The sequence below is a fragment of the Ailuropoda melanoleuca genome, chromosome 12 (genome assembly GCF_002007445.2).
Source record: "Ailuropoda melanoleuca isolate Jingjing chromosome 12, ASM200744v2, whole genome shotgun sequence".
NCBI lineage: Eukaryota > Metazoa > Chordata > Mammalia > Carnivora > Ursidae > Ailuropoda > Ailuropoda melanoleuca.
Window position 1 is genome coordinate 39784492 of NC_048229.1, and position 67198 is coordinate 39851689.

General features: G+C 50.7%; 5 protein-coding genes and 1 non-coding gene across 14 annotated transcripts in view; 4 read left to right on the top strand and 2 right to left on the bottom strand.

Annotated features, from left to right (window-relative positions):
- Positions 1-3188: 3188 nt before the first annotated feature.
- On the bottom strand, positions 3189-11617 carry APLP1 (amyloid beta precursor like protein 1). 4 transcript variants are annotated; one of them, XM_034638284.1, is made up of 17 exons: positions 11450-11617; positions 10401-10544; positions 9522-9654; positions 9193-9302; positions 8846-8979; positions 8552-8736; positions 7952-8082; positions 7509-7583; positions 6563-6721; positions 6357-6485; positions 5364-5463; positions 4853-4960; positions 4581-4607; positions 4321-4391; positions 4026-4088; positions 3751-3894; positions 3189-3636 (listed from the first exon to the last, which is right to left on the bottom strand). In XM_034638284.1, exons 1-17 carry the CDS (start codon positions 11594-11596, stop codon positions 3538-3540), a joined length of 1959 nt encoding a protein of 652 aa, XP_034494175.1. In that variant the 5' UTR covers positions 11597-11617; the 3' UTR covers positions 3189-3537. The 4 variants fall into 4 exon arrangements, with proteins under 4 accessions (XP_034494175.1, XP_011225462.3, XP_034494174.1 ...); XM_011227160.3 differs by having other exon boundaries at positions 4581-4604; positions 9193-9305; XM_034638283.1 differs by having other exon boundaries at positions 9193-9305.
- A 20-nt stretch (positions 11618-11637) lies between these two features.
- On the bottom strand, positions 11638-20343 carry KIRREL2 (kirre like nephrin family adhesion molecule 2). Of its 2 annotated transcripts, XM_011227100.3 has the most exons (17): positions 20084-20343; positions 19725-19874; positions 19013-19162; positions 18694-18854; positions 18178-18328; positions 17813-17918; positions 17543-17691; positions 17088-17215; positions 16864-16996; positions 16459-16559; positions 16091-16310; positions 15487-15591; positions 15069-15172; positions 14659-14724; positions 13497-13535; positions 13039-13227; positions 11638-11935 (listed from the first exon to the last, which is right to left on the bottom strand). In XM_011227100.3, the coding sequence occupies exons 1-17, from the start codon at positions 20133-20135 to the stop codon at positions 11834-11836; spliced, it is 2106 nt and encodes a 701-aa protein (XP_011225402.3). In that variant the 5' UTR covers positions 20136-20343; the 3' UTR covers positions 11638-11833. The 2 variants fall into 2 exon arrangements, with proteins under 2 accessions (XP_011225402.3, XP_011225400.2); XM_011227098.3 differs by lacking the exon at positions 11638-11935 and having other exon boundaries at positions 12595-13535.
- Positions 20344-23504: 3161 nt separating this feature from the next.
- On the top strand, positions 23505-42194 carry NPHS1 (NPHS1 adhesion molecule, nephrin). Of its 4 annotated transcripts, none has more exons than XM_034638254.1 (29): positions 23505-23724; positions 23834-24049; positions 24133-24261; positions 24441-24569; positions 25053-25134; positions 25504-25607; positions 25788-25915; positions 26014-26185; positions 26368-26525; positions 26764-26908; positions 27005-27129; positions 28556-28742; positions 28917-29046; positions 29246-29388; positions 29818-29958; positions 30041-30181; positions 30949-31070; positions 32042-32213; positions 32312-32468; positions 32564-32715; positions 34085-34196; positions 34280-34461; positions 36002-36058; positions 38244-38363; positions 38508-38532; positions 38639-38714; positions 38876-38969; positions 39066-39181; positions 41158-42194. In XM_034638254.1, exons 1-29 carry the CDS (start codon positions 23508-23510, stop codon positions 41287-41289), a joined length of 3864 nt encoding a protein of 1287 aa, XP_034494145.1. In that variant the 5' UTR covers positions 23505-23507; the 3' UTR covers positions 41290-42194. The 4 variants fall into 4 exon arrangements, with proteins under 4 accessions (XP_034494145.1, XP_034494146.1, XP_034494144.1 ...); XM_034638255.1 differs by having other exon boundaries at positions 28556-28706; positions 29216-29388; XM_034638253.1 differs by having other exon boundaries at positions 29216-29388; positions 41158-42193.
- A 2377-nt stretch (positions 42195-44571) lies between these two features.
- Positions 44572-44676, top strand: LOC117795372. The gene has a single exon (XR_004619339.1). It is a non-coding gene; the product is annotated as a U6 spliceosomal RNA (small nuclear RNA).
- Positions 44677-55128: 10452 nt separating this feature from the next.
- Positions 55129-65518, top strand: PRODH2 (proline dehydrogenase 2). 2 transcript variants are annotated; one of them, XM_002920912.4, is made up of 10 exons: positions 55129-55374; positions 55451-55647; positions 55735-55873; positions 55957-56043; positions 59486-59566; positions 59644-59799; positions 59876-60042; positions 63753-63863; positions 64292-64377; positions 65309-65518. In XM_002920912.4, exons 1-10 carry the CDS (start codon positions 55198-55200, stop codon positions 65491-65493), a joined length of 1386 nt encoding a protein of 461 aa, XP_002920958.2. In that variant the 5' UTR covers positions 55129-55197; the 3' UTR covers positions 65494-65518. The 2 variants fall into 2 exon arrangements, with proteins under 2 accessions (XP_002920958.2, XP_034494280.1); XM_034638389.1 differs by lacking the exon at positions 64292-64377 and having other exon boundaries at positions 65309-65481.
- A 1334-nt stretch (positions 65519-66852) lies between these two features.
- LOC100470106 (inactive serine/threonine-protein kinase TEX14) overlaps positions 66853-67198 on the top strand; it is a 7518-nt gene continuing 7172 nt past the window's right edge. The window contains exon 1 of the mRNA XM_034638267.1: positions 66853-66980. The gene's annotated coding sequence lies outside the window, so the exon portion shown is untranslated. The remainder of the gene's footprint in view (positions 66981-67198) is intronic.

A 67198-nucleotide genomic window follows, 5' to 3' on the forward strand; every position in this document is an offset into this window, starting at 1 on the left:
TTTCCTGACTGCTTTCCCTTTTCTGTGTCCTTTCCCACCTCCCCTACCAATAGATTGTCCTCAAATCCTGCTTCTGGAGAGACCCAAACTAAGACAGAAGACCTCCACAATGCCCCCTTCTCATAACTGCCCCACGGCCTCTGTTCTGGATTTCATCCCAATCTTACCACCAAAAGAGCCCTGCTGAAAGCCCACTGACTTAGCCCCCCACTGCTCAGAGCCTCTCAAGGACAACAAACCAAGCATACTTCAGGGCATGTGCCCGTGTCTCCACCCCAAAAGTTAAGGCTTGAAACAACCATCACTATTTGTTCATGATCCTACAGTCTGGGCTGGGCTCAACTGGACTGTCCTGCTTTGGTCACTTGTGGCAGCAGTCAGCTAGAGGCCTGATTGGGCCGGACAACTTCACTCACAGTCTGATAGCTCAGCTGGGTTGGCTGCAACCAGTGGGAATGGGCCAAGCAGCTCTTTCTCCATGTGGTCGCTCCAGGAAGGTGGGTGGATCTCTTCACAGGGTGGTTCCAAGAAGAAGTGTTCTAAGAGAACAAGTCCTTGTTTGCACCATGCTTGTTGACATCACATTGGTCAAAGTCATTCACATGGCCAAGCCCAGAATTTGGGGAGGGAGCTCTACACCAGGGCTTAAATATTGGGAGGTGGAGTTTCTGGAGCCACCTGTGTTAGTCTCCCGCAAGAGCAGCCCTGAACCAGCATATATCTCTTTCTGTGTATGCACATAGTCGCAGCTGACCCGAGAAGAATTCATAGGAATGTTATTCCATAGATTCTAAGATCTTGACCGGAATTCATCTTACAGTCATATTGTGGCATAATTTAATTTCTGTATTTTTTCCTTTGTGGTACAAAGGTATTTTATCTATCTTTCTATCATCTGTCTATCTATCATCTATCTATCTATCTATCTATCTATCTATCTATCATCTATCTATCTATCATCTATTATCATCTATATTTTATCTATCATCTATTTTATGTATGTATCTCTATCTATCATCTATCTATCTATATCTATCTATATCATCTATCTAAGAGTGTGAGTGAGGGGTGCGGCAGAGAGGGAGGGAGAGGGACGAGCAGACGCCATGCTGAGTGTGGAGCCCAACGTGGGGCTCGATCCCAGGACTCGTGATCACATCCTGAGCCAAAATCAAGAGTTGGATGCTCGAAGGACTGAGCCACCCAGGTGCCCCCATAAGGCTATTTCTTATCATTGATGGCATTTTAGAATCTTTTGACATATAAGATGTATATCCCAACATGTATCAACAAACACACGCACACACATACTAAAATGACAGAATGATAAAATGTCTCTAAGAAACTATTATTAAAAGAAAAATTAACAAATTGTTTTCACTGGGAAAAGAAGGCAGCTTAGCGGCACAAGAGCGTCAGATGAACAATAGCAATCCCCTGCCGGAATTTCAACAATAAGTGTTTTAAAATTAATTACCCTAAGTATCACCATTAATAGGTAAATATTATTAAGGAATCACACCCTGAGCATTGCGAACAAAATGGCCTTTCACTTCCCGCCCCTCCCACCTGGAGCTCCTTACTCATTGTTAGCCTGTTGATCACCCTTGACTGTGAAAACCCAAAGGCAGCATTTTCCCCTATCCGTGGTGCTCGTCATAGATTTCTGCTGGGGTTGTCTCAGTACAACTACAGGTATAACCAGTATCAGAATGATGTTGGAAACTGGATTCTCCCAAGAAGCTGTGGCATTGTATTCAACTTGCCTCATGCAGGCATCTTCCTCCAATGCCTACCACGTCTATATTTAATATACATGACTTGTATTTACATGTATATATTATGAAGAGACACTCTGAGCTCATAGGCCCTTTGGGAGAATATCTAACTCTAGGTGCCTCCTCCCTAGTCCATCTGTCAGAAAATTGTGTACTAAGCTGACATTAGAGCATGACATATTACTGCCACCTGCTGAGAAGTTGTGGTAAAAATGCAAATCTACAGTGTCTAGAACGTGAATGGTTATCACTTGGAATTTTGCAATGCACAGCCTGAACAGCATATGGGACAGCCTCGAATTACTAGACAACAGGTTAGCAAAATGACTGAGTATGGATACTGGAGCCAGGTTGCCTGGGTTAAATCCCTAGCTCTGACCATTCCTAGATGGTGACCAAGGGCATGTGATGTAACTTATCTCCATTTCTTAACTTATAAACGGGAATAGTCACAGTACCTCCTTCATGGGATAGAAGTAATGATTAAGTGTGTCAATATATGTAAAAAGCTCTGGCACAGGGTGAGTGCCTTAAGAGTATTTGCTGCCATACTGTTCTAAAATTTATTTAACAAATACTTGTGGAGTAGCAGGCATACTTCTAACATCTCCACAACTATTAACCTTTTTAGTCTCCGTAACAACCCTCTTGGGACAGGTAACAGCATCTGCAGAGGGCTAACCCCAACGTCACAAGATGGGGTGCATAAAGATTTAAATTCCAGTAGGCATTTGCAGATATCACATTGCCCTCTCTGGGACACGTAACTGGAATTTCCACACATCGGGGGATTCCTGTTGTCTCCCAAAGAAGGGATGAAAACCTGTGAGGGGCACCTGGGTGGCTCAGTCGTTAAGCGTCTGCCTTCGGCCCAGGGTGTGATCCCAGGGTCCTGGGATCGAGCCCTGCATTGGGCTCCCTTCTCTGCTGGGAGCCTGCTTCTTCCTCTCCCACTCCCCCTGCTTGTGTTCCCTCTCTCGCTGGCTGTGTCTCTCTCTGTCAAATAAATAAATAAAATCTTAAAAAAAAAAAACCACGTGAATGGGAAGAGTTGTTCAAGATTCTCAGTCCCTCTTTAGGATCGCAGGTGGGGGTGGATGCCGTGTGTGATTGAGTGTGTGGGTGAAGCTGCCAGAACACAGCTTCCTTGCAGTCTGTCCCGGGATTCAGCAAACAGAGGTCTTGAAGTAACGAACCGTTCAGCACGGAAAGCTCCTGAGTGGGCAAGGGGAGTCTATCCAGCCTTTGGGCCTGGCCGCATGCACGCCAATTCTGGCCCTTCCTACAATCTCCGCCCAGATTTAAAGATCCTTCATACTGTTTGAAGAGGTGAAGGAGGCCTGGGCAGGGATCCACACCGGTGTCCAGAGCTAGGAGTACACGCTGATTTCCCCACAGAGACGCATGATGGCATGGTGGGGAATAGGATTTTATTGGGTTGTTAGTGGAGAGCACACGGGAGGGTGAATTCTAGGAAACAACAGACACTGGGACCAAGGTGGTGGTCACCTTAAGGAACAATAAATTATAAAATAAATTAAGGTGAGGAAGTCCCAAACAGGGAGGCAGCTGGGAGTACCTGGGGATTTCTTAGGAATGGAATTTGCAATTGGAAAGGGGAAATAAGAATTTCCAGCCCCCTCGCAAAGAGTGTGAAATGAACATTTTCAAGACCCCCCCCCAGGCTGGGAGTTGGGGTTTTGGGGCTCTAGGTAGAGGGAAGGTCTGGGCTCAGCCAAAGAGGGTGAAAGGGGCTGGTTCAGGGTCGTTCCTCCAGGAAGCGGTAGGTGGGGTTCTCATAGCCATGACGCTGCAGTTCACGCAGCTGCTGCTCCTCCAGGGTCAGCATGGGGTCCACCTGCAGTACGGGCCGGGAGGAACAGAGGGGCATAGGGACCTGACCGCAGACCTCACATTTCCTCTGTGCCCAGGCTCTGGAACCCCCCCGCCATCCCATGTGTTTGTCTCTCACCTCCACCACTCCATGGCTGATAGCCCCATAGGGCTTCTTCCTGCGCAAGAGCAGCAGGGAGAGGACGATCAGGGAGCCCCCACCTGCTCCCATGATCAGCAGCCCAGACACGGCCTCTCGGGACACACCTGTCCCGGCTGGTGCCTGCGCGGAGAGGACATGGGGCAGGGGACATCTTTGAGGCTCACCAAGGCCCTGTGTGGCTTTGGGAATCACAGCCTAGCTACTGACTTCTGACCTCTCCCCCTAGGTACCCAGAATAGTCCTCCTCTTACCAGCTCATCTCTCTGAATCTCCGATGAGTGGAAAGGAAAACCCCTTGGAACAGACACATTCACCTGGGGGAGCAGGAGGTGTCAGGGACTCAGGAGTCTGGGCCCCAGCCTCCTCCTCCCCTGGGCCCCGATAGGGCATCCCCCAGCCTTCTTCCCTAGGACCCCAAAGTCCATGTCCTCAGTCCCTTCTTCCCTCAGGCCAAGGAATCCAAACCCCTGACACCCTCCTCCTTCAGACCTTGGAGTCAAGGACCCCTCTCCCATCCACCCTCAGGCACCTATAGGTCTGACTTACCTTTCGCTCATACTGCTCCAGGGGGGACATCTTCTCTTTCCCAGGGGATGCAGCATCTTGTTCTGTGGACCCTAACCCCCAAGCCCTATCTTACTCCTGAGAGTTGAGAATGGTGTTACCCCTGCCTGAGAAGGCGGTCAGAAGGGGCACCGGACTCTACCCCTGCAGGTCTGGTGCTCCCCACACATGGACTCTTTTCCATTCTGGGCTTAGGGACTAGAGGGATTTGGTAGCTGGGGTCTATTCTGGGAGATACTCACCTTTTGGAAGGGCCATGGGGGTGTCTGCTGGCAGCCAGAGGAGGCAAGACAGGTGGAATAGTGAAGAAAGGAGGGCATCATCGAGGAAAGGGTGGAGACACACCCTCCCGGGGGGCCAAGGCCTACAGAGGCCTCCACAACCTTGGACATCCGTTTCTATCCTCTCCCACTCACTGTGGTGGCTAAGATACCCTCAGACTTTAGGGGATTAGACTTGAGGTTGGGTGCCTGTCCCCCAAAGTCTGGGGCTATCTATATTTGGGTTAACTCACCATCCTTGGAATCCAGAGGCTGCAGCCCACCCTTGTCTTCACTGCTGCCCCCTGGGGCGGGGGCTTCCAATTCATTGGGACCCAGGTGCTCAGAGTGGAGGAGCTCCTCTGAGGGGAACAGGCAGAAAGGGGGTCAAGATCGTGAGCATAGGGATGCCACAAAACAAAACTGGGTGAATAAATGGCATCCTAATAGTAGCGTGATCGGGCGTAGCCATAAGTGTGATCTGGGAAAGTGGGGAGCTAGATGCGGATGCCCCTTGGCGGGGAGGATGACGGTGGAAGTTTCAAGAGAACAGCTTCTTTAAGAGCAGGTTCAAGTGTGGGGTATCCGGGAGGAAGTCACAACAGATCTGGGGGCTGCGGTAGGTCACGCTTTCTGGTGTTCGTTCTCTCATGGGGGCCCCTTCCTTTGAATCTGGACTGGGTTTGTCACTTGCTTTAACCAACGGAAGGTGGAGCCCTGCCTTAAGGAGCCCTGGAACAGGAACCAGGGGTCACAGGCACTCACGGATCTGGGGCCGCAGCTCCTGAGCCAGGCGGGGGTTCTGGTCAAGCAGCCCCAGGCTCTGATTCATTCTTTCTTCAATGACTTGAAGGTGGGTCTGCACCTGGGGGGAGGTGAGCATGAAAGATGAACGGGGCAGTAGGGAAAGATCGGGAAACCGAGGCAGGGTGAAGCAGGAAGGTCAACAGGCCCAAAGAAAAGTAGCATATACAATGGACAGGAAGTACGGTACAAAGGCCAAAAATTGGGCCACAGGAGGAAGAAAACTGAAGGAGGAGAAGCAGAATAAAAGGAAAAGAAAAAGGTGTACAGCAGACAGGAAGTGAGGGGCTTGGAAAAGGAAGTAAGGCAGAAGGGAAAGGAGTAGTCACTGGGAAAAGTGCGCAAGAGACAATATAAGTACAGGATACAGGGAATATGGCATAGATGACAGGAAGCGGACGAGAGTGAGTAGGAGGAGCAGAAAGTAGGGTCTGAGGAAAAGAAAGTGAGGTTTCAGGGGTTACAGAAAAGGAAGTGGGATTAGAGGGTCCTATAGAAATGATGTGGTTCAAGGGCAAGACTTGGAGTTCGAAAGTGTAGAATGGGGAGTCAGAGACAGGGAGAGAACATCCAAGAAATAGGAATTGGGATCTGCGGGCACAGAACAAGGGCTACATGGAAAACAAGTGGGGTTAGGGAGAAAGGAGAGCGGAAGGACAGCAACAGGGTATAAGGCCTAAGAGAGGGATTCTGGGAAAGGAAGTAGGAATCCAAGGGACAAGAAGGGGGTCAAAGGCACAGGGGTGGTGGTGGAGGGGTGGGGGTGAGGGCAGTGTTCCAGGGTCAGGGAGTAGGGATCCAAGGGGCTGGAAAGGGTCCTAAGGCACAGAGGTGGGGGGTTGCCAGGGACAGGAAGGGCGTCCAAGGGACAGAAAGAGCGTCTAAGGGATGGGGTCCCAGACACAGGGGTCGAAGGGAGAACGGGGTATTCGGGAGCTGGAGGGAAGTGAGCACCTGGAAGCGCATCTGCTGGGCCTTCTCAGGGTCCACAGCAGCCACGTGCTGGAAATGCCTCAGCGTGTGCCTTTGCTCCTTCTGCTCGGCCCGCAGGTAACGCCGCAGTGCCAGCAGGACGCGCTCCGCCTGGGGAAGGGACGAAGGCTGCCTGGGCCTGCCCCAGACCTTCTCACCCCCGCCCTCTGCCCCCGTAGCTCCCACACCTGAGGCGGATCCCCCTGCAGAGCCGCCAGGAAACCTTCCAAGGCAGCCCGGCGCTGGTCATTGATAAGGGCGATGACTCGGGTGGCGTGGGTCTCCACCAGGCGCTGTCGCTCCCCAGACACCTGCTCCTCCAGGGTCTGCAGAATGGACTGGAAGTGCTGGCGAGGGCCAGGAAGGGTGAAGATGGGTGAAAGTCCGGGTCAAAGGCAGTCTGGAAAGGCAGGGCTCTAGAGCCAAGTTTGGGGGGAGGGTGCCGTGGGTCTAGGCATGGGTAGAATCGACCCTAGGGTGGGAGTAGATCACAGGTCACTGGCTGGAAGGGGTGGGGATACAAGGCCAGGCAGAGTGCAGGCAGGACCAGGCCAACTGGGAGCTGATCTGAGGAGGTAAAATGTACTGGGTTGGAACAATCTAGGAACTGAGCTGGCTTGTGTTCAGGGGAAATACTTTCCAAGTGTTATAGGACAGGTAAGGCTCTAGGCCTGGGCAGGGCCAACTGGAGATGGTCTGTGCCTGAACAGGATGAGAGGAGTGGAGCAGGAGTCAGGGAATGGGCTAACCTGAGCGAGGCCTAAAGGTGACAGGTGAGTCACGGGGCTGGGCCTGGTGAGGAAGGACTGAGTAAAAGTGAGAGCAGAGGGGTGGGACCAGAGTCAGGGGGAGGGGCCTGAGAAGGCCGGGGCTGCTTCTGCAGGGGCTCAGCTGTGGACGACCACGAAGCTGGCCCTCAGAGGTAAGGATCAAGTTAAGAGTAGGCAAAACACAGCCAGTCTGAGGAGGAGAGAAATGTCAGGTCAGACATAGGCCGAGAGGGGTGGGGCCAGGAGAGACTGATATCACCAGGAAGGGGTGGAACCGAGTGAGGTGGGAACCAGGCCAAGACCAGGTGTGGGACGTCCCAGGTAGTGGATGCGCGAGAGTCAGACAGGCTGGAGGGCGTCCTACCTCATTCAGGGCCTGTCTGTCAGCCTTCGGCAGGTTCTTGGACTGGTTGTCTGCCATGGCCCATTCACGCATCACCTAGTATCAAGGGGAGCTTCAGGATCCTGGAATCTACCCTGCTCTGCCCAGTGAGCCCCCCAATCTGTCTTCAAGACTTCGGAGGCTCCAGATCTCTTAGGTCCCACTGGCTCTTGGGTTCATAAGAGGTTAAGGCTCTGAAGGATTTTCAAGTAGAAGAATACAGTGTGCCAGAGTTTCCCTAGAATCTTGGTGGCATCTCAGTGGGATTCTAGGTAGGTCAGGGATCCCTGATCATCCTAGAGGTGGTGTTGAGGTCCAGGGTTTGCTGGGGGCTTGGGGAGTCCTTGGAGGCAGCCTCAATGTGCGCCTGTGTTTATTTAGGGAGTTCTGTGTTGTGGGAAATCCTGGGGCTCCAGGACCATCACCTCATTAATCTGGCGCATCCTACGTTCCTCCAGGTCCATCTTGGCCCGCAGGAACCCCTCATGCTCGCTGATTTCTCCAGGCATGCCGAAGTACACATCCACACCATCTGTGGGCCTTGGGGTGGTGGTCACTGCAAGGCCAGGAACCAGGGAATCAGCCTGAAGCCCATCTCCAGGTCACCTTCCCTCCTGGAGAACTGCATTTCCTAGAGCACACTGGAGGCCACCATGTGTCCACATAACCATAGCTGCTGTGGGGCATCATGAGAGATCTGGTTCTGAACTGGGCCTGTTCTTGCAAAGGTTAGGAACACATTATACCATCCTTCAGCTTCCCCAAAATAACCCGTAGGAACAACCAGAGGGCTCCTCCACCTCCAGGTGCCCCCAAACCAACCCCATCCTTTGCAGTCTTCACAGGACAGCTCTTCCACCTCTTCTTTATCCAAGGTTACTCCCATCCCTTCCATTCCCCCCCAGTTGGGTCTCTCCCCAACAGGTCCCTCCTAAAGATGCCCCTACACCAAGGGAGCAAAGGTGCTCCCTTAAAGCATCCTTCCTCCAGGGTAGAGGGAACTAAGGGTCCAGAGACCGTCTCACCTTTGCTGACCCCTGCAGGGCTATGGGAGCTTGAGGGTAGAATTCTTTCCTCCTCTTCTTCCTCTTCAGCCCTTGGGGGCTCCACAAAATAATCGTCTACTGGCTGTAGGAAGGATTCCTCTTCTTCCTCATCCTCACCCCCCTCTACTCTGCCCCCTAGGGGCCAGGACCGGGTGGAGGGGTCTCTGAGGGAACAGAAGACTCAAGGCAATGAGAATCTGAACCCCGCCCCCAGGCTTCCATTTCCTGCCTCAGGAGCCTTGTGATGGGCATGGAGGGTCCCCTCCCACTCACCCAACTGCTGTCCCAGATGGATCAGGGGTCACCGGAGGGGGGCAGCACACATACTCCACACCTCGGAACCGATCTGTGCCACAGGGCAAAAGCATGCCCGAGCCATGCAGGATGAGGCCCTGAGAACTGCAGGCCTGTGGGAAGAGTAGGCCCAGATGCCAGGATTGTGGGTTAGGAGAGGGTAGAGAGGAGCTTGGATGCCTAGGTCTTGGGGACTGATGGGGCTGTAGCCTGGATTCCTGATTCTGTCCCAGTGGGAAGAGGGGGCTGAGGCCCAGACTCAGGTTCCGGAGGGGACTGGACTCCTGGGTTCTGGGGGGTGAGGATGGATGGGCCAGGGTCCTGACCTCCTGTGCTTCCTGATGCCTCCGCGTGGAACTCTCACACTGGTCCATGCGCTCCTGATGCAAGAACCGGCAGCCTTCAGGCACCAGCAGGGCTTCGCTCACAAATTCACCTGCTGGGGAATGGTGGGGGGGAGGGCACCACAGTGAGACCTTCCCACAGACACTAGCTCCACCCTCCTCAGAATCCAGGCATTTTATTCTCAGAGATTTCTCTGCCCCACTCTGGCATCAGACGTCCAGATCTCTAATGTGAACCTGAGTCCAGGGCCCAGAATCTCACCCCTGGGAGACCCCCCACTTCTAATCCCCTCCCCCAGCCTGTGACTCACGCAGGCAGCGGAAAGGCACAACCTGGTGGTGGGGGTGGGCACAACGGCCACCTCGGGCACCCCCGCACCAGCGCTCCATGGGGATGGCCTGTGTCGCCTGTTCCACACGCGCAATCTGCAGCTCCGGGTACATCTGGGGGCACCGGGTAGGGGCGATCAACCCACAGCCTCGCCCCTGCCAGCCGTGCTTCTCCACTGGCCATGTCCCTTTTCAAGGCTCTAGTGATCTCCCTAGGCTCTGCTTCTCCATAGAATCGGTCTGAAGATATCTAAGCCAGCAGGCCCCCTACCCACGCCCCCAGTAGCTCTCCCTCGGAAGCCCCGCCAACCACCCAAAAACCCACCTCTCTCCTGGTCACCTCTGTCCCCTCCCCCAATAGGTTTGGCCCTCCTTTAAGCCTCACCTCTTCCTCGGTTTGGCTTCTCAGGAAGCATCCCCTCTTTTTGTATTAGAACTGCCTTTTCGTAGCCACGCCTCCTAGCTTTCCGCTCTCATTGGGCTCCACCCCTTCTCCTACCTTGCTGGTCCAAAAGGTCTTTTTTCTTAGCCCCGCCTCTCCTTTGGCCACGCCCACCTATACCCCTACTCTTTAAGGAGCCCACCACAGATTGCTAAACTCCGTCTCTTCACTGGTTACCGTCCTTAGCTGTCCCTCTTTGCACGATTCTCCGTTCCTGACCTAGTTTCTCAAAAACAGGTCCTGCCCTATCTTAAATTCGCCTCTTTCTTGGCCACGCCCCCTAGCTTTCCCTGCCTTCCTAGAGCCTTCATTCTCCCTGGACCATGCCTTTTGTACCACTAGCTTCTTTTGGGAGACGCAGCCTAGTCTCCGAACCACTTTCCCGCTGACCACGCCCCTCCCAGTAGGTCCCGCCCACCTGTCTGCAGTATTCCAGCACGCGTTGCGGGTCCCGGAGACAGCGTCGCGAGCGCTGTGGGTCTGGTTCCCAGCGGCCGGTGCGCAGGTCCCGGTGAAGGGTTAGGTGCCCGCACAGTCCGGCAACCTGGGCCGACCCCGGGGCCTGAGGGTCGGGTCGGAGGGGTCAGAGAGGGCCCTGGGAAGCTGGCACGTGGGTCCCCTGGATCTTTGCTCCTTAGGACCGAGGGGTTCGGACCCCCAGCACCAGCCCCCTCCACAAAGCATCGCGCACCCGCCTCCTAAGAGGTACAGTTCCTCGGGAAACAGCTCCCACAGGGCGGGGGCGCCCCAGCTCTCCCGTTGCTATGGCGACCCGGGTCCCCCGGGAGTCTCGCGGCTTTGTCGCCCCGGAGACAGGCTCCGCCCCCACCCCGGCGCAGCCGCACTGGAGCCCGAAGGGGTTAAAACTGAATCGCGGGGGAGGAGGCCAGAACCCAGGCGTTCTGGCCCCTCCTCCCTCCATCCCTAGCTCAGGGTCCCCCTCTCCAGTGCAAAGACGACAAGGCCTGGCTTCAGGGCCCTGCAGGCCTGGACACCAATCCTTTGAGGGCTGGAGAGCAACATCCCAGGTCGGGGGTTGGTGGCTGAAGACCTAGACTCCTGGGTTCTGGGAGGCTGAGGGGGCCCTCAAATGGGTCCAGAGGATGCAAGGGGCCAACATTCTTGGATCCAGGTGTCTTACTGTCTGGTGGGTCCCATGTTCAGATGGGAAGGGGTTGGGGCTGAGTCACCTAGGTCAAGAGGGTCTGAGGGGGCTAGACTTTGGGCACCAGAGGCTCTGGAACAGCCAGGTCCTAAGCTAGGGGCGCGAGGCGGCTGGAAGGACAGAAGATGGGGATGCTGGGGCCTGAACTCCTAGGTTCATGAATGCCTAGTGCCGTTAGGGGCGTATGGGGGCTGGCCACTTGGCTGGAAAGACTGCGCTTTCTGCCCTGGACGTGTCCGCGTCCGGGTCCAAAGCCCGGTCCCGCCCCTTCCCCCATCCCCCAGGACCCGGCCGGGCCTCACCTCGGCCGCGCCGGGGCTCCCACCGGCCAGGCTCCCGACGGCGAGCTGCGCGCGCAGAAGGAGCAGCAATAGCGGCAGCAACAGCGGCAGCGGCGGCGGGCCCCGGCGGCGGCCCGGACCGCGAGCGGCGGGGCTGGTGGGCCCCATGTCCCGGCCCTCGCGCCCTCACGTCCCAGCCAGGACAATAGCGTGGCGGCTCTGCGCAAAGTGGAGCAGCTCGGGAACCCCGGGTGGGAGCCAGCGCCAGGCCCCCGCCTCCTAGAGATTCCGGGAGCCCCACCCCATGCAAGGGCCTAGCCGGGAATCTGGGTCATAGGTTCCGCCGTTTTGAGCCTTTCCTCGGGACCCTCACCCCCAGCTTTCTCTTCCCTCACACCCAGACACTCACAAATCAGCCTTCTCTTCCAGGCATGCCAGCATTGGAGACCTCTCCCCCCAGCAAATTCCTCTCTTGAGGTCCCAGGAATACAGGCCTCGGAAATTTCCCTAATCAAGGACACAGCAGTTGAGACCCAGTCCCCTTCTCACTCAGACCCAGGAGTCTGGGCTGCAGGCACCTTTATTTTCAAGACCAGAGACTAAGCCCCTGCCCTTTTTCCCTAAGACTCAGGGAGTTCTGCCTTCTGTTCTGCTTTCCAAGGATCCCAGGTGTCTGGACCTTTAATTCCTAGCTCAAGGATTCATAAACCAAAGCCCCCAGGCCCTTTCTTTAAGAATGACCTGAGCCAGGTGCCCAGCACTCCAGGAAAAGGGTCTCAACCCATCCTTGCTTTAAGGACCATGGCATTTCTATTCTCACACCCCTAGCCTCCCCCTCCCCACCTCCTCTTCAGGGCTCACTGCTTTGTCTCCTCAAATAACTAGAATTCTGTCTTCCCCAAGCCAAATGGAGTAGCCCTGTCATGTACATGTAGATGTATATCAAAAGAGCCTGGAGTGCTAAATGGGTAGCAAAGGACTGGGAGGTGGCTCATGGTTTTGTTCCTACAGCCACTTCATTGCCTAGGGTAGAGGAAGGGCCTTGGGGCAGATTCAATGGACCCCTTCCTTGTGGAGGGTAACAATGCTAGGAGAATCCCCGAGACACATTCACTTCTCAACCTTTTTTTTTATTAAACATAAATATTCTCATCCCCAGATTCCACCCCCACCCACCCCACCCTACTCCCCTCTTCTCATGACAGTTCTCACCCTGTCCTCACTCCTTGGATTCAATTCTTCCAGGGCCTTTAAGGAAATTGGGAAGAATCAAGATAGTGCCATCTTGGGTTCCCAGAGAGTGAATGGCCATCTTGGCTGCACTTTCATTGGCCAAGCAAAGTGCCCATCAGGGAGAACCAGGACAGGGCCTGGCCTGGCTTCCATCTAAATCTGTCCTATATTGCCTGTCTTCTCAACACAGGTGGTCATTTTGAAATCTCTTCTTTCAATGTCTGGAAATAACTTCCACCCTGCCCCTAACTCCTATCACACCCCCTGTCCCCATCCCTCTACAAAGAGCCCATCTGCCATCTTGAATCCCTTTTACACAGGGGAATAGTTGGTGAGTGACCACTTTGCTCCCACTTGGGGCAACCCCTTTGGCTGACCTGACTGTACACCAGTGATCCAGACAATTGTAATGATCTTTCTCTCCCATCAATGTTCAGTTTTGGAGGAGGAAGGTCACCAACTTGTTCTGGTTCCTCAGAAATCAGGACAATCCGTTGTGGCAAGTTGAAGATTCCAGGACTCTTCACTTGGTGAGGTGTCATACATGAGTCTGGAGACGTGGGTGGCTAGGTATGGGGAAGGCAGCATATGGGAAGGGTGGAGTCCTGGGGGCCAGATCTGGGGGTCCAACGGATGTAGGTTTGCTGTAGCTGGTAAAAGCTCGAGGGTGGGGTGTGGTGAGATAACCTGCCCGAGCTCTATACAGTCTGCAGGGGGGGACCATGCCTAGGTGTGAGTTGAAATCATAGAAGGTAGGAGTCCCTGGAGGTCCGAGGGGGGAGGGGGGCGGCAGAAAGAGGCCTCCTCCAGTGCCTTCACCAAGGCTCAGGCTCACACTGACTCCTCGGACCTTGTAGTAACCATTGGTTGGATCCTGAGGGGACAAATGGGATTTGTTAAGTTATGTGAGTATATAAAGGGGGGGAGGTTAGGGTCCCTAATGGAGAGACACACTTAAAGCAAGACCTAGAGAGAGACAGAAAGACAGAAATAGGAGCAAGCAGAGACCCAGAGACAGAGATAGACATATAGACTGATAGGAAGACCAAGTGGGACAGAAAAACAGTGACAAGAGACAAAGGGACAGAAGGAAATGGGCAGAGAAAGGCAGCAACAGAGGGATATAGGCCTGCTAAGTCCTGGTGGTGTGGAAGGAGATGCAGCGGGGAACAGAGAGATTGAGACCAAGTCATTCATTCATCTGCCCCCAGCCCCAAGGCTCTGATTCTGTGTGATGCCTTATGCTGTTGCTGGAGGTGACTCTCATGGGGAGAGACTGGGGTTCCCTGCCTTCAAGGAGATCCCAGGCCAAAGAGGACGTGGCAAATCCCCAGAGTCCAGAGGCGTCAGGGTAGTGATGGGGGAAGGACAGGCAGAGGGATAAGGCTTGATGGAGAAGCACAAGCAGGATTTCAGGGCTGGGATAGGAAGCCAGGACAGAGTGGTCCCGGTTGTGACAGGCGGAACACAGTATCATCAGGGCTGTGATGAGGGAAGCATGGGCTTTCTAGAACAAGAAATGTTTGAGTGGAGACCAGAGGAATATAGGACAGAATTAGGTAGGTATGGGAAAGAAAGTAGTGTTTCAGGCCCATAGAGTGGCATGTGCTACGTACAGAGGAGAAGAGATGGGCTCTGGGCTGGGGACTGAGGTCAGTGGAGCTCAAAAGAGGGTACCCCAAAGGAGGGGCAGGGGAGATGTGAGGCCAGTGTGGGACCTGGTAGGTGGAAGGGGCCTGGCAGAGGCATCCAGGAGGCCTGAGGTGGGACTGTGATGGGAAAGCTCAAGAGAGAGGCCAAGGCTGGACAGATTTGTGGGTGTAATCAGCAGGTGTGCCAACAGGCTGTAGAGGTGCGTGAAGTAGCCCAGGAGCAGGAAGAGCAGGTGAAGGGGGCTAGGTCCCAGGTCTGGGGGCAACAGATTAAAAAAGGAGGGGACCAAGTAGGGAGAGATCTGGAGACTCAGTGAAGGGAACCCTTCCCTTTCCAACACTCACCTTGCTTTCCAGAGCCCCCTCCTCATCCAGAACCAGGTCACTGTGTTCCTTGTGCACGATGGGGCCCTGGGGTAGGGTGCGTAGTGAGAGGGAGTGCTCAGAGGGTCCTCCTGGCCCAGTGCCAGACCCTGACAACCCTTAGCTGGACAGTAGAGACTGGGCAGGAGGGACCAAGAGTCTTTGGAGCTGGGATGTGGACTCAAGAAAAAGGGCCCTGGGGACATATTTGTTCTAGGGGATAACTGGGTCAGGGGCATATTTGGACTTGGGGGACATTTGAACCTGGGGTCACTTGTTGGGACTCAGACCCTCTTTGAGTTGGGGGGCCCACTTGGGACTGGGAGAACAGTTGGGACCAGTCACTAATTTTTCTAGAGGCAGAGTTGGGTCTGGGGACCCTGGCATCTTACCCGGTCCTCGCCGCTGCCTGTCTCCTCCTCCTCGGGGCCTTGAGAACTGGAGCCATCACTGCTGCCTGGGATTCGCACCAGGTTCTTTTGCTTGGGGAAAGAGGCTGAAACCAGAGACAGTGAGGCAGTAGAGATAAGAGATGGGGCAGGGTCACAGTTTGTGGAGACCAATGAGCAGGAAGAAAGAGGACTGGGTTGGGTCAGGAGGCTGGGAAACAACGAGAACCTGGGAGGTTAAGGAGCGTGACCCTGAGAAGATGGACATAGGGCTTGAGGGAGGAATCAGGGCCTGAAGGTGAGCCAAGACCAGAGAGGTGGGACTGGGGCCAGGTCAAGTCCAGGTCAAGGCCAGGTCAGTCAGTGGTGCCGGGGGAGGGAGGGTTAGGGGTTGGTACTGAGGCAGGGCTCAGTCACTGACCTTTGCCATGGTGCCAGCAGCAGAGGGTCACCCCAATGATGACCATAAGAAGAGTCATGGCTGCAGCAGCCACTCCAGCCACAATCCGCACAGTGGGCAGCAAATCTACAGGGAGGAGAGTGGGTGTTCTGAGGAGGCTAAGTATGAGGCCCAGGAGGAACTGGGGAACAGGGATTCAGGGCTTGCTTGGGCTGGAGTCTCTGGGTTCAAAAGGTCACCAAGTTTGGGGATACCCAAGTTTGTAGTCCCTAGATTGGGGTCCTTCAGGTTTAAGGGCTCTTGAATTAGGGGTTCCGCAAGTTTAAACTCCCTGGCTTGAGGGGGTCCTAGAGTTTGAGCGTTTTTAAAATTTGCAATTCCCCATATTTGGAGCTTCCTTTCTTTGGGGTCCCTAAGTGTAAGGGGGTCTCTCAGTTTATAATTACATATTTACATATTTAAAGGAATTTACTGTTTTGGGGGTCTCAGGATTCAAGGGACTTGTAGTTTTGAGGCTTTCAAGGTTTGAGGCAAATGCAACATTTGTAGGTCCTTGGTTTAGAGATTGTGGCGTTTTGGGGGTTTGGGATCCTCAGATTTGGAGTCTTTAGGCCCAGGATCTCACCTCTACGGCCCAGGCTAACCTGGGTGCCTGCTTCACCCAACCGGTTCCTGGCACTGCAGTTGAAACCCCGGCTAAAGTCGGACTCCTGGGTCCCCGAAATGTGTAGCACAGAGATCAGGGCTGTGCCCTGTCCCCCGCGGCCCTCTGGGGCTGGGAATGTCTCCACCAGGAACCGACCCTGCGACCCCGCCGCCAGAAAGCCCTCATCCCAAGACCAGACCTGGGGGCACAAAAAAAGGAAAGTCATTAAGGAGATTGGAAGGGGAGGGAAGGAGGGACAGGGTTTCTGTCATTGCAGTTTTGGAGGTCGGGCTGGGAGGTCAGGGATCACGGCTGGACCGTTCATTACAGCGGGGACATTTCCTTACCACGGCATCTGGGGCTGGGGATGCGAAGACTAGACATTGGAGGCGGGCGGGGCCCCTCAAGAAGGCGGGCGCAGAATGCAGGGCGGTCACAATCGGGGGAGCTGGTTTGGAGATTGTGGACTAGTCAGATAGAGGTCCTGCCCTCGGAAACTCCAATTCTCAACAAGCCGGGGCCAGGTCTTGGCCCTCTCCACTAAAGCCAATCATGCAGGCCACGCCCCACAATAAACTCCGAACCTCTCAGAGGCTCCCCTTCGCTAAGTCCGGTTCCTACCCCACCCCCCGGCCCCGCGGTCTACAAAGCCTGCCTTCTCAAGGCCACGCGCACTCCCGTTTCGAGCTCGCCCGCTCTGCCTGCTCCCAGTCCCGCTCCGCCCGGTCTTCTAGGGAGCGCCGCTTTCTCACCGTTCACAGTCAACCTAGCCTCCGCAGCGCCGCCCCCCAGGCCCGAGAGCCCCGGCTCAGCCCTGCACACGTAGTCGCCTGCATCCTCGGGCCCCACCGACGGAAGACGCAGCGTGGGGCCGGAGGCCAGCACCTGGGATAGGGTAGGGGAGTCAGAGGCAGGACCTTGAGAGGAAGCCCCATCCACCGCCACCCACGGCCACAGGCCCCAGATCGGGTCTCACCTGCGCGTCCCCGCTGCGGGACCAAGTTACCCGTGGGAGCGGGTTCCCGCGCCAGGCACAGCTGAAGGAAGCGTCTTCCCCTACGTCTACTGACAAGGGCTCTGGCCTTGCCTGCAGAACTGGCCCGACTGGAGGAGAGAGAGGAGGCGTCGCTTGGCCGGGGAGGGATGCAACGTCTGACCCGGGATCAGCCACTCAGAAACGACACCCTCAAGGGCCCAAGTATAGGCGGGCGGTCCACAGCAACTCGGCTCACACTCTCTGCTCACACGCCCCGGGCCCGCCCCCGCCCCGCCTCGACCCCGTCGCACCGACCCAGCACGGCCAATCCCGGCCTACATCCTATTCCGGCTCCACCTCCTCCCGCTGCCCGTCGCAACCACGCCCCACTCTAGCCCCTGGCCCTTTACAGTCAGCCCCACTTTGGCCACACCCAGGGCCCCGCCCCGGCTCACACTGCACATCCAGCGCGGTGCTGCGGTTGGCGCTACCCACAGCGTTGCTGACCTCGCAGGACACCGGCTCAGTCAGGAATGAGGCGTCTGCCACGACCTCCAACATCGGCCCGCGGGCCCCGAGCACCGGGGAGCCTCCCTTTGCCCACCTGCGGAGGGAGTGGGGCTGTTCGTGTTGTCCCTGTTCCCCGGGCACACCCACTCACGTCCCAATCTCAGTCCTCCGCAAACCCGTGCTCCGGGCTAAGGAGAGGTGACCTTCGTGCTCACCTATAGCCCGTGACAGGAGGTTGGGCTGTGGCCTGGCACAGGAAAGTGACCGTCTCTCCCTCCAGCACAGTCTGTGGTTCTGCAGACAGAGTCACCACTGGGGGATCTGTGGAGGTGTGTCATGGTCAGTGGTGGACAAGGACCTGGAACACCTCCATGGAGCAACTGAGTCCAATGCCCAGCCTCTTACAGGCTGGGTCCCCCGTCTCCTGTTCCTTTTGAGCTAGGAGCCCAGGACTCCAGTTCCCAATTCAACCAGGGCTCAGGTCCACAAGCTCCTCCTTCCTCATACCCTGGAGTCTAGCCTCAGGCCCCCTTTTCCCCAAGGGCCTCTGGCTTAAGGGCCAGTGTCCAACTGCACTCACACTGCAGGCTCAGTGTGATAGCTGTATCCTTCCCCGACGGCAGGGCCTGGCTCCGGGCCCGACAGACCAAGGTGGCTCCATCATCGTGGCTGGAAGGAGTCAAAGATAAGATGCTCTCCACTGACCCAGTGGTTCCTTCCTTCGGCAGGGTCTGGAGATTATGAACAATAATGATTTTATCTACCCCTTATATAGTGTCACTTCTAAGCCTTTATTTAATCTTCACAATCACCCTATGAAGTGAATATTATTGTCCCTATTGTACAGATAAGGAAACTGAGGGACCGAGAGGTTAAGCAACTTGAATTCAAGACCAATCAACTAGCAAGTGGCTGAGCCAGGATTTGAACCTGGGTAGTCTGGCTCTGGAGTCCTTACCCTTAAACACATACCAAGGGTCCCAACAGTTGAACCTCTTCCCTCCCATGCCCCTCTCTCCTCTGGATAAGCCTGTGATCTGAGTGGACCCCAAATTTCCCTCAATGGGCAAGACATGCATAGGGATTTGGACCTGACCTGGTGGAAGGTGGTCCCATCCAGCCGGATCCCATCTCGGAACCACAGCAGCTCAGGGGTGGGGCGGGCATCCCCATGGCTCCGACAGGTCAGATTCGCAGGAACCCCAGCCACTAGAGACACACAGGGGCCGCCCAGCACCTGGGGGGCTTCTGGGGGCACTGTGGGGTGGATTGGGGTCAGAGCTGGATCCTGGGCCCAGAGACCCCAATCTTCCCAGCTCTCACTGACCACCCCTCTGGGCTCCCTGGATTCTGATACTCAGCTAGCACTGGCTGTCCCCCTGGGCTTCCCAGGGACAAGTGAGCTGTGTCCTCACCCAGCACATGCAGTTGGGCTGGTCGAGAGCGGAGGCCTGCTTGGGTAGCCTGACATTCATATGATGCTTGATCCTCTAGCTCCACGGGCTTAATGTAAAGGTCGTGCTGGCCACTGGCTGCATTCCCCGATATCCAGTACCGGGACCACCCTGCAGTTAATCAAGGGGCAGTCACACCATGGTTCTGAGTTCCTGGCCCCAGACTCCTTCCCCAGGCATCCCACACCAGAAAGACCCCAAAAGTGGGTGCTGGGCCAGAAAGACTCTAACCCCCTCCCAATCCAGAGTATGGCAAACTTGGGGGTGGGTGAAAAGGTCAGAAAAAAGCAAGAAAACAATTACCATAGACGTCAGATTAGACACTACCTCTGGGGTGAGCAGAGGGCTATGGTAGGAGAAAGGAATAAGGAAGGTTTCTGGGGAGCTGACAATGGATGTGAGTAGTAGTTAAATGAGTGTCTACTTTAGAACTATTTGGCAAATCTTCCCTTTATGTTTTATGTGCATTTCTGCATTTATGTAATATTTTATAATGCAAATAAAAATCCCCTACTCCCCAAGGAAGAAGCTAAAACTTCAGTTCTCCCGGGTGTTTATCTGAGCCCAACAATTTCCCAAATTTGAAAATATCAAAATAGAAACTTCATCTACAGCCCAAGCCCCACACCTCCACCTGAAGCCAACCCTTCCTGGGTAGAGAGAACAGTCTCACCTGGCAGGTCCCTTTCACCCCCTAGAGCCAGCCCATCCTTCGTCCACTGAACCAGCCCCCAGTATTCGCCCAGGGCACAGGGCAGCCGGGCCTCCTCCCCCAGCAGTGCCACCAGGTCATCTGGTTGTTGCAGGAAATGGGGCGACAGACCTAGGAGGATCGGGTGAGGGGAGCAGGGTTGAGTTTAGCAATGAGCTTAGCTCCCTCATTCAGGACCCAGGAGTCCAGCCTCCCAGAGTTCTCCTGCAGACCTAGGAGTCTGAGCACACCCCCCCCCACACACACACTGTTCCATCTACCCCAGTAAAGAGGAAACTGGCAAACAATCCTCCCCCAAATTCACCCGCCCCTCGAGGTACCTGCATGCCCTCGGAGGCAGAAGAGGAGGATGAGGAGGGCGGGGACCAGCATTCTGAATCTGTCGCCCAAGATCCCGCAGACTTGGGGTTGCACTGGCTTCCTTGCTAACTCCCTCCTCAATGGCACACCTCTTATCACCCTGGTCGGAGCTCCTTTCGCGCCCGACTCTTCGCCCCAGGCTAGGAACCACCCCGTTTCTGGCCTGGAGCTCCCCAAGTATGCCCAGCCGCAGGCTCCAACACTCTGAAACACAGGCGGTTTCCGCGCCCTCGGTGTCTGAGAGCTCCGGGAGGGCCTGATCCCACTCGCCCCGCCCCCTGGGAGACCCGCCCCTTCCCATTGAGAAACTCCCGCGGCCGAGACTTGGACGAATGCGGGCACCGCAGGGCGGGGTCTCCCCGCGGGCGGGGGCCCCAGCTAAATTGGGGTCTGGGAGCCGGAACACCTGGGTCGCAGGAGGGCGTCGGGCTGGGTTGTACACCTGCACCCTGCCAGGCTTGTGGGGGGCATGGCGGGGGAGAGAGTGGAAGAAACTTGCTCAGCCTAGGTCCTGGAGGGAATGCGCCGAGTGGAAACGGAGCTATAAATGGGAGCCCCTGGGGCTTCGCTAGTTTCCGCGCCTTGGGGAGGCGGGGCCCGGGGCTCCCGTGGGCCTGCGGGTCAGGGAGAGGACACCGGGGTGCCTGGGAGCAACTGGGACCCTTGAGAAGAGGAGGGGGTTCAGTGTTCGCCTCAAAATGTCAGCTCAAAATATCCCTCTGCCTGCCTTGTTACCGCTGCAAGACATAGCACCGTCCAAGTATCTAGGAATCCAGGCCCCCAGCTCCTCCTTTCCCGAGACCTCGCAGTCCAGGCTCAGCCCCTCATCCCACTCGACTGTGGTTGCCGGGCGACGGCTGGGAGGCGGCGGTGCCCGAGCTGGGCCAGGCAGGGAGGCTGGGAACCGCGCAGCTTGTCCTGACGGCTGCATGCCGCCCAGCTGGGGCGTTCCCACGCTGCAGGCCGGCCGGTGCGCTGCGCAGCTGGCCGGGCAGGTGGGCGGGACCCCGAGCCGACCGAGAGGGGCCTGGGGGCCTGGGACCTGGGGTCTGACATTCCTGAGCCTGCAGGGACTGGGGGTCCACACTCAGGTTCTCTGCTGTTCCTGAGCTCAGATACTTGGGTCTCCAAATGGCAGGGGCTTGGACTCCAGGATTCTAAGACTGGGCATTCAGACTTCTGTTGACAGAGGATGACAGGGGGTCAGAAAATCTGGTGTTAAGTCTTAGAGTCAGTGGATTAACCACCAATCTCTCCCACCCGCACACAGGCCCAGGAGGATTTGAAAATCACATACAGAAAATCTGCCCTAAGTCCTGGGGGGTGGTGGTGGTGTGGAGGCCTGAACTCCTGGGTCCCTGGGGAGAAGCAGCTGCAAACCTGGACTCCTGAGGCTCAGAGGGGTAGGTCCTCGGGACCAGACTTCTAGGTCTGGGGGCCTGAGCCCGCTTCCGTTTGGAGAAACCAGTGGCTGGATTCTGACAGAGGATGAGCTAGGAGCCAGGACTCCCGAGTCTTGGGGAGGAAGTCAGCTAGTAAGGCTGTTTTTCCAGACACTTGACATCGCTTCCCCTTCCTGGCTCTCTTGGGCCATAGACATGGAAAAAGGGAGAGTGGGAGGTCCCAGGAGCATCCAGAGAAGGCAAACAGCCAAGGTGGAGGGTGAAAGGTTTGTGCTAATTAAAGGTCCCAGCAACTGACAGCTCTACACCCTGGCCCTGAGGGACACCATCTGGTGAGAGCCCCTATTGACTCTGCATCCAGCCCATTCCCCAGGAGGTGTGGGGGGCAGTTGGGAGAGGGAATGTGGGGGAGGGCGAGGAGTCAGTAGCGGGAGGGAAGAAGAAAGACTAGAGGGAACATCGAGGATGGAGCTGTGGGGGTTCAGGCCAGATGCCTCATCTTGTTCCTGGAGGAGGACCAGAGAAGGGAGTAGGGGTGGGGGCGGGGAGAGGAAACAAGCAGTTCCAATTCCTGCAGGAGATAAGCAGGCAGAAGAAGCTTATCCCTTGTGAATGTGTGTGTGCATGCTGGGGTGGGGAGGGCAGGCCGAGAGGGTTATAAAATTCAAAGATGTGACAACCAGGAGGGCTCAGCAATGGAGACACAAATAAAAGAAAGAGGTGTAGTCAAATGTGGACCGAGAAAAAATATTTTTTTAAAGATTTTCATTTATTTATTTGTCAGAGAAACAGAGAGAGCAAGTGCACAAGCAGGGGGAGCGACAGGCAGAGGGAGAAGCAGACTCCCCACTGAGCAGGGAGCCCGATGCGGGACTTAATCCCAGGACCCTGGGATCGTGACCTGAGCCGAAAGCAGCTGTTTAACCAGCTGAGCCACCCAGGTGTGCCAGAGAACAAATATTTACTGAGTGTCTGGTGTGTGAGAGAGACAGAGCGTAGGGAGTGGGGGATAGAGATGAGAACAAAGACAGAAAAAAAAAACAAACCCATAGACACGTAGAGGCAAAAATGAGACAGTGACGTAGGTAAAGGTTGCCTGAGATGTAACCACCTGATTGGGGGCGGAGGGCAGGGAGAGACAGAGGAAAGCTTCATGAACCAGAACTCATATGGCCACAGGGTTCCCAAGCTGGGCTCACTCCCATACCCACTTAGTGCAGGTGGTCTTGGACCCTGGCTTTCACTCCACCCACTCTGACAGCCCTGCACACTTATGCTTTAGACACTCACACGCGCACACACACACGCAAACACACACCCACTCCTGAGTATACTTTCACAGATCACATTTCACTCTCACCTTCCCCTTGCTCACACCCATGCTCATGCACTCACATGCACGTATGCACACAGATATCTGCACTCTTGAAGTCTCTCCAGCACAATCTTGCACACTCTCCCGCAGAGATCCCCGATGGCAATGAGGAGATGTCTACTCTGGGAAGGCAGAGACTTGCCAAGGTCATGTACCAGGGGAGGGAAGAGTGGGGGAATCCTAACCTCATGCTGGGTCCAGCTCTCTGTCTGGGTCTGACCGGCTGCCCCTTATCCTTGGCCCAAGCCAGGCCCTTGGGGTCATGGGGACTGGGGAGGCACCGTGGAATGTTCCTGGCATGTGCTGACAGGGGATTTTATGCTCCAGCTGGGCCGGGAGGAGCCTGCTGGGCGGAGACCTGGAGCTGGAGACTCGGGAGGGTGCCCAAGGGAGACAGCAATGTGAGGATGACATCGGGCTGGGTCTCTGCCACTGACCACATTAGCCTCATCGCTCTCCTGGGCTCCTGGAGTTCTCCAAGCAGCTGTCCTTCCTGAGGGGCTGTGAGTGGTGAGAGGAGAGCAGGGGTCGGGGCGGGGGTGGGCAAGAGAGAAGAAGGGTGAGACTGAAGAGGAGGAAAAGAGAGAGAGAGAGAGAGACTGACTCATGGGAAGAGAGGAAAACAGAGAAAGAGAAGGAGACAAATGGACCAAAAGAGACAATAAGAAAAGCCAGAGATGTAGAGAGAGGGACCCAGAAAAAGACAGAAACAGAGAGAGGATGTTGGCAGTGGACACTGCGAGAACCACAGGCAGAGGACCCAGGATGGCTCTGAGGACCCTCATCAGGGCTCCCCTGTTCCTCATGGGGCTGCTGACCACAGGTGAGTGGGCTCCTGGCCTTGTGACCCAGCGCCAAGTGGCCCTCATTTCCCACTCATGTTCTCCAGATGGACCTTCTGGCCTCTCTTGCTGACACCCCTGTGTCCCCAGGCCTGGCCCAGTTGCCGCTCCCTGCCTCAGCTCCACGAGGGTTCTGGGCTCTGCCTGAAAACTTGACGGTGGTGGAGGGGGCCACTGCTGAGCTGCGGTGTGGGGTCAGTGCTCCTGGCAGTGTGGTGCAATGGGCCAAAGATGGGCTACTCCTGGGCCCGGATCCTAGGATCCCCAGCTTCCCGAGGTACCGCCTGGAAGGGGACCCTACTAGAGGTAAGGGATCAGGGCCTAAGACCCTGAACCAGCAGCAGGGCCTGACTGGGTTCCTGACCTGGGACACCTGGTCTCACCTGCAGGTGAATTCCACCTGCATATTGAAGCGTGTGACCTGAGTGACGACGCCGAGTATGAGTGCCAGGTCGGCCGCTCAGAGACAGGCCCTGAGCTTGTATCTCCCAGAGTGATCCTCTCCATCCTGGGTATGGGTGAGAGACTGCCAGGGTGCATGAGTCCCCATTTCCAGCCCTCTCCTACCCCAGGGCCCAGGATCCCAAGCCCTCAGTCCCAGGCCCAGAGTGCACATCTGATGAGTAGTGAGACTCAAAACCCAAATCCTCCTATTTTTCTCAGTCGTGGCAGCTCACCCCAGACCTTTTCTCACCAGTGCCCCCCAAGGTGCTTCAGCTGACCCCCGAGGCGGGGAGCACAGTCACGTGGGTAGCTGGGCAGGAGTACGTGGTCAGCTGTGTGTCTGGGGATGCAAAGCCAGCAGCTGACATCACCTTCCTCCAGAGTGAGTGTTGGTGAACTGGCGGGGCCCCTGGAGTGGGGAGGGAGTGTGTCCCTCTGAGAGGTCCCAGAAAACAGGACATTCCTGAGTGATGGGGATGCAGGATTGGTCTTGGGGAGATGTTGAGGCCAGTGTGAGACCTGTGGATGGGAGGGAACATCCAGGAAAGGACACCAAAGTGATTGCAGGACTGCCGGTTGGAAACTCAGGGAAGAGGCTAAGGCTCCAGTTGGAGATATGGGTGTCATCACTGGTGCAGGAGCAAGAAGCTAGGTGATGGCAGTGGGTGACACAACCCGGCAAGGTGGTGAGGGCAGGGGCCCAGGAGGGAGGCCTGAATGTGTGGAGGAACAGAGCTGGAACTTTTCCTGCAGAATGAGGAGGGAGGGGGCATTATGTCCACCCTGAGGATTTCCAGACCAGTCTCCCAGGCATCCGCCTCGGGGTGGGGGGGCAGCATCACTCTAGCCCTCTTGTTGCCTCAAGGTGGACAGACAATTTCTGACATCTCTGCCAGTGTGAATGCTGGGTCCCAGGAGAAACTCTTCACCACAGAGGCCACAGCCAGGTATGAAATTTGGGATGCCCTCCCCTCAGCCTGACCCCCAAATTTCTCCATGAAAACACCAAGCATGGAGACCAGAGTCAGGCATGAACACCTGGGACCTAATTCTTCACTCTGACCTCTCCCAAACATCTTCATGGGAACCCTAGTTCCAGAGTATCAAGTACAAGGATTTTGGCCAGGTGTGGGCCTCTGTGATTCCAATTTTCACGGCTGACCCCCCAGATCTCTTCCACGGAACTCTAGATCCTAGAGGAAATCAGCAGAGAGACTTAGGCAAGGTGTGGGAACCTGGGATCCCCACCTCTTCACCCTGACTCCCCAAATTTCAGATGATGACTCTGACTCCAGAACCCCAACTTCCCATCCCAGGGTGACACCCCAGAGCTCAGATAACGGGCAGCTACTGGTCTGTGAGGGGTCCAGCCCAGCAATGGACACCCCTATCCGGGTCTCAGTCACCATGAATGTTCTGTGTAAGTGGGGAACTGAGTCAGCTGTGGGCATGGGGGATGGGAAGCAGGAATTGGGGGTCCTGGGGGGATTATGGAAGTTTCAGGTTCTCAAGGAGAAACATGGGGGTTCAAAGGCAGGTTGTGGGGCCTGGAAAGAATGGATGGGCTCCCCAGGCCCACTGAGTGACTGCTGCTTCCCAGTCCCCCCAGGACCCCCTATCATTGAGTGGCCAGGCCTGGATGAGGGGCACGTGCGGGCAGGACAGAGCTTGGAGCTGCTGTGTGTGGCCCGAGGAGGGAATCCGCCAGCCATACTGCAGTGGCTGAAGGTGAGGGCAGAGGCAGACATTGGGGTGGGAGGGGAAGCAGGGTGGTGGTGGGGGAGGAGCTGGGCCCTGAGCTGACCCAGGTTTGTCTCTGTCTTCAGAATGGCCAGCCCATGTCCACAGCATGGGGCACAGAGCATGCTGAGGCGGTGGCCCGAAGCATGCTAGTGATGACTGTGCGACCAGAAGACCATGGGGCAAGGCTCAGCTGTGAGGCCCACAACAGTGTATCTACAGGGATCCAGGAACGTGGAGTCACACTGCAGGTCACCTGTGAGTCCACATGCCAGCTGCCCATCTGTCAGTCCGTGTCCCAGAGAACCATCTGCTTGTGCCCCCAAATCATGCCTGTCTGATGCCAAAGACCTTGTCATATGTCCCCAGTCCTTTGTCGGGGCCAGTGTATGAGGCATCCAGCCTAGCTTCGTGTCTCTCCTCTGTCCGTCTCCCTGCAGTCCCCCCCAGTGCCATTACCATCTTGGGATCTGCATCCCAGTCTGAGAACAAGAACGTTACGCTCTCCTGCATCACCAAATCCAGTCGCCCACGTGTCCTGCTGCGATGGTGGCTGGGTTGGCGGCAGCTGGTGCCCACAGAAGAGATGGTCATGGATGTGAGGCAGTGGCCAGGCTCCTGGGTCTGAGGGAGGAGGGAGCCGAGGGCATGACTCCTGGATCTGGGAGAGGACGGGCCTGGCAGCCTGGGTGACTGGGTCCTGGCCTCCTGGGTCTCACAGAGGAGGGGGTGGAGATGCTTTCCATGTCCCTGCTAAGGTCTGGGGTGAACCCAGACCTCAGGTACCAGGGATGGGACTGCTCTTGTTGCCAAGTCTTAAGTTTGCTCCTTGGCAGGGCCTGCATGGTGGCCACATCTCCATGTCTAACCTGACGTTCCTGGTGCGGCGAGAGGACAATGGTCTGACTCTCACATGCGAGGCCTTTAGTGAGGCCTTCACCAAGGAGACCTTCAAGAAGTCACTCACCCTGAATGTGAAATGTGAGCCCAGGGGTGCCCCATCCCTTAGAGACTCCCCACCCCCACCCTCAGGCCCAACCCAGAGAGAAAAGCCCCTCTTCCTGGCTTTCCTCACAGATCCTGCCCAGAAGTTGTGGATAGAGGGCCCCCCAGAGGGACAACACCTCCGGGCTGGGACTCGAGTGAGGCTGGTGTGTTTGGCCATTGGAGGCAACCCAGACCCCTCTCTTACCTGGCTCAAGGTTGGTGCCAAACAAGGGTTTGTGGGGTGGCCAGAAATAGGGGGAAAGACGGAGCCCTTTCTCTCCTCCAGAGTCTTGGGGAATGTTGGAAAAACGTGAGTTTCTTGAAAAATACTGGAGAATTGGAGTTTTGGTAAGGAAGTGGAAAAGACACGAATGCCATGAAGATGAAACAGAATCCTAGGAAAATTCTGGGAATTCTGGGAAAACAGTGTGAATTCTAGGAAAAAAGAAGGAATTCTAGATGAGGAGAGGGAATTCTAGAGAAACGGCAATTAATTTCACCAAAAGAAAAAGAAATTCTGGTGAAATCTTAGGGATTCAGATGAAATGGCAGCAATTTTAGGGAAAAACTAAGAATTCTGGATCCAAGGACAATGAGGGGCAAAGGCTAGAAATTTGGGGGGAGACTAGTTATTCCACAGAACATTTGAAAATCTATTAATAATAAATTTCATCTGCAAGATTTGGGGGTAAGAAAGTGAAATTTCATTAAAATTAAAAGAGGGGTGCCTGGGTGGCTCAGTCATTCAGCGTCTGCCTTCGGCTCAGGGCGTGATGCCAGGGTCCTGAGATTGAGTCCCGCGTTGGGCTCCCTGCTCCGCTGGGAGCCTGCTTCTTCCTCTCCCAGTCCCCCTGATTGTGTTCTCTTTCTTGCTGGCTCTCTCTCTCTCTCTCAAATAAATAAATTTTAAAAAAGTCTTTAAAAAAAAAGAAAAAAATTAAAAGAAATTCTGACAGAATTCTGAGTAAATCCTGAGAAGTTAGGGGGCCAGTGAAAATTCTGGGGGAAGGACTAGAAATTATGGGAATGAAATTTAATTGGATAGAATTCTGGGAAAATGCCAAGAATTTGGGTGATACAAAGGTTTCTAGTAAAAGACTAGTGTAATAAGAGGATATTGGGGAAGGATTCGGAAATCTGTGAAAAGACTATGGAATTAAGGGAAAGATCAAAGGAAATCTTTGGGGAAAGTGGGAATTTTAAGAAAAAGGACTAAGGACAGGAAACAATGCAGAAATTCTGGGAAAGGTTTGGGAATTCCATGGGACTTTCCTGGCGCGTGGTGCTTGCTAAGTGTAGCTGGAATGGATTTTGAGGAGTGGGGCTGAGGGTCGGCAGGGAACACCAACCACTGCTAGAGCAGAGGACTCGGGGCCAAGGGGTGGGGCGTGGGACTGGACGCCCGGTCCCACCGCAAAACCTTGGGGCTCTAGGGCCCCAGGGTAGGCAGGAGAGACTCCGTGCGGGAGGTGCTCGATTCCAGTCCCCATTCCTCTACCTGAGCTGGGTGCGAGGGGAAGGAGGACACTTTTCCTCATCACACGAAGGCTTTATCTGCGCTGGTGGCAGCCAACCCAGTGGGGCTGTTTCTAGGGGGAAATGGCAGGGCTTCGCGGTCCCCCAGTCAGTCTTTGCCCTCAGGACTCCCGGACGGTGACCGAACCTCGGTCGCCCCAGGAACCGCGGCGGGTGCAGCTGGGAAGTCTGGAGAAGTCAGGGAGCACGTTCTCCCGAGAGCTTGTACTGATCACGGGTCCGTCGGACAACCAGGCCAAGTTCACGTGCAAGGCGGGTCAGCTCAGCGCATCCACGCAGCTTGTGGTGCAGTGTGAGGGCGCTCTCGGCCAGGGCCTGGGGGAGGGCGTGGTTGCGGCGGGGAACTAAGCCAGAGCCAGGCTGGGGGACAGCGGGTATCGAGAGCTAGGTCGTGTGCGGCAGAGCCTGGGGTCTAGGCAAGGCGGAAGCAGGCTCTGAGCCTCGCTCTTCTGACCCGTTCTTGAAGTTCCCCCAACAAACGTGACGATCCTGGCCAACGCGACGGCTCTGCGCCCAGGGGATGCATTAAACTTGACTTGCATCAGCGTTAGCAGCAACCCTCCTGTCAACTTGTCGTGGGACATGGAGGGGGAGAGGTGAGAGTGCCAGCGGTCCCTCCACTCTCTGGTTCCGGTCACGCCCCTTTACGTTTGAGCCCCCCACCCCCACCCCTGGTGTCCTGCCCCGTACCTAGTACCCCTCTGCCTCTGGTTCCATCCCTGAGCTAGTCCTGACCTGACCCTACCACCCCTGCGTGGGCCACAGGCTGGAAAGCGTGGCCACGCCTCCCCGTAGTGCCCCATTCAAAGGCTCTGCAGCATCCAGGAGCGTCCTTCTGAGAATGTCTTCCCGAGACCACGGCCACCGAGTGACCTGCCGAGCCCACAGCCCTGAGCTACAGGAAACCATGAGCGCCTTCTACCGCCTCAACGTGCTGTGTATGTGGAAGCCCTCTTGATTCCCTCCTGACCTTATACTACTTGGGTCTTCGCCTTGACACTGGCCTTTATCTCCATTCTAAAGCTTGAAACTTTCCTGACCTTTATCCTTGACCCCTGGCTCTACACCAACTCCTATCCTGCCCAACCTTCGTTTTGCCTTGCCCTTTATTCTAACCCCTGACTGTGAACCCTTCTGAACCCTCTCTCCAACTTTTAACCTGACTCTGGCCTTTACATCCTAAACTAGATCCTGACCTCTATCCTGAACCTGATCGCTCAATTCAGCTCTGAACTTGTTACCTTGTCCACAATCTTAAATCTAGTCATGACTCCAACTTTAACCCTCATACCGGTACCTGATCTCAAATCCATCCCAGACCCCAACCTTAACAACAATCTTGACTCCCTTTGACGCCCCTTCCACAGACCCTCCAGAGTTCCTGGGGGAGCAGGTGCTCGTGGTGACCGCGGTGGAGCAGGGTGAGGCACTGCTGCCGGTGTCTGTATCTGCCAACCCTGCCCCGGAGGCCTTCAACTGGACCTTCCGCGGCTACCGCCTCAGCCCAGGTGTGTGGAGTGGTCACAGAGAAGGGTGCAGGTCTCCCGGACTGGAGGGGGCTGGCAGGCCCCTCACACTGACCTCCCCCAGCTGGCGGCCCTCGGCATCGCATCCTGTCTGGTGGAGCCCTGCAGCTATGGAATGTGACCCGCGCTGACGATGGCCTCTATCAGCTGCACTGCCAGAACTCAGAGGGCACCGCTGAAACTCTAGTGCAGCTGGATGTACACTGTGAGCCCCTATCATCACTCTGGGAAACTAGGGCGTTCTAGGACCCCGCCCCTGTGGTAGCCACACCCACTCAGGGAATCTTGTCCACTGTGGAGTCTCCTATGGTGGAAGCTCCGCCCACCCAAGCGTATTCATCCATCCTGAAAGCCTCCCACCCTGGAGCCTTAACTGTGATGGAGTCACTCCCACTTTGAGAACCCCGCCCACTAGAGAGACCCTAGGTGGAATCAGCTCAGACAGGGGGGCCACCTACATGGGAGTTACTCTCATCAGGAAGCCTTGGGGCGCTTGGGTGGCTCAGTCGGCAAAGCATCTGACTTTTGATTTCAGCTCAGATCATGATCTCAAGTTCCTGAGATTAACTCCTGGCTCCACTCTGCTCAGGGTGGAGCCTGTTTAAGCTTCTCTCTCTCCCTTTACCTCTGCACACATGCACATATACAGGAGCTCGCTTTCTCTCTCTAAAAAAAAAAAAAAAAAAATTAGGAATCCAAGCCCACTGTGGAAGATCCACTTCCATACAATCCTGGAAGTCCACCAGACCTGCTCTTGTCACCACAGAGGCACAGTACAGTAGTGGGTGGAGAACGCCTCTCTAACCCTGAGAACTTTACTCCAAGTGCTTTGCATAAAGGGCAGACTGTATCATACCTGTTCATACCTGTAACTTTCCTGAGCACCTCTAAAACACTTCTCCCACTTGGGGCCTTCTCCCACCATCACCTGTATGGGCACAAGTACCTTCCCCAACCCCTTGCCTCTCCCAGATGCTCCCACTATTCGAGCTCTCCAGGATCCAACTGAGGTGAATATTGGGGGTTCTGTGGACATAGTCTGCACCGTTGATGCCAATCCCATCCTTCCAGGGATGTTCAACTGGGAGAGGCTGGTAAGGATCTGATCTTTGGTAAATGGAAGTGGGGGCTAGGGGATGCGGTTTCTTGACTGTGAGTTCCTTGGGAGGAGGGATCACAGCTATATGATCCTATATAACTATATATTTGTTGGGACATCCTCCAAGAACTAACTGTTGAATGGCAGATGGATGGGTGCACGAGTGGATAGATAACCAAGTGAGTAGGCAGGCAGGTGGGTGTGTATATGGATCAATAGGTAAGTGGATGGATGAATAAGTGGATGGAAGAACAGATGGACAGACAAGTGAATGGATGGATAAATGATGAATAGATGAGTGACTCAAGGTTGAATGAAAGAAATGAATAGATAAATTGATAAAATTAGAGAGTAGATAGACGGATGAACACCATTAGTGGAAAGATGTCTGTGGAAGAACAATGGATGAATGGATGGATAGATGGATGGATGGGTGCATGGGTCAATGGAGAGATGGAGAGATGGATAAACAGGTAGTTGGATGAATTGACATACAGTTGCATGTATTTATGGGTATGTGCATGTATGAGTAAGTAGAAGGGGTGGATGGGTGGATAGATGGAAGTGTGGATAGGTAGAAGGAAGATGAATGAATGGGTGAATGCACAAATGGATGAAGGGGACGTAGATAGATAAATGAATAAATTGACCAGGAGATGGATGGTTAAATACATGGGTGGATGGGTAGATAAATCGCTCTGAGCATGAATGGTTGGATAAATGGATGAGTGAATAGTTTTCTGGATTGGTGGATGAATGGATGGGCCCATGAATGAATGACTGGATACACAGATAGATGGATGGATGACTCGGGGAATGGATAGATGGATGGGGGAATTTTTTCTTTGCCAGATCTACGGAAGGTGATTGTGTCTGGGAGAATAAAGGTACAGGAGAGACCCAGTTTGGGTGATAATGGAGCTGGGGCCAGACTTGGGGGCCATCTCCTGTATTTTGTGCCTTAAGGGAGAAAAGGAGGAGGACCAGAGCCTGGATGACATGGAGAAGATGTCGAAGGGAGCCACAAGTCGTCTTCGAATTCACCATGCCAAACTGGCCCAGGCTGGTGCTTACCAGTGCATTGTGGACAATGGAGTGGCACCTCCAGCCCGAGGGCTGGTCCGACTTGTTGTCAGATGTGAGTAACACCCAAACTCCTGATTTCAAGGCCTGCTACTAAACTCACATCTCTCATGTCCTTCCACATATCTCATGTTGACCAACAACTCCTACTAGTTGCCCCCCAGGTAGAGCACCCCACTCCCCTAACTAAGGTGGCTGCAGCTGGAGATAGCACCAGTTCCGCCACCCTCCACTGTCGTGCCCGAGGCGTCCCCAACATCGTCTTCACTTGGACCAAAAATGGAGTCCCTCTGGATCTCCAGGATCCCAGGTGAGTCAAGGCCTAGCCAGGCAGCACACTAGTCCCAACTCTGGTCCCCCAACCCATGTTACATTTCCTGAATCCTTGCCACACCTCCTCCCCAGGTACACAGAGCACACATACCACCAGGGTGGGGTCCACAGCAGTCTCCTGACCATTGCCAACGTGTCTGCAGCCCAGGATTATGCCCTCTTCACGTGCACAGCCACCAACCCCCTTGGCTCAGACCACACCAACATTCAACTCGTCAGCATCAGTATGGTGGGAGTGGGTTATGAGGGTGTTGGGAGGATGTTCCCTGGGTCAATCTCCAAGTCTCTGATCGGCACAGAATGGCAGGGTTCCCATAACTGAGAAGTGTTTATGAGTGGGGATGGAGTTTCTGCCTGCCCTGAAAATCCTAATGGAGACTGGATCTTCAGGGAAACCCACAGGAAGGAAAAGAAGGAAGAGGGAAGAACTTATTGGCCCAAGTAATCGAAAAGTAGGTTCTCAGGAGTCACTGGATCTAGGTTCAGCTGTCATCAAGAACTCTCTGACTCTCAGGTCTGCTTTTCTCTGTCTTGGCTTTATTCTAAGTTTCCTCATAGAGGGCTATTAGACTTCCCAGGAGAAATGGAATCTTTCTCTTCCTAACAGTGGTATGAAAGTACTAGATTTAAGATTTATTGGCTCTACTCAGCTCCCATCCCACCCATGAACCAACCTTGTGGTCAGGGACGGCAACACCCTGGTTGGCTTGGCCCGGTCACAAATCTCTCCTACAAGGAGTAGAGTCATTTCCATCAGAAGCATCTGGCCTGAGAATCTGGATGAGTAGTTTTTCAAAGGATACTCAGGGTTCTGTATCCAGAAGAAATGAGGAATGAATGTGACATAGGCACCAAAAAAATCCACACAAGGAACGTATGTCACATACATCCAGTGCTCCTGTTTGTCAAGTCTATTTGCAAATTCGCCTACTTGCTAAAAATTATTTGTAACCTCAAAAATCAATACTCATACTGCTTTCTTGGTCATTCAGAAACATGTACAGAGCAGGTAAAAAAAAATGAGTCACCCAATGAGCACGTTCTCAGCTGGGGTAGAACAACGTAACACTCTGCCTTCTTATTCCAGCTTTCATACTGTAAGTTAAGTGTCCTCTTTGTGGCCTATTTAGTCCCACATTTTTTGCACTTTTGTGCTTTTTGTTAGTGATTCTGCTATTTAAAGTGGCCCCTAGCCACAGTGCTAACGTGCTGTCTAGAGTTCCTAAGGATATGGAGAAAACACTGCTGTTTCAAACATGAATTACAACACTGTTGGCCGTGAGTTCAATGTTAATGAATCAATACACTACTTTAAATAAGGTGTCTTTAAATAGAAACACAAAAAACAAGGTCATGTATTGATTGGCTGATGAAAATGTTGTGACAGGAGGTTCACAGAAATCAAACTGCATTTCCACCAGGAGCAATGATTTGATGTTCTGTAATTCAGTGTTCATAGCAACTTTATAAAACATAACCACAACTAATCACAAGAATAGACTATATATTTAAAATAATTCTTAGAAAAACCTGGAAGGATCTTCTAGAACCTTTTGTATCCTCTGACTACTCCCCTCATCTTTTTCTTCAAAGGCCGCCCAGATCCCCCATCAGGATTAAAGGTTGTGAGCATGACCCCGTATTCAGTGGGGTTGGAATGGAAACCTGGCTTTGATGGGGGTTTGCCACAGAGGTTCCAAATCAGGTGAGTCCCTGTCAGGGCAGGAAGGGATGGCAGCCAACATGGCTGGGGCACCTCCCTGAATGACTGCCCTCCCTCTCATGCAGATACGAGGCACTGGGGACTCCAGGGTTCCTCTACGTGGATGTCCTACCACTTGAGGCCACCACCTTCACATTGACTGGGCTGCAGCCTTCTACACGATACAGGGTCTGGCTGCTGGCCAGCAACGCCCTGGGGGACAGTGGACTAACTGACAAGGGGGCCCAGATCCCTATCACCACCCCAGGTGGGAAGTGACAATCTTGAACAGGTTGCAGAACTCCTCAAGGGACTTATGGGGTGATATAGTGAAGTAGATATTATTCCTTTTTTATAGATGAAGAAACTGAGGACCAGAGAGACTAAGTATACTGTTGAAGCTCACACAGCTAGAAGGAGGTAGAGATGAGATTGGAACTCAGGCAGATGAACTCCAGGAACCAGTTTTTAGCCACTAATCTATTCTATCTGAATGTGATCAATGACAGAAGGGAAATTAGAAAAACGTTTTAACTGAATGGAAAGAAAACATGGAAATTGTGGGGTGCAGCTAAAACAGTGTGAGCAGGACATTTACAACACTAAGTGCTCATTTAGATTTTTTAAAAGGCTTCAGACTGATGCTTAGTTTCCATCTTAAGAAATTAGAAAAAGAAGAGCAAATTAAACCCAAAGTAAACAGAAGGAAGGAAATAATAAAGAGCAAAAATCAATGAACTAGAAAACAGAAAAATCATAGGGAAAAAATCAATGAAACCAAAAGCTGCTGCTTTGAAAAGGTCAATAACCTTTATAAAGCGAGTCAACGAGAAAAAGAAAGAAGACACAGCTACACCCGTATCAGGAATGACAGGGGCATTACCACTAACCCTACAGACATTAAGGGGAAGTTAGGGAATGCTATGGGCAACTCAATGCCAATGAATTCAGCAACTTTGATGAAAGGGAAAAATTCCTTGATATGACTAATGAGAACATTTGACTCTGGCAGGCACGGTAGTGTAGTGGCTCATCACACAAAGCCTGGTTTAGACAAGCCTGGATTCAGGTCCCAGCTCTGCCACTTCCTAGTCATGAGACCCTGGGCAAGGTGCTTAACATTATCCAGCCTCAGTGTCTAAAAATAAGGTATCTGAGATCTCTGCACCTGTTTCTGAAAGTAAGATCTCTCTCAGACAGTTGTGAGGATTAAATAAATTAATTTATCTAAAGTGCTTAGAACAAGAACCTGTATAGAGTAAGTGCTATGTAATACTGATTTGGAGAAATGCCCTCTGCTCAACTTCTGTTTACTTTGCCCTATTAAATCTCCCTCTTTCTGTCTTTCCCTTCCTGATAGAGCATCAGCCTTCTTCCTTATGCAAGTAAGGAACTTCTCCCACTCCTCCTCTTTCTTTTCCCCATTACAGTCTTCCTTCTAAGAACTAAAGCATAAAGTACTACACTCACTTTGCTTGCTCTAGAATACCTCTATTAAGACATTCTGAGAACCCAGGATCTTTTTTGGTTAACCCTCCAAAATTGATAATTTGGGTTAAAAGGATCTTCCATACCATAAAGTACTCATCAATAATAATAATAATTATTATCATTATTATTGGCATTAGAATGGCTGTTAATAGTATTGCCATTACTATCAGCAATTTGCAGCTCTCTTTGAAATATTCCTAAGAAGCCATAAATCAGTTCCTCAAAATGGGTTGAAAAGCTTAATAGGAAACCATGAAATAGTTAAGGCTTACCCAGATTCTTGGTGTAAATTCACAATCTCTATACCCACCCCGCAGGTCTAGATCAGCCTTCTGGAGAACCTGACTACCAGCTGCCCACAGAGCAGCCTGCAGGTAAGTTTTCAACCCCTTGAATATCCCTCTCTCCCCTGAGAATAGAGCCTTTTGGTTTTGAACCCCACCACCTCTGTCTTGTGGCCACAAACCCTTAAGACTTAGCTCTGTCCCTTATGCACATCCTAAGCTCTTTCTCTTTCCTGGATGTGACACATTTTCTCTCTGCCTAATTCAGTTTAATTCTGAAAGAATTAGCTGATTCCATGCCCTGTGCAAAGCCTGTATCAGTTGGCTTAAAAAAAAAAAAGATTCATTTATTTATATTAGGGAGAGAGCGGGGGAGAAGGAGAATCAGAGAATCTTTTTTTTTTAAAGATTTTATTTATTTATTCGACAGAGATAGAGACAGCCAGCGAGAGAGGGAACACAAGCAGGGGGAGTGGGAGAGGAAGAAGCAGGCTCATAGCAGAGGAGCCTGATGTGGGGCTCGATCCCACAATGCCGGGATCACGCCCTGAGCTGAAGGGAGACGCTCAACCACTGTGCCACCCAGGCGCCCCAGAATCAGAGAATCTTAAGCAGATTCCCCACTAAGCGTGGAGCCAGAGGCGGGGGGGCCTGAGGCAGACCCCCCACACGGGGCTGAGGCAGGCCTGGACATGGGCTGACGTGGAGCCCCACGTGGTACTCGAACTCACGACCCTGAGATCAGGACCTGAGCTGAAACCGAGTCAGATGCTTAACTGACTTAAAGGCTTAAGTCAGTGCAGAATCTGATTCTGCAGTACCCAGATTCTCCTGTATCAGTTGGCTTTTGATGCAAAATAAACCACTTCAAACATGGGTACTTACAGCAACAACCATTATTTCTCTTGATTCTATGAGTGGCTGAACAGTTCTGGTCTGGGCTACAGGCAGCTGGAGGCTTGTCTGGTTGACCTAGGATGGCCTCCTCCTCACATATCTGACAATCTGATTCTTGGTTGGGACAATGGAGATAACTGTGCCACATGCCTCTCCTTGACTTGTTCACATGGAGGTGGTCACAGGAGTCCCAAGAGCAGCAGGACTGGGCAAGCACTTTCAAGTGTCTGATTCTGTCACACTTGATATTGTCTCATGGGCTGAAGCAGGCAACATGTCTCAACTCAGAGTCAGTGTGGAAGGGGACTACTCAAGAGCGTAGTTACAGGGAGAGAATTATGACCATTTTGCTAATAATCCCCCCCTCAAAGTCTGAGATGGTTGCAAGTGACAGAAATTCAGCTGTTGTGGGCAATAAAAAGTTATTGGTTGGCTTGTGAAATTGAAAACTCCAATAGGTTCTCATGATTTTCACAAAGGATCTATTTCTCACTCTTTCTCAACTTTGCCTTCATCTCTGATGGCTTCCTTCTCAGGTTCTTTCATCAAGAGGGCAAAGAAGTACCCACCCCCCTCCACATACCTCCAGCTTTGTTCCACTTCTCAGTAGCCAGCAGAGGAGTGTCCTAAACGTTCTGGCAAAAATCCACCTTGGGTCAAATGCTGGATGGGTCTGAACTGATCACTGTGGAAAGAGGGATGGGTGCTCTTATTGGTCAGGGAAGTCCATATGTCCTCCATGCAGATCTGTGGGAACATACAGCCTAAGAGTGAGGGAGTGGCTATTTCCTCAAAGGAAAATGAGTGCTGTTAGCAGAAGATAGGGAGATAGATGCTGAGCAGATGTCTACTTAGAGGGATTTAGTCTTGTCCTTAGGGATATAGCAGAGGACTCCGATATTACCTGGAACGGAAGTTTGTACAAAGAGGAAGTCATTTGAAAATAAAATCAGTTGCGAAGAAAGGACATTTACTAACAAACATTTGACTCTTCCAAGGCTTAGGGGTGTGGCTTTGGCTCAGTGATTCTTGAAACAGTCAGTGGTTAGTTTGTGTGGCTGGAGGGTCCAATACCAGGGTCTATGGTTGGTGGGGAAGGCTGAATACATGGGAGGAGATCTTGAATGCCCAGCTGGAGCTCCCACCTGAGTCTACACACAGGGCTCAGGTAGGACCCACTGTTAGCGGCTTGACTTGAGAAAGGAGCCACCTGCCCTGAGGTGGCAAGAAGGAGTGGATCTGGACATCCCTGCCCATCTGCTTCCCTGGCCTAGGAAGAGGGGCTTTGCTTAGTCAGAAATGGGCTTTCTCAGAGAATGCTGCTCCGGGCCTAGAGCCAGTCGTTTTGGGTTCACTAAGGGGTACCTTCTTCCCCCAGGACCCTCAGGGATGCCCCTGCTGCCTGTGTTGTTTGCTGTTGGGGGTCTTTTGCTGCTTTCTAACATCTCCTGTGTTGGGGGATTCCTCTGGCAGCGGAGACTGAGGCGTCTTGCTGAAGGTGAGGAGAGACCATTCTTCCCCTGCAGGGATGGAGGCCCAAGGGTGACAGGGAGCCCTGGGGCTGCTCCATATTGAAAGTTTCCCAGGGCCTGTTTGGCCAGAGGAGGGGTGTCTCTGATCCCTTTTTCCCTACTTCCCTCAGGCATCTCAGAGAAGACAGAGGCAGGGTAAGTGGGAATATTTTTCTGTAAGAAAGGCTCTGAGGAAGGAGGTTTGGGGATGAGAGGTGTCACAGTCAACACCCAGCTGACCTCCATACCTTTGTCCTGGAAGGTCGGAGGAAGACCGAGTCAAGAATGAATATGAAGACAGCCAGTGGACCGGAGACAGGGACACTCAAAGCTCCATGGTGAGTGAGGGTGCTCCCAAAAGCTCTGCTAACAGGGAACCGGCAGACTAAATTTCTGTCATTAACTTCAGGTTAATCATTGTCCTTTCTGGGAACTATGGAATCAGAGGATAGAAAAGATTTTATCTGGGTATTTTATTTTTTGGGGGGGGTGTTGACAGGTTAGCACAGCAGATGTAGAACCATATTACCACTCCATGAAGAACTTCAGCCCCCAGCTGCCACCAACACTGGAGGAGGTGTCTTATCCCCGAGGTGAGTCATGATCATATCAGAGTTCCCTCTGCTCATAGATCTCCCTGCTATCTGGACAGGTGCCTTGATTATCCCTTCCTTCCACTCCAACTCCAGGTTTCACACATCTTGAAGAGGCAGATATGGCTTTTCCTGGACACCTGTATGATGAGGTGGAAAGACTCTATGCCCCACCTGGGGCCTGGGGACCCCTCTATGATGAAGTACCGATGGTGAGGAGATTTGTATCAGCAGAATTCTTTCCTGGCTACCACCAGAAACCTACCTCCTTCTGTTTATATTAGTTAGAGTAAGCTAGACGTCATAGCACAAAGTCCTATTTCCTTCTCACAGAGCAATCAGAGGTGACTGACCCTATTGCACATGGTTATTGCAGAACTCAAGTTCTTTCCATTGTGTTCCTCTGCCATCCTCTAGTGCATTGTTCAAGTTTGCATAGATGGGCTTGTTCACTGCGTGTTTCAACTAGTGGGAGAGGGGAAAAGAGAGTATGGTGGAGACACAACCCTGCCTTATGGCCCAGGCCCAGAAATGGTACATTCTACTCTTTCCCTGATGAGAACACAGTCACATGGTCACACCTAACTGTAAAGGAGACTGAGAAATTTAGTCCAGCTTGGCATCTATATGCCTCACTATAGTTCTATTACCATGGAAGAAGGAAGCTATGCATTCTACTGAATAATTAGCCTTTTTCACTACACTGGTAAGCAGACAGATATAAAGAAATAAGTTTTTGGCCCACTCAATTGAAAAGTCAAGGGACAGAATGGTCTTCAGGCCCCACTCGGGTGGAACCAGAGTGTCCTCCCTACAGATGTCCCTAGAAAATGCAGGTTTGTATCCTCTTAGATTGGTAACCTTCAGAGAAAGAGAAAGTCTCTTTTCCAATAGCTCTAAAGCCCCAGAGCTGACACTTTATTAGTCCAGCTTTGGTCACATACTTATTGTTGAACCACTGAGGCAGGGTAAAGACTATGCTAATTGGACAGATCTGGACTGGTACCCAGCCATGGCATCAGAGAGTAGGGGCCATCCACTGGACTGAGTGAGAGAGGAACAGAGAGCCCAGAGGGAAGTGAAGATGGTAGCTGGGCAGGCAAGAACAACAAACACTTTGACTATCAACTACCCCCACCTACTGTAAGGGAGGTGGGGCAGAACACTTGACTTTCTGTGTGGCCTTGGCAAATGCTCTGGCACCTCTGGGCCAAGGATTTCCCTCTGTAACTGTCCCAGGTGGGGCACTGTTCTCACCAGCATGGAAATAATGTGCATTAAAATGCTGTCCGTGGTGCTGAACCATATGTACCCGGTAAAGCACAGATGCAATCTACACACTTTTTCTGTAAAGGTCCAGATAGTAAATACTTCGGGCTTCGCAGGACATGCTGTCCTTTTCAAAACTACTCAGCTCTGCTGCTGTAGTATAAAAGCAGCCATAGACACTACATAAATGAACAAGTGGCTAAGTTCCAATAAAACTTTATTTTTGGACACTGAAATTTGAACTTCATATAATTTTCACGTCATAAAGATTCTTCTTTTGATATTTTCCCGTCGATTAAAACATGTAAAACCATTCTTAGCCCCAGGCGGTACAAAAACAAGCAGCAGGCTGTATTTGGCCCATGGGCAAATCAGCTCTAAAATTTGCCGATCTAAAACAACAATTTCCTCCCAATCCTAGGGCAAAACACACCTCCAGTAAGGACCACTCTACACGGTCTTTTTTGTCTTCTATTTTGATGAAAAATTTGATATTTATAGGACTAACAGAATCATTATTCACATTCCACTCCAATTCTCAATATCATGCACTTTTAAAATTCCATGTTTCTGACATTTTAATTATTTTTCTGACAGAAATCATGAGATATCTTAGACTTGCTTAAAAATAACCCACTTGGTGAGGTTAGGAGATGAAAAGATGGAGATATAGATAAATATTCCAAATTCCACTTTGGAGGTTTGATATCATTGAAGTTAGGGGTGGGTACATTGAGGTTCATGATGGAGACTCATTATAATCTCTCTCCTCTTTGTATTTGTTGGGTTTTTCCCTCATAATTAGAAACTAAAACATTTTTTTCTGGGAAGTTGAGTAGGAGTGTGTATCCCTCCTAGAGCTGTAATGAGGACCCATAGGGCATCTTCTCATGGTTCTAACTCCACCTTTGCTTGTCAGGGCTCCTGTGACCCCTGCTGGCTTGAGGAGACATATGAGGATACAAGAGGAATCTATGATCAGGTGGCAGGAGACTTGGACCCTATGGAACACGATTCTCTACCCTTTGAGCTGAGGGGACATCTGGTGTGAGAGCCTTCTCAACACCCTTTTCCTACACATGCAGGACATAATATTCCAATGGTCCATGTGTGTAAGTGACAGGAGATGATCCAAGTAAGGCTTATATAAATAAGACTGCTCTGGGAGCTGGCTTGAGAAACTAAACTTCTCCAAAGGGAAACAGTAAATTGTAAAAGACGTCTCGATAATGAAAATCTATTCCAGGGTCTTTATATTTTCTAAAGGAAAATTTTCAGAAGTTGGAAAAGACATAAAAATAGTTCATTTTGAGTTCAATTACACCTGAAATAGCTAATAATAAGTGGAATTTGTGAACCATTATTATACCCAAGTTGTTTTATTATTTTCCACAGGTATCTAAAATATGATGTATAAACTATGACACACATGTAAACATAAATAGACTTTACAGAAAATAAAAAGACAACAAAACAAGCTAGATATAAAAGAATACATATTGTATGATTTCACTGGTGGAAATTCTAAAACAGGCAAAGCTAATCTAAGGTGACAGAGCAGATCAGTGGTTGCCTGGGACCATGAGAGGGGAATTGACTGCCAAAGGGCACAATAGAACTTTTTGGGGGTAAAAGAAATGTTCTATATCATGATTGTGGTAGTGGTTTCATGGGTGTATAGATTTGTCAAAACTCATTGAACTGTACACTTATGATGGGTGCATTTTATGGTACGTAAATTATACCTTGGTAAAGGTGATTTGTAAAACAGTCTCCATAATAAAGCAACCCAGCAAGAGAATTCTTATTGTTTGTATTGAGAAATCTGCCTATTTTTATGGAGAACAGAGTATAGCTAAGTACAATCTTCATTTAGGCCTCCACTTCTACTGGATTAATCATATTATCAAAACTGTAGGTTCAGGGGCGCCTGGGTGGCTCAGTCGTTAAGCGTCTGCCTTCGGCTCAGGGCGTGATCCCGGAGTTCTGGGACTGGGATCGAGCCCCACGTCGGGCTCTTCTGCTGGGAACCTGCTTCTTCCTCTCCCACTCCCCCTGCTTGTGTTCCCTCTCTTGCTGGCTGTCTCTCTCTCTCTCAAATAAATAAATAAAATCATTAAAAAAAACCTGTAGGTTCAAATGCTCATCAACATATTTTTTTTCTCAGTTTAGACTAAAATAAGCTTTTACACTACAGCACTTGAATACACAAATACGCGGGTCCAAACAATTCCCCTTTAATTTGAAAGATGATTCGGTTCTTAAAAGTAGAATTTTCCTAATTGTGTATTTTTCTTTTTCAAAGAAGAAACCTACAGCATTCTGTTTCCACACTGGCTAAGCAGGAAAGGTGAATTTATTGGTCGTTCTAGCTGACAACATCAGGGGAATGCTGGCTTAATGCATTGCTGGATCCAGTATTGAAACAGAGTCAGGAAAGGTCTATTTTTCTACGTCTCTTGGCTCTGCTTTTCTCTGTGTTGATTTCATCCTCAGGTAGACTCTTCATTTAAGAAAGAAAGATGACCACTTACAGCTCTAGGCTGGCATTCCAAGCTCAGCAGCCACAGTGCCTCTTTTGCCGATAGTTCTGGAAAGTCCTGGGGCTGCTTTTCCCTCAGCCCAGCTTGGGTTTTAAGCCCATCCCAGAACGGATCATTGTGGCCAGGGAAGAGAATATGCTGATATTCTTGGATTTGGGTTGTTGGGTACCACTTGAACGGCTTGGGTAAGTCTCCCCAAAGGAAATCCATGCTGTGGTTGGGTCTCTTCGTGCACTTCCTATTTCCTCTTGCCAGTGTCTGAATCAATGCACCAAATATCTATTGCGTGTGTCTGCCCAGAATCTAGTCCCTTTTAATTTACATAAATAACTATGAATGTGACAAGTTCCTGATTACAACCAGCTCCCGGATCCAGCTGTGCCTGAAGTTAGAGCTGCTTCTGGACCATAAATTCCCTTTCCCCCTTAGGCCAGTCTGAATGGTGGCTTTAATTAGTTGCAACCATAGCTTACCCTCTTTCTTAAGCCAGTTTGAATGTGGGCCTTTAGTTAATGGAACAAAAAATGGATAATTTGCAAGGGGCAGAAACTCACTCAAGCTCAAGTAGAACTAAAAAAACCATTTATTTTACTGGTTACTGAGGGAAAAATAATAATGTCATAGCTGAGAAAACATTTAAAAATGGAACTACCCTATAATCCAGTAATTGCACTACTGGTTATTTATCCCCAAAATGGAAAAACACTAATTCAAAGGGATACATGCACCCCTATGTGTATTGCAGCATTATTTACAATAGCCAAATTATGGAAGCAGCCCAAATGTCCATTGATAGATAGATGGATAAAGAAGATGTGGTATAGACACACAATGGAATGTTATTCAGTCATAAAAATGAATGAAATCTTGCCATATGCAATGACATGGATGGGACTAGAGAGTATAATGCTAAGAGAAAGACAAATATCTCATGATTTCACTCATATGTGGAATTTAAGAAACAAAACAAATGAACAAAAGGAAAAAAAAGAGAGTGACAAACCAAGAAACAGATTCGTAACTATAGAGAGCAAACTGATGGTTACCAGAGTGGAGGTGGTGGGGATGGGTGAAATAGGCGAAGGGGATCAAGAGTACAGTTATCATGATGAGCACTGAGTCGTGCACAGAAGTGCTGAAACTAACATATGTTATATGTTAACTCTACTGGAATTAAAATTTAAAACTTAATACAATTTTTTAAAAGATTTTATTTATTTATTTGACAGAGATAGAGACAGCCAGCGATAGAGGGAACACAAGCAGGGGGAGTGGGAGAGGAAGAAGCAGGCTCATAGCAGAGGAGCCTGACATGGGGCTCAATTCCATAACGCCGGGATCACGCCCTGAGCTGAAGGCAGACGCTTAACCGCTGTGCCACCCAGGCGCCCCAAAACTTAATACAATTTAAAATAATAATAATAATAATAATGTTGGGGACAGGGAGCCTGGGTGGCTCAGTCATTAAGTGTCTGCCTTCGGTTCAGGTCATGATCCCAGCGTTCTGGAGTCGAGCCCTGCCTCGGGCTCTCTGCTGAGTGGGAAGCCTGCTTCTCCCTCTTCCACTCCCCCTGCTTGTGTTTCCTCTCTCGCTGCCTCTCTCTCTGTCAAATAAATAAATAAAATCTTTAAAAAATAATAATAAAAATAATGTTGGGGAATTTTTTTGTTTTGTTCTGTTTTGTTTTTGGGAAAATCTTAAAAAAAGAAAAAAAGAAACTAGAAGATGAACCATAGAATAAATCTGAAGAAAATAGAATATTTCTTCTACTTTTAAGAAAATTAAAATAGTGCTTGCTTCAGCAGCACATACACTAAAATTGGAACAATACAGAGAAGATAGTATGGCCCCTGAAAAGTGTTCCACATTAAAAAAAGAAAATTAAAATAAAAATAAGTTAATGAAAAAGTAAAAGTAAAATAAAAATAAGTTAATGAAAAAGTAAAATGGAGATTCTTTTTAAATTTTTAAAAATTTTTTAAAAAGATTTCATTTATTTATTTGACAGAGAGAGACAGCCAGCTAGAGAGGGAACACAAGCAGGGGGAGTGGGAGAGGAAGAAGCAGGCTCCCAGCAGAGGAGCCTGATGTGGGGCTCGATCCCAGAACGCTGGGATCATGCCCTGAGCTGAAGGCAGACACTTAATGCCTGCGCCACCCAGGCGCCCCTTAAATTTTTTAAATTTTAATTTAAATTTAATTTTTTGGAGATTCTTTTTTAAATTTAAATTTTATTTTATTTCATTTTAAAAAAGATTTTATTTATTTATTTGACAAAGAGAGCAAGAGAGCACAAGCAGGGGGAACAGCAGAGGGAGAGGGAGAAGCAGGCTCCCCACCGAGCTGGGAGCCTGATGCGGGGCTCGATCCCAGGACCCTGGGATCATGACCCAAGCCCAAGGCAGACACTTAACCATCTGAGCCACCCAGGTGCCCCTAATTTTATTTTTTAAGTAGGCTTTACTCCCAGCATGGAGCCCAACCCGGGGCTCGAACTCACAACCCTAAGATTGAGACCCGAGCTGATACCAAGAGTCAGATGCCCAACCGACTGAGCCACCCAGGCACCCCTAGAGATTCTTTTTTAAAAAAGCCAACACTATGTTCTTTAAACTGACAAAATATATAAATTTGATTACAAAGAAAAGTCATCAAAGTTATGGATGAAAAGAACTATGAAAAGCAAGAAGTAAAAATAAAGAGCTTTCAGTCCTAAAGGTGGTTTGTGAGGCTAAAGCAAGCCTGGACATGGTAAGAATGTGGATGTGTTGGGTGGGTGGGGGGGGTATGGAAAGCCATGACAGCCCTGGGGTTAGGTGTCAGAGCCTAAGCAGACTGCGAGTTGTATGCACAGGAGGGTTGCCCAGTACGGGCTGTTAGAGCCCTGGTGGAGTGAAAAAGACTGATACTGAGGACAGGGGTAGCAGCAACAATAGGAGATCAGTTAAAGACAGGGGGATTGATCAAAGAAATAAATATATTAATGTTAGCTAGATTTCTCACTATCAGAGAAGGGGCTTATGCATGGATAAGAATGCATCATAAACCAAAGATAATCCCTTAAGTCCAGAAGAAAAGAGAAAAACAGAACAAAACAAAAATATTCAGGCGTGACCATGTGCTCATGGAAGCATATTTGTACAACCACTTTGTTTGGCTGGATCTACTAATTCTTAACATATGTATGCCTTACAAACCTATAAGTATACTCCAATGTATATACCCAGCAGAGATGCTTATATCTGTGAGCAAAAAGACATAAACTAGAAAGTTCATTGGTACTAGAAACTGAACACAACCCAAGTGTCCACCAGGGAGAATAGACAACTTAGTTGCATATTCATCCAAAGACACTATGACAATGAGGATAAATGAACTACTGATTCAACAGTGTGGGTGAGTATCAAACACACAGTATTGAATCAGAGAAGTCAGATCCAAAAGAGAACATACTCTATGATTTCATCCGCTTAAATTAAGTTTAAAAATAGGCAAAACGAATTGGTGACATTAGAAATCAAGAGTGGTCATCTTTGGGGCAGAGAGAAATAGGGATTGGAATGTGATACAGGGAGAGCTTTTAAGGGGGATAATAATGTTATTCTTTTACCAGGGGTGCTAGTTACACAGATGGTGTCACTTCCTGCAAATTTATCATATCAAACACTTGTAATATGAGCACATTTATGTGTGTTTTACACTGTTAAAATTTTACATTATATCTCATAAGCGGCATTATGGATGGAATTGAAATCTTCCTATATGGCGAACCTTTGGTGCCGTTCTGAACAACAAAAATCATCATTTTCACTCTATTCACATTATAGTTTCATTTCAGAAAAAGTATGTTTTAAATCGTATCACAAATTTTTATGCACTTGTATATATGTTATATTAATAATTTCAGATAATTAAGAAACTTTTAAAACGCCTTTAAGGAAGGTTTCGATTTGTTTAGGGCACGGACGCAGGGTCTAGCGTTCCTGGTTCCTCTCCTGTAAAAGTCTGTAGTGCCCTCCAACCACCGTGGCAACCAAAAACTTTTGCCCAAATTTCCAAAATTCCCACCAGGGGGCGGTACCGCCCCGTTTGAGAAGAACAAACCTAGCCCAAGATTCTAAGAAAGTGGTTTGTATACTGGGATCTGGAGCTCAGCAGAGAGGTCTGTGCTGGAGATAAAAACTTGATGGTGGTAATGGGAGTGTCCTCTGATGTTAAGTGGTCACCGAGCCCCGATATCAAAGGCTGAGTAGGTGTGCAAGGCATTGAAACACAGAGAATCGCAGGAGTACTTGGGGGGAGAAAGATTTTCCTAAAATTGTTGCTGGAGAATTGTTAGGGCAGGGAGTGATAGGAATTGAGGCTGGGGAGATGGACCAGGATAAACCATGAAGATCATCTTATGGTGTTTGTACTTTATCCTATGAGTGGTCAGAAGCCAATAAATAGTTGAAATAAGGACAACAGACAAACAGTATTCATGAGCTGTCTCCACATGCCAATCCCTATTCTAAGTTCTTTTTATGTATTTTCTCCTGGAACCATTAGAACCACTCATGAGCCCAATTGTTCTATCACCCAGCGTCCATTCACCCTTTCCCATTGCTGACTCTTGGGAAGCAGCAATACCTCTTCTCCCACTTCAAGTAGGCTTTCTGTGTTGGATGTAGCCCCCTCTACTTGGGGCTCCAGCAAATGGCCATTTGGATTCGGCCATTCTGAGTATCTGGCTCTCCAACCCCAGTGATTGACTTAGGGGTCATTAGGTGACCCAATCAAAACTGAGAGGACTCTGATCCCACAGCTTTTCTCCCACTTAGAACTATGTCTCTTTGCTAATTTAACAGCCCCTTTCCCTCTCACCACAAAATGGGTGACCACCCACAGGACCATCTGGAGCTTCATGTGAGTATAGCATCTAAAAAGTGCATCTTCCAGCCTCAAATTGAGCTGTCCCTGCTCATACTGCATGGAGCAGAAGCAAGCTAGCGAATTGACAATCTGCGAGCAAAATAAGTTACTGCTGTGGTTTTAAGCTACCAAGTTCAGGGGCAATTTATTTTGCAGCAGTAGATAACTGGAGAATTGCTTCTGCCAACTCTCCCTCCTGGTGGCTTATTTTCTTGTGTGTTGGTGATCTTTGAGTGTGAACTTATCACTTGATCTTAGTTACTGGGAGTCCTACACACTTAAATTGGGGAAGCCTTCCTCTAGAGAGGATTTTCTTCTGGTTGTGCTGGTAGTTAAGGGACACGATTAACCTGGGTCTATCCCAGCCCCTCTCAGGGTCTTGGCTTAACTTGCGAGTACCAAGTCCAAATCCCCTACTACCTCTCCAACAGCCCAAGACTTAGCATCTCAGGAGCAGGGCTGTTTTCAGCAACACTCTCAGGGCAACTCTACCTCTCAGCTGTCCCCTGCTCTCCCCCACTGCCAGATCATGAGTTTTTTGAGAGGGTGATTCTTGGGGACTCTTTTACTTCTTGCAAGATCACAGTGACTCAAGAAAGGGGTCTTATCCGCAATTTACTCGTGCTGCTGAAAGAAGGAATCTTGAAGTCTTGTGTCCAGCAAATGCCAAATAAATCCATTAAATTATTCATTCATTCAACAAAAATTAAGTCCATGCTAATCACTGGGGATAAATTAATGACATAAACAAATGCGGTCCCTGTCTTCATGACACTTATGGTCTAGTGAAGAGGGAGATATTAATAAGTATTTGCTCAAATAAGGATGAATGTGTCAGGAACTACAAGTAAAGTGTAGAATGGTTAAATTTCTCCTTGCAGGACTCCTGGGTGGCTCAGTTGGGTAAGCATCTGCCTTCGGCTCAGGTCATGATCCCAGGGTCCTGGGATCGAGCCCCGCGTCAGGTTCCTTGCTTAGCGGGGAGCCTGTTTCTTCCTCTCCCCCTGCTTGTGCTTGCTCTCTCTCTCTCTGACCAAAAAAAAAAACAAAAACAAAACAAAAAACAAAAAACTTTAAACTTCCCCTTGAGGCAGGGGCTGCTCAGGGTAGGCCTTGTTGAGGGCGCACCTTAAATCCTGAGACCTGAGGACATGTGGGAGTTAATTATGCAAATAAGAAAGGGAAGAGTTGTTTATTTTTTATTATTTTAAAGATTTTATTTATTCATTTGAGACAGAGAGATACCGAGAGAGTATGAGAAGAGGGAGAGGCAGAGGGAGAAGCAGACTCCCTGTTGAGCCAGGAGCCCGACGTGGGACTCAATCCCAGGACCCGGAGATCATGACCTGAGCCGAAGGCAGACGCTTAATCATCTGAGCCACCCAGGTGCCAAATTTGTTTGTTTAAAGATTTATTTATTTGTTTTAGAGAGAGAGAGAAAGAGCACAAGCAGTGGAGGGGAGAGGGGAGGAGCAGAGGAGGAGGGGGAGAGAGAGACTCTCCAGCAGACTCCATGCTGAGCGCGGAGCCTGACGTGGGGCCCAGTCCCACAACCCCGAGATCACAAACTAACCAAAATCAAGAGTCGGACGCCCAACCAACTAAGCCACCCAGGCCCCCTGTTTGTATTTTAAGTAGGCTCCATACCTAGCCTGGAGCCCAATGTGGGGCTTGGACTCACAACCCTGAGATCAAGACCTGAGCTGAGATCGAGAGTCAGATGCTTCACTGACTGAGCCCTACAGGTGCCCCAGGAAGGGGAGAGCTTTAAGGGAAAAGGAACAGCAAGTGCAAAGGCCCTGAACAGGAAGAAGAGACAACAAGGAGTATAAGAGGGTGGGGGGGGATATGTGAGGTCTAAGTCAGCGGAGTGTAGGGGTCATGCTAAGTGAAAGAAGACCATCTCAAAGATTACATACCATATGGCTGCATATATTTGACATTCTCAACAATACAAAACCACAGCGATGTTAGAAACGATCAGCATCATCGGGAGTTATGGGTGGGGAGAGGGTGTGGCTGCAAAAGCAATGTTTTGGGAAGATGCAACTTATGTTCTTATCTTGATTGCAATGGGGGTGTGTGTGATGTGAAATGAATTTACACGTGATAAAATTCATTGAACTGCCCACCAAAAGAAAAAAAAGTTATTTTTAATGGTATGATCATTTTAAAAATAAAATTAAAATAATCTCTCCAGGTGATCTCAGTATGCAGCCAATGTTGAGACACTGGTGATGGTCTTGAAGACCATTTGAAGGAGTTTTCATTCTCTTCAGAACCATGGGGAGCAAGGGAGGGGCATCCCTGAGATGGGAACCCCCAGGAGGATTCATACACCGAGGCTGGTCCAGGGAGACCGCTCTTTGGTCTGAAGGCGCCAATACTCTGGTTTGTTTCATGCATTCATTCAATAGTTATTCAGCACCTAAGTTGTGCTGCCTGTACCTGGGTAACAAAGCAAGACAAAAACTAAACTACTCCTTCCTCTTACCAGGTAAGGAGAAAGGAGTACTTTAGAGATTGCAAGGGGGAAATCCGGGAAAGGAGTCAGAAGCCTGTATATCTGCTCCCCACACTTGGCTAGAGTCCCTGTGCTGGATTCCCTGGAACCTGGGGTTCTCATGGAGAAGTTTCTGGGGGTCAGAGTGAGTAGACAGTGTCCCTCAGATGCCACACTGATCAAAGTGTTTGTGACTGTCACCCTTCGGATTTGGGGTTTCCATGAGGATTTGTGGGGAATCTCCCATCACCCATCTGTGTGGCGCCCTATTTATCTCTCCACTCTGGCCCCGCCTCATCCTTGCACCCCTATCCCTGCCTCAGTCTCCTCCCTGGCTTCTAGACTCTAACCTTCTCTCTTATCTACTCTCCCACTGGGCAGCCAGGGGGATCTTCTTTATTTTTTTTTTTCAGAGGGATCCTCTTAAAACCTAAATGTGAGTTTCTCTCCCACAGCTAGAATCTTCCACAGCTCCCCAGTGTGCTCCAGGTAAAATCAGCTCTTCATAATGAATATTCAAGGTCCCTCACAATCTAGTCCCAAAAGACAATTTTGTTTCTGGCTTCTCTCCTCTCCCTATACCTCTATGAACTCTAGGCCTCTTAATCGTCCAGTGGCAGGTGTGGGAAGGCTTTGAGCCTAGCCCCTCAGCCTGTCTCCTACCCTCCTGTCAAGGCTGCTCTGGCAGAGCTGATGAGGAGCCTGGGAGGCCTAATAACATGGTGATTAAGAGACCAGGCTTGGGGACTCTGGAATCAACCTAAACGGTCACCAGGAGGAGGCTGTTCAACTAAATTATGACTCTTGACCAAAACACAGGATGTACAGTAAATACATAGGATAAAGGAACACATGAGGTGACATCACATGAGTATAATGAGGGAACTACAGCATGTGGGGCATTCGACAAGACACCTGGGGTCTCAGGGTCATGAGATCCAGCTCTGCTCCGTGTTGTTGTTGTTGTCGGGCTCTGAGCTCCACAGGAAGTCTGCTTGAACTTCTCTCTCCCTCTGCCCCCCCACACTGTCTCAAATAAATAAATCTGTAAAAAAATCATGAGGACTGTACCAAAAATATACCCAAAACTCTAAAGAGACATAACAACCAAATGCAAAGCATGGATGGGCATGGATTGACTCTGGTTTAAAAAATAATAATAGCAGCTATAAAAGCCATTTTGGAGACAATTGGGGAAAACTGAACACAAATTCGATATTGATACTAAGGAATTATTGATATTTTCTTAGATGTGAGATGGTGGTGTGGGCATGTAGGAGGATGTTGTTCTTTTTTTCAGATTTATTTATTTGAGAGAGAGAGAGAGAATGAGCAGGGGAAGGGGCAGAGGGAAAGGGAGACAATCTCAAGCAGACTCCCTGCTGAGCAAGGAGCCTGAAGCGGGGCTCACCTCAAGACCCTGAGATCATGACCTGAGCCGAAATCAAGCGCCAGACGTTCAGCCGACTGTGCCACCCAGGCGCCCCATTCTTATTCTTAAGACATACATGCTGAGATGCCACAGGGTTTATAACTTCCTTTTACTTTTTTTTTTCTTTTTTAAGATTTCATTTATTTATTTGACAGAGAAAGAAGAGAGCCCAAGCAGGGGAAGCGGCAGGCAGAGGGAGAGGGAGAAGCAGGCTTCCAGTGGAGCTCGATCCCAGGACCCTGGGATCATGACCTGAGCTGAAGGGAGACACTTAACGGACTGAGCCACCCACGCGCCCCTGTAACTTACTTGCAAATGATATGGGGCACATGTTTATATTAAGAGGGAAAGAGGAGAGAAAAAGCAAAGGTGGCAAGGTTGCTGGATCTAGGGTAGAAGGTGTATAAGTGGTCTGTGGTCATTCTTTAAACTGTGTTTGCCAATTTTTATGCTAAGTGTCAGAGAAAAATGAAATCATCAGTGATGAGAGTCCATACAACAGTTCAATCTGCAAACGTTAAAAATGAGACAGATCAGCAAACCACAGAGAAAATTAACAAAGCCCAAGCTAATTGTTTGAAAAGATCAACAAGATCGATAAAATCCCTAGCTAGACTGATGGAGAGGAAAAGAGAACAGAAATGACCAATATCATGAGTGAAAGAGAGGTTATCCCTACAGATTCTGTAGTTAGATTTGACAATTTAGATGAAGTGACGATTCCTTGAAAAACACAAGGAATGAAAGCTTGTCAAATAAAAAATACGAAGAGCCCTATATTTATTAAAGAAATTGAATTCATTATTTAAAAACTTCCCACAGCAGGGGCGCCTGGGTGGCGCAGTCGTTAAGCGCCTGCCTTCGGCTCAGGGCGTGATCCCGGTGTTCCGGGATCGAGCCCCACATCAGGCTCCTCTGCTGTGAGCCTGCTTCTTCCTCTCCCACTCCCCCTGCTTGTGTTCCCTCTCTCGCTGGCTGTCTCTGTCAAATAAATGGGTAAAATCTTTAAAAAATAAAAATAAAAAAATAATAAAAACTTCCCACAAAATAAATAAATAAAATCTTAAAAAAAAAAACAAAAAAACTTCCCACAAAGACAACTGGCCTGAATGGCGTTACTGGTAGATTCTATTAAAGACTAAAGGAAGAAACAAAATAGAACTTCTCAAATTTGAGACGAACTTATATGTGCTGAGATGGGAATGATCTTTCAAAATATATTGTCAAGTAAAAAAAAAATCAGTGTGCAAAGGAATGAAAAGTATTTTCTTATTACGTAATAAATAAAGGAGATATATAAGTGCATATTCTATCTTTGCAAGGATAGCCCATTGCCTTACAGGGAGGAAATTGAGGGGCTGAAATTCAGGAGTGGGAGAAAGATTAATATTTCACTCTGCCTCCTTTCGTAGTATTTTACTTTTTTAAATATGAACTGTGCATGGAATTAAAACAAAACTGTTTAAAGACTTAGCTGAAGCTTTACCGGATTTATAGTCTGACTCTACTCACGTGTTCTGTGAACTAGGTACTGATAAAAGACTGCAAAAAGAGGCTGCATGGCTAAAATCTTGAGCCTGGGGTCTAGGAGACGAGGTCATTAAACCCACACTTGGCCACCCACTGGCTGTGTGATTTCAGGTAGGTAGCTCTACCTCTCTGAGCCTCTGCTTTTAAAACCTGTGAATTAGGGGTTATGCAGTCAAAGATTAATTTTGCCCGGCTCCTGGGAGGTAACCTCTTGGAATATCCTGCTTGATAAGAGTGTTTTGTTCACCTGAGGACATGCAGTGTCAGCTTGACCTCTGGAGGACCTAGAGGCTAACGTCAGCCATATGTGAGCACAGCGGTGACTGTGTGACTGACCTCCCAGCAGAAGTCTCACGTGAGGGCCCCTGGCTGCCGTTCCCTGGGCGTGTCGTCACACACTGGGGCTGGGAGCACTGAGCACTGTGTGCTCCATGGCCCTGGGAGAGAATGACTAGAAGCTTGTGCCTGGGGCCACCTGGATCCCTTGGGCCTCTTCCCTTTGCTATTTTTAATCTGTATCCTTGGAATAAACCCTGATGGTGAGTAAAACAGCTTTTCTGAGTTCTGTGGATCCTTCTAGCAAGTCACTGAAACTGAGGTGGTTTTGGGGATCCCCAAAACACAGGAGTGGCGAACAGTGTGCACCTCACTGGGGGCATGGGTACCAGGGAGATCGTGCACACCCAGCACCTAACAGTCACAGGCTGTACTTACTGAGCACGTCTGAGGACCAAGCTGCGTGAGCACATGAACTCACCGGCTCCTCGCAACAGCCCCAAGAGACTGGCAGTCTGATTCATGTTTCCTTTTTATTTTATTGTGAAATGTATGGTACATTCAGGAGTATAAAATGTAGGTGTATGGCATAAAAAAAAAGTACTTAGGGGGCTACCTGGGTGACTCAGTTGGTTGAGTGTCTGCCTTCGGCTCAGGTCAGGATCCTAGGGTCCTGGGATCAAGCCCCACATGGAGCTCCCCCCTCAGCAGGGAGTCTGCTTCTCCCCCTGCCCCTCCACCCACTTGTGCTCTCCCTCTCTCTTAAATAAATAAATAAATAAAATATTTTAAAAAATACTTAAAATATGAACAACTGTGAATCATCAGGTTAAGAAAAAAGGACAGGGAAGCCCCCAGAAGTCCCTACCCAGTTACAGCTCCTCCCATCGCCCGAGGTAACCATATCTCTGACTTTTGAGATAATCATTTCCTTTTTTGTCTTTCCTGAATGGTTCAGCTACCCATGTACATATTCCTAACACTAGTGTTTTATTTTCCCTGCTTTCAAGTGTATTGAACAGAATAATGCAGTGTGTCCTGTTTGGTGTCTGGCTTCTTTCACTCACTGCTATGCATGTGAGATTAACCATGGGGTTGGACGCATCAGGAGTCTGTTCCTTTTTCATTGCTGTATAATATTCCATATAGTTTGCCTTTGTAGCCCATAGTGCATCTCTACCCATTCTCTGGTTGATGGAGATTTGGGCGGCTTGTGGCCGTTACAAACAGTGCAGCTGTGAATGTTCCTCCCTCTACATGTTTCCTGACAGCCACGTCCCAGTTCTCTAAGCTATATGCTCAGCCTGGTACAGCTGGGTTACAGGTTACATACATTTTCAAACTGATTCGGTAACACTGCCATCTTTCCTGTTCGAAGATGTAGTAATTGCAAAAAGCAAGGTTAAGTAACTTTCCCAAGATCACAAAATCGAATTGCCTTGAACCTGGAGATCCTTGTTCAGAGCCCATGCTTTCCCTTAACACCCACTGGCACACGGTGGGCGTCTCACAATCGTGAGTGTTCTGCTGAGGGTTGTTGGGGGCTATGATTGGGGGTTTCCATCCCTGTCCCCGTTATTTTGAACTCTGTCCCCATCAGTTAATAATTAACTGCCCCCCAAGGAGCCTATGATCCTAAAAGATTTGCCTTGCCCTGGCTACTCCCTGGTTAATCAGTCACTGCCCCTGGCCGGGCAAGGGGCACTTGGTAGACCTCCTGGCTCCAAAGCCCCTTCACTTGCTCTAGAAGCGGCTAGGGGTTCATGATGCTTCGGACCTGTCGTGTGCTCTGTTCCCAAGCTGGACCCTCCGCTGGGGGCTGGCAGCCCCTGAACTTTGATGGTGGGGCTTTTCACCTCAAAGGCACAGGAGAACTGACACGAGCTTTGTTGGTGCTGCGGCTGTGTGCCTGGCCCCCCCTGGTCACACATGGCCTGGCGGTGAGCGGGGACCCTGGGGACTGGCCTCGGGCACCCCCAGGGCTGGGCTCTGAGCCCTTGCTCTCTGTCACTGCAGCTCCAGGCCTGGTCTCGGCGACTCCTGGGCTCCCGGCTCTCGGGCGCACTTCTCCGAGCATCTATCTATGGGCAGTTTGTGGCTGGTGAGACAGCAGAGGAAGTGAAGGGCTGTGTCCAACAGCTCCAGACCCTAGGCCTTCGGCCCCTGCTGGCCGTACCCACTGAAGAGGAGCCAGACTCAGCTGTCAAGACTGGGTGAGTAGGGCCAGGCCCCGGGAGGCTGGGAGGTTGGCCAGAAGGGGATTGGTGGGCTCCGGAAGCTAATGCCTGCTGGCTGGGCAGTGAGGCCTGGTATGAGGGAAACTTCAGTGCTATGCTTCGGTGTGTGGACCTGTCACGAGGCATCCTGGAGACCCCTGGCCCGACTGGGAACATCCTTATGCAGCTGAAGGTGACGGCGCTGACCAGTGCTCGGCTCTGTGTAAGGGACGGGCAAGGTGGGGGAGGGAGGGTATGGCTGCCTACCAGGTCCCCCTCACCACTCCACCCACCACCCCATTCCAGAAGGACCTAACCTCATGGATCAGAAAACCAGGGGCTTCCTTGGAGCTAAGCCCTGAGAGGCTGGCAGAAGCCATGGACTCTGGGCGGGTAAGGATCTCAGGCTGGGAGAGAATGGATGGTTGGTGGGGACGTGGAAGGGGGAGGAGTTCTCCGTACTTGGATGTAGCAGGCACCTGCCTAGCACCTGCTGGCAAGTAAGATGTTCGAACTATGTAACTACTGCTACTCCCCAGGCTTAGAACAATCAGAATAAATGCGGTTATAGCCCTGGGGTGTGGTTGGGATGGATGGAATATATGGGTCATCTGAGGGTCCTAGGTGAGGGCCTTGGGGCTGGAAGCTCTCAGAGAAGGGAGTGAGACGTAGCTCTTTACCAACTAGAAGAAAGTAATCAGTATTCGGTCAATCAACTCAGCTATGTCGTATGTTGACTGGAAGTTATGATTAGGCCAGTGGGGTTTTGGTTTGGTCATTCATTCATTCACTCACTCATTCACTTCTTTTTATTTACATATACTATTGCTACCCTCCCTGCCATTGGCACCCACTCGATCCTGTATAATGTGTATTTCTTTGTTATTGTGAGTTTGTTTTGCCAAGTACACTGTTTGGGGGACATATTTTTCCAAGATTTTATTATGAAAACTTTCAAACATATGGAAAAGAGAATTTTACAGTGAACACGGTTAACATTTAACCATACTTGCTTGAAATCATATCTGTCCCTCTATCCATTCCTCCATCTGTCCATCAATCCATTTTATTTTTCAATGCATTTTAAAATAAGTTGCAGACATCAGCACAGGACCCTCCAAATGCTTCAGGACGTATATCGCTAATTAGAGTTTGATAATTATTTACAGTATTTTACTTCTTTTGAGGTAAAATGCATATGCAATGATATATACAGGTTGTAAAAGTATCTACTGATTATATCTATTTGTGTATTTCACAAATACACACACCTGAGCAATTCAAGTCCCTATCAAGGTATAGAGCATTTTCGTCACTGCAGAAAGTTCTGTCCTGACCTTCCCCATCAGCCTGAGAGTATAATTTTAAATGTATACAAATAGCATGGTTACCTCTCTCTTCCTGTTTTCTGTTTTTTCCACTGAGCACTCTGATTTTAAGATCCGTCCAAGTGTCTCAGTGTGCATCTAATCCACTGCCTCTAACTGCTGCTCCTGGCCGCACAGTTCACCTCTCCAGGGACGGACACGTCGGGGGGCCTCCGGGTCTCCACCACTACAAACAATGCTGTGGGGGAGGTGGTGTTCCTTTTACATTTTTTTTTAAAAGATTTTATTTATTTATTCGACAGATAGAGACAGCCAGTGAGAGAGGGAATACAAGCAGGGGGAGTGGGAGAGGAAGAAGCAGGCTCATAACAGACGAGCCTGATGTGGGGCTCGATCCCATAACGAAGGGATCACGCCCTGAGCCGAAGGCAGACGCTTAACCGCTGTGCCACCCAGGCGCCCCTACATTTTTTTTTAATTTGTCATTTTTAAAATGTGTCACAGAACACATGGACGCAGGACTTCATGTTTCAGAGGATCAGCTTTAGAGTATAACAGAGTTTTGTCTCTTTATGAGCTGTAGTTTACTCGTGCGGACAGTGAGAGCAACTTCTTCCCAGGGCGGTTTTAAGGATTAAAGCCCCTGCCAGGCTGGCATCTGACTTCATGATGAGCAGAGGGGCCTTCCTCATCCTTGCGTCACATGCTTTCCCTGGCATCCCTATTACAAACCCCTGCTTTTCCTTTTCCATCTCTTCTGCCTCATTCTCAATCCTTGTTAGGTTCTTTTCTGCCTGTCTCATCAATATGGTGGTTTCCCAAGCCTAGGTCCTGGCTCCCGCCTCCTCACTCCTTACCCATCCTGCAGCCTCAGTTTCGCCACTGGGTACTCTTGAGGCCCATGTTTGTCTCCAGCCGCAGCCTTTCTCCTGAGCCCCTGGACATCCCCTAGACCCCTCACACCTACCAGGTGCCCAAGCCTGCACCCCTTCCTGTCCCCATCTCAGAGACAGCCCTCCCACCCCCGTCTCAGTCCCTACCTCAGAAGGAGGTGAAGATTGGGTGAGTTAAGTATTTGGTGAAGTACCCGAAATAGCACCAGGCACCAAGTACGCCCTCTTTGAGGTGGCCATCATTTGTAGGGAGTCTCACCAGCTGCTAACTCCCCAGGACTGCTCCCAGACTCTGCCCCCAGCCAGGGGGAGACAATTCTCTGACTGAGGAAAAGATAACTGGGCAGGTGCCCCAGCTCTTCCCTCCTTCTGGAGAGTTTTCTCCACTAAGCTGAGGGGGGGTTGCCACAGCCTGATCCTGGGGTGTTCCATTAGCAGAACTAGGACTCTGTTGGATCTGGTAGAACTAAGTCCCACCTATTCCTTCTTCTCGAAATCCCTAATTTCTTTGTACCCAGCTGGACTCCTTGAGTCACCAGCTGCTCACATTAACCCTTGGAATCTCCACAGCAAGAACGTAAGTTAGGGACAATTATTATCTCCCCTGTGCACCCCCAGGGGTGGAGGAAATGATGACCAAGACAAACTCCCAGTCCTTGAGGCACTCACTTGCCAGTCAGGGAGGGGCAAGAGACACTCAATTACTAAAACCAAAGCCAATAACTAACAAGCATAAATAAGCATTGTAGGGACCAATAAGGCTGAGGAAGGAGAAGGGAAAGCCCCAGAGAAGGAGTTGCAAAGTGGACATCAAGGGGAAGAGTGTTCCAGGTGGAAGGAACCGCCAGAACAAAGGTCCTGAGGCGGAAAGGTACCAGGCATGTTGAAAGACTAGCAGGGAGGCCATCATGGCTGGAGGGCTGTGAGCTCAGGAGAGCTGAGGAGATGAGAACAGTGGGGCCAGACGGGTGGAGACTTGTGGGTTGCAATGCAATGCCTTAGATGAGGATATTGAGGTCCGAAGAGACCTAATACCAGGTGAAAATTGTGGCACCTACTAAGACCTGGCTACTCTTCCACACACTTTCTATGTGTGAATTCCTAGTCTCTCACTCACCGAGCTTCAGTCTCCTCACTGGAAAAGGGAGCTTGGGATAATTCTCTACCGCGATCATTGTGAAGATTATATAAATAAGATAGTATATGAAGTCACCTATTATTATAATGACAATAACATATATTGAGTGCTTATCATTTGCTGGCCCCACCCCATTCTTAGATCCAGGCACGTCTTACAGTTCAACACAGCAACTCCATGAGGGAGATGCCATTATCCTCTAATTGTTGAAAAAATAGACAAAAATTGAGGCTAAGAGAGCTTATATGACTTGTCCAAGGCCATACAGTGAGTGGTGGAGTCAGGATTCAAACCCAGACCCTGGGCTCCTAACCACTTTATTCACCTCAATAAATAGTTCTATGTGATACAGCTCTGTTTCCTATTTCTAACAATTTATAAACTTTTCTCCCTTCTGGGTGGTGGGGGAGAGGAGACCTAGGCCCTGGAAGGATCCAGTCACCTGAGCCATTCTCGCCTCCCTGCTGTTCCCCCAGGATCTCCAGGTCTCCTGTCTCAACACCCAGCAAAACCAGCATCTCCAGGCCTCTCTGAGCCGTTTACACCGGGTAGCCCAGGTAACACCAGGCGTGGCTGGCCTCCGCCATGTGTGCTGGGCACCCTGAGGCCTGACCGTGGTCCCTCTCACCCTCAGCATGCCCGGGCCCAGCACGTGAGGCTGCTGGTGGATGCCGAGTACACCTTCCTGAACCCAGCTCTCTCTCTGCTGGTGGATGCCCTGGCCATGCGCTGGAATGGCCCCAGGCAAGGCGGGCCCTGGGTGTGGAACACTTACCAGGCCTATCTGAAGGTGTGTGGTGTACTCTGGGGGACCACGGGCTGGGGTCCTGGGGCCCTGACCCGAAGCTGCCGGGGTGCCCCACCAGGACACACACGAGCGGCTGAGGCAGGCCGCGGAGGCCGCTGACAGGGCTGGCCTGGCCTTCGGAGTCAAGTTGGTACGAGGGGCATATCTGGACAAGGAGAGAGAGGTGGCTCGGCACCACGGGACAGAAGACCCCACTCAGCCGGACTATGAGGCTACCAGTCGGAGGTAGGACTGGGCCAGACAGGCCTTGGACATAAACATCCGACCTTTCACCCCGGCGTGCTGCCCGTGATGTTGAGCACCCTCTGTATGCTCACATATCATTTCCTCCCCCTTGTCCAGGACATCATCACTTTCCGCCTCCTGTTTGGGTTCCCTGCTCCCTCCTTTGTCCGCCACCCCAATCCCTACTGCACAGGCAGCCAGGGGGAGCCTGTTAATATCTAAGTCAAACCATGTCCCTCCTCAGTTCAAAACCCTTCCATTGCTCCCACTGCACCTCAATAAACCCCAAATCCTTACAGCAGCCCCCAGGCCCCACATGATCTGGTATTGTCACCTCAACTTCTCTTTCGCCCCACTCTGTTCCTTAACACTGGCTTCCTTGGTGATCCCCAGGGCCTTTGCATGTCTTGTTCCCACTGCTTAGAATGTTCTCCCTCCAGACAGCTGCTTGGCTCAATCCCTCACCTCTTTAGGTCTCCACTTATTCGTACCTCCTCAGGGGACCTTTCCTGCCCTCCCTACCAAAAACTAGAACACCCACACCTACTCTCTTCCTCAATTTATTTTTCTCTTTAGCACTTACCAGCATCTGAGGTTCTATAGACTTTTGTATTCAATTGCACACTGTCTATCTTCCCCTCTAGAGCGTGGTCCCAGGAGGGCAGGGATTTCTGATTTGTTCATTGCTGAGCACCCAGTGCTTAGAACTGTGCCTGCTACACGGCAGCAGTTCGGTACAGATCTGTTGAATACATAACCCCCAAGCAGTAGGTACTATTATCATCACCCCTCCCCCCGTTTCACAGAGGAAGGAACCCAAGCAGAGAGGTAGAATCACTTACCCAAGGTCACATAGCTAGCAAGTGGCAGGGCCAAGTTCTGAACCCAGCAGACTGACTCTAGAACCTGGATTCTTACTCACCTCAAATCAACCTGTGCTGGGAGCAAATTTTGGATGAACTCCTTGGGCCGCCATCCCGTGACCCTGGGATGAATGAAACTGGTCCTTTACCATATACTTTCTGATCACCTGATTTAGATCAGGACCTGTGCTGGACCCTGGTCCCAGTACCAGCTAAGGTGGTCCCCAGGCCCTGTCCTCCTAGAGCTTACAAAATCTACCTCCATTTCACACTGGATCCAGGAGAGGTTTGTAGAACCACAGGGACTGACCCAAGCTCACAGGACAAGGGGCCACACCATGGCCAGAAGCTAGACTTGCATCTGAGGCCCATGAGGGCTCCTATGTACGTTTGTGCCCCAAAGGCTTAATCACTGGTACCATTATTATTATTTTTTACTAAGATATAATTCACATACCATGAAATTCACAATTTCAAAGTGTACAATTCAGTGCATTTTAGTATATTCACAAGGTTGTGCAGCCATCACCACTAATTCCAGAACATTCTATCACCCCCCAAAAGAAACCCCATGTCCACTGGCAGTCACTCCCCATTTGCCTCCCCTCAGGCCCTGGCAACCTCTAATCTATTTTCTGTTCCCATGAATTTGCCTCTTCTGGACATTCCATATCAAGGAAGTCATATGATGTATGGCCTTTTGTGTCTGGCCTGTTTCACTTGGCATAATATTTCCAGGGTTCAACCACATTGTCAGATGAATCAGTTCTTCATTCCCTCTTATGTCTAAATAATATTCCACTGTATGGATGCACGACATTGTGTTTAGCTACTCAACAACTGATGGGACATTTGGATCGTTTCCACTTTGGACTATTGTGACTAGTGCTGCTTGAACATTCGTGTGCACACTGCTCTGTAAATATGCATTTTCAATTCTCTTGAAAGCTCACTTCTCTATGAGTGGAATCACTGGGTTCTATAATTCTCTGTTTAACTTTCTGAGGAATTGCCAGGTGGTTTTCCAAAGCTGCTGCACCATTTTGCATTCATACATTACACATTCTGAATAAATAATAAATTTATGTGATTAAAAATCAAAATGAGGGGCCTCGGTGGTTCAGTTGGTTGAGCGTTCGACTCTTGGTTTCAGCTCAGGTCCTGATCTCAGGGTCATGAGAGTGTGGCCCTTGTTGGGTTCTGTGCTCAGAGCAGAGTCTGGTTGGGATTCTCTCTCTCTCTCTCCCTCTCCCTCTGCCCCTCCCCCTGCTTGTGTGCATGCTCTCTCTCTCTCTCTCTCTCTCTAAAAGATGAATAAATAAATCTTTAGAAGAAAATCAAAATGATATGCGGTACCTGGATAGCTTAGTCGGTTAAGTGTCCGACTCTTGATTTTGGCTCAGGTCATGAACTCAGGGTCATGAGACAGAGCTCTGCGTAGGGCTCTGTTTTGGGTGTGGAGCCTGCTTGGGATTCTCTCTCTCCCTCTTCCTCTGCTCCTCTCCCCTACTCGCTCTCTCTAAAAAAAATCAAAATGATGTGAAAATGAATACGCTGACATACCTCACTTCCACCCAAGTCCCCCTCTCATTTTGGAGTCTCCTTGTCCTCCCCAGGTGACTTACTTTGGTTAGTTTCTTACACATTTCCTAAGTTCCTTTATCCATAAACAGACAAACACAGAGATTTGTGTGTGCGTATGTGCAAAAGGCATCATGCCTACACACTGCTCCTTGCTTTTCCACTCCACTGCATATTTTAAAGGCAGAATAGTCTAATGATAGTAAACCCAGGCCCTGGAGCATCAGACAGCCTAGGTTCAAATCCCAGCCCAGTCACTTTCAGCTGTGTAACCTGGGGACAAGCTTCAGGCTTCCCCTCTGTAAAATGGGGATAACCAGGACATCTACCACATGAAGCTGACTCGAGTGAATGTATGTGGGTCAGGCAGAACACTGGAGGAAAGAGAATTCCAAGCAAAGGGGTTTAACTAAAGGAAATGTAGTAAAATGTACTCTTTCTATAGACTGTGGGCAAGGTTAGCGGAACCCCTAAAAGCATGAAGCTGTTACGACCACTGTTCCAGAGCTGAGGAAGTGGGGGCCACCCTAAAGGTGTTACCATGCATGGGACAGTCAGCGTGAGCCAGGGCGGGTGCTAAGGGGCGAAATACCCCAAGCTCCCTCTCCTCCCATCTTCTGAGCTCCTGCCCATTCCTCCATGGGTGATACAGGACATAAAAGTCAGCTTCCTGAGGGGCAGGGAAGGTCAGAGAACAGATCTGGGGGGCAATGGAAAATAACCAGTGTAGTACACAAAGTCCTTAGGGTGGCACTTGGCCGGCAGCAAGCTGGCAAAGCATCTGCCAGTCAGTTTACCTTTCCGTATCAGTGCCCCAGTGTCCTCACCCTTCTTTAGTGCCTGGCACTGCACAATCCTTTGTGCGCCATCGTTCATTTAAGCCAGTCCCCACCGACAGACAGTTGCATTACTGCTTCTTGTGTTCCATGGCCAATGCTGCAGTGAATGACCTTGGGTAAATGTCATCTTGTGCACAGGGATGCGGCCCTTTGCTATGAGACAGCCATTGAGCCAGGGGCTTTATGACACCCTCATCTCACTCCACCCTCAACAGTGCTGTTAGGTGAATTTGAATTGTTACAAGAGAGGAAACAGGCTCAGAGAAGGGTTATCCTTTGTACCTGGTGCAGGTGAAATGGGGGTACTGTCTGACTCCAGAATACTTGCCCTTAAGCACCCCACATCCCGAGGACAGGAATCCTGAGTCCCTGGGGGCTGACCCTTAATCACCAGGTCCCACCAGTTGAACAGAACGTCTTCCTCCAGTTACAGCCGCTGCCTGGAGCTGATGCTGACCCATGTGTCCCACCGTGGCCCCATGTGCCACCTCATGGTGGCTTCCCACAATGAGGAATCTGTTCGCCAGGCAACTAAGCGGTACATAGAGGGATGGGAAATGGGTACCCACAAGGAGGACCCCTCGACTCCTCTCCCTTGCTCACATGCCAGGGATGGGCAGAGGGTGGCGGACATGGAATAGAGGGAGGAATGGTGAAGGGCCAGTAGGTTCACAGGGATTCAGGGGAGGCTATTCAAAATATTTAACCCCCACCAAACCTGTAGGCCCCAGCTAACCAAGACATTGCTCCTTATATGCTGGGGCATAGGGAGGTCTGAGGGTTCTAGGGAAGGAGCTGGGACTCACTGGGGAGCTTCCGGGAGCCTGAGGGCAATGGTTATTTATCATTGAGTTTAGAAGTACTTCAAAATTTTAATAACTGGAACAGCCATGTGGGTGCATAACGGCTGACTTTCAGCTCTGGATCCAGCCACTGTCTGGATTGATGATGTGGCCTTTTCTGTAGCATGTGGGAGCTGGGCATTCCTCTGGATGGGTCCGTCTGTTTTGGACAACTTTTAGGGATGTGTGACCACGTCTCCTTGGCACTGGGTATGTGAATGGCCCATTCTCCCCATACCCCACCACCACAACCCACCCAGCCCTCGGCTTCATCCCCTCCCAGCCAAATCCCTTCTCCCACTCCCAACCAGTGCCTGCCCAGGCTCCCCTCCAGAGCCTAAAGCTGGGCCAGTTGCCAGACTCTTCCAGGTAGATCTGTTGTTCCCATATCTGAAGGCCTTGCACGCCCGTCTCTGAGCCTGCCGTCTGTCGCTTTTGCTGGTTCTTGATCATGGTGTCTTGTTTCCTGTGTGCTGTGTTATCTTGACTGTCTTGTCCCCGGGGTCTGAGACCAGGAGATTTATGTTTTCTTCTGCCAGGTGCTAAGTACAGGACCAGTTTACCCTAAATTCAGAGCTTGAGGTTTCCTGAGGCATCTCCTGGGTACAAATTTGAGCTACAAATATGTGAGGCTAATCCCTGGCCTTGATCTCTCAGAGATGGGTTTCTGTTTTCTTCACTGCTCCACTTATGGTCGAGGCCACCATTCCCTGTGAGTGGGCGAAGGTGGGAGGGTTGACTTCTGGTTAACTCTTGACACTGAGGGCGCAGCTTAATTTGAGGAAGTGCTCCATTACAACTCACCCTGGTCAGGCTCTGGGCCTCAATTTCTGCACCCCCTCAACTCTGCGAGGTCATCAAATTTTGCCTTCAGGGTGAAAGTGCCTCCTTCACGTCCTTCCCTCTTTGGATTTTCACTTTCTCTTAATGCTTGGATTACTAAATTCCTTACTCTTTTGGCAGTATTTTAATAATTTTGCGAAGATTTTTCTAAATGTTTACTGCAGGATTTTAAGTTTTTTCAGTGGGAAATTTTCTCCAACTGACCTAGTCTGCCATGTTCTCAGAGGTGGAAGTCTCTGTTCTAGATGGGGCCTCCTCCCAAACATGAGTTCACACCCTGCCAACACTCTCCCCACAGGGCAGGCCGGCTATGCCGTGTATAAGTCCATCCCTTATGGCTCCCTGGAGGAGGTGATCCCCTACCTGATCCGGAGGGCCCAGGAGAACCGGAGTGTGCTGCAGGGTGCCCGCAGGGAACAGAAGCTGCTCAGCCAAGAACTTCGGAAGAGAGTGTTGGGGCGGGGCCTGAGGGTACCCCATTAGCATCCCCAGGGGTCATGTGGTTAATAAAGACCCTGAGCCATTGCCCAGGCTGCTGCCCTGCACTGAAGCTGCCTCCTTGGGGAAGGGCTATCTGTGACCTCAGTTGGCCCAAGCTAGGGGCTCTGCAGCTCAAGAGAGACCACTAGCTGACCCTAGAACAAGCAAGGGCATTGATTCAGACACGAATGATGCCTCCCCCTAACCCTGAGGCAGCCTATCCTGCAATGGGCCTGGAATCAGCTTTACTCAGCCAATGACTCCTGTGTGAACTTTCTTCACTCCAGGGGATCCCCAGATGAAGAGCAGGCACTGAGGCTGGGAGGGACAGAGGGAAGAGGCAAACCACTTTTTCATTTAATAAGCATTTACTGAGGCTCCTTCTGAGCTATGCTCTGAGCTGAACAATGCTGGGGACACAGCAATGACAAAGACAACTGCAGGCCCTGCCTCATAGTCCAGTCCAGCAGGGGTAGACAGACTTATCTTCAGACTGTGACAGCCTGTGGATCAAGAGGAGACACCTGGTGATCAAGAGGCTTCCCAGAGAATTCATAAGGATAACCAAAGGAATACTGAGAAGAGCATTGAAAGGCAAGGGCGTGTGCACAGACAGAAAAGGGTGAAATAGACTGGGGAGTGGGAAGATAGGGATGGAAGGTAGGCAGGCCAGATAATGCCATCTTTGATGCCAGATTTCAGGGCTTGGAATCTGTCCCAAGGGCCCAGGGGCGTCAGGAGGGTTTTAAGCAAGGGAGGGACAGAGTCAGGTCTGGCTTTAGTAAGAGTCCCTGGCTACCATATAGTGACTGTACCAGACTGGGGAGACAGGCTGGGAGCCCAAGGGATGCTGGAGTAAGAAATCCCTGCAGGCAGCTGAAGCACGGCAGGGCTATAACAAACGGAGGAGGCTGGTTGGAAGGACAATCTGGAGGCTGAGAGGCTGGTTTGGCGGGAGACATTGAAGGGCGAGGCCCACAGCTCTGGCTTGAAGCGGGGAGACCCTGAGATGGGACTCGGGGAGGAAATGCAGTTTTGAGGAGATACTGCCAGTGTGGGACCCAGTGGATGGGAGGGCCCCAGGGGATTTCCAAGGGGGAGGTGTCCAGGACACTGTGGGGCTCCAGGTTTGGGGCAAGGAAATGAGGCTGGGATTAGGGAAAGAGGAGATAGCCTGTGGTGCTGGTGAGAAGCATGGGAAGAAGACAGCCGAGGGCAGGGATCAGGAAGGGCCCAGTACCTGAAACAAGTCCTGGGGCAGGCGTAAGGAGAGGGTAACGTGTACTGCAAGGCCGATAGCTCCGGTGTGGTTACCGCTTTCCCTTTTTTCGCATCATCTCAGCGTTGTAGGGGAGGGGGCGGCGGGGGCCCACTGCGCAAGTGCAAGGCACAGATGCGCATGCGCCCCTGATTCCCGCTCAGTCCGACTCCGGAGCGAGCGTGCCCCGGTCACGTGGCAGTCATGTGGCGATCACTCTAGAAGCCTAACGGTAGGTGCAAAGATCCCTCCGCTGGGGCCTAGGCCGCAGAATCTTCCTGGAGCTCAGTGGGCCCTCAGACTAGACCCCGCCCCCAGACCTCCCCCTCCCTTATAGTCCTCCTTCCTTCCCAGGCCTAGTGGCCCGCAGACCCTACCCCTTATCGGAATCCGGCTCCCTGCCTACAGACACAGCCCTCAGACCCCTTCCGTCCTTAGTCCCTTCCCCTA

What these genes read in the sequence shown, in the direction of transcription:
- APLP1 (XM_034638283.1), bottom strand. Translation starts at nt 11,596, where the DNA reads ATGGGGCCCACCAGCCCCGCCGCTCGCGGTCCGGGCCGCCGCCGGGGC. An exon ending in GGATGCGCCAGATTAATGAG is followed by an intron (nt 7,584 to 7,951) that starts GTGATGGTCCTG and finishes CCTTGATACTAG; the next exon opens with GTGATGCGTGAATGGGCCAT. An exon ending in GCCTCTGGATTCCAAGGATG is followed by an intron (nt 4,608 to 4,852) that starts GTGAGTTAACCC and finishes TCTGGCTGCCAG; the next exon opens with CAGACACCCCCATGGCCCTT.
- KIRREL2 (XM_011227098.3), bottom strand. Translation starts at nt 20,135, where the DNA reads ATGCTGGTCCCCGCCCTCCTCATCCTCCTCTTCTGCCTCCGAGGGCAT. An exon ending in ATGGGACCACCTTCCACCAG is followed by an intron (nt 18,329 to 18,693) that starts GTCAGGTCCAAA and finishes CATAATCTCCAG; the next exon opens with ACCCTGCCGAAGGAAGGAAC. An exon ending in CCCCAGCCCCAGATGCCGTG is followed by an intron (nt 16,311 to 16,458) that starts GTAAGGAAATGT and finishes TTGTGCCCCCAG; the next exon opens with GTCTGGTCTTGGGATGAGGG.
- NPHS1 (XM_034638253.1), top strand. Translation starts at nt 23,508, where the DNA reads ATGGGAAGAGAGGAAAACAGAGAAAGAGAAGGAGACAAATGGACCAAA. An exon ending in CTGGATCTCCAGGATCCCAG is followed by an intron (nt 32,469 to 32,563) that starts GTGAGTCAAGGC and finishes CCTCCTCCCCAG; the next exon opens with GTACACAGAGCACACATACC. An exon ending in GCCCACAGAGCAGCCTGCAG is followed by an intron (nt 36,059 to 38,243) that starts GTAAGTTTTCAA and finishes TTCTTCCCCCAG; the next exon opens with GACCCTCAGGGATGCCCCTG.
- PRODH2 (XM_002920912.4), top strand. Translation starts at nt 55,198, where the DNA reads ATGATGCTTCGGACCTGTCGTGTGCTCTGTTCCCAAGCTGGACCCTCC. An exon ending in GTTTACACCGGGTAGCCCAG is followed by an intron (nt 59,567 to 59,643) that starts GTAACACCAGGC and finishes TCTCACCCTCAG; the next exon opens with CATGCCCGGGCCCAGCACGT. An exon ending in GTTCGCCAGGCAACTAAGCG is followed by an intron (nt 63,864 to 64,291) that starts GTACATAGAGGG and finishes CCTTTTCTGTAG; the next exon opens with CATGTGGGAGCTGGGCATTC.